Below are 60,948 nucleotides of genomic sequence, written 5' to 3'. Positions count from 1 at the left end.
AGTGGACACTGGCCCGGAGACGGCTGCCGATGCCAGCACTTGTGACATACACACGCGTTCAGGGAGACCCCCTCTACACTGCCACACTCTCGGCTAAGCGGGAGAGGTGTAAAAAAAAGTGTGGCGGACCGTCCAGTGAGGTCAGAGGTCAGAAAAGTGCCCTTTTCTGACATTTTCAGACAATAGTGGACACTGGACCGGAGACGGCTGCCGATGCCAGCACTTGTGACATACACACGCGTTCAGGGAGACCCCCTCTACACTGCCACACTCTCCGCTAAGCGGGAGAGGTGTAAAAAAAAGTGTGGCGGACCGTCCAGTGAGGTCAGAGGTCAGAAAAGTGCCGTTTTCAGACAATAGTGGACACTGGACCGAAGACGGCTGGGGATGCCAGCACTTGTGACATAAGCACGGGTTCGGAGAGACCCCCTCTACACTGCATTTTATTTCTGTTATCTATTATTGTATTTCTACTTCATTACATCAGTATTGTTACTTAAAAAGACATATTTTGTTTGGTTAGAAACAGGTCCCAACATTTCACTGCTTGTACCTGTATCGAGTAAGTGACAAATAAAGTTCCAGAGTTCTCTTTGAAAATGTCACACATTTTGAAATGGATCCACTTCCATTGCCTGATTAATATTAAGCTGGTACACATGATGTAATAGACATGCCACTAAAAGTATGCACTTAAAAGTTTATTTTCATTAATTATTTATATTATTCTTTATAATTGTGAAAATAAACAATGTGGGGGTTCTGTTATAGTCACTTACAAAACTGTATGCACTATTTTAATGTTAAATGATAGTGTTGTTTACTGGAGGCAATCTGGGCCTCATATAGTGGCGTTGTAAAGGGGTCTCCCTGAACGTGTGCGTATGTCACAAGTGCTGGCATCCTCAGCCGTCTCCGGTCCAGTGTCCACTATTGTCTGAAAATGTCAGAAAAGGGCACTTTTCTGACCTCTGACCTCACTGGACGGCCCGCCACACTTTTTTTTACACCTCTCCCGCTTAGCGGAGAGTGTGGCGTTGTAGAGGGGGTCTCCCCGAACGCGTGTGTATGTCACAAGTGCTGGCATCGGCAGCCGTCTCCGGTCCAGTGTCCACTATTGTCTGAAAATGTCAGAAAAGGGCACTTTTCTGACCTCTGACCTCACTGGACTGCCCGCCACACTTTTTTTTACACCTCTCCCGCTTAGCGGAGAGTGTGGCGTTGTAGAGGGGGTCTCCCCGAACGCGTGTGTATGTCACAAGTGCTGGCATCGGCAGCCGTCTCCGGTCCAGTGTCCACTATTGTCTGAAAATGGCAGAAAAGGGCACTTTTCTGACCTCTGACCTCACTGGACGGCCCGCCCACTCTTTTATACACCTCTCCCGCTTAGCGGAGAGTGTGGCGTTGTAGAGGGGGTCTCCCCGAACGCGTGTGTATGTCACAAGTGCTGGCATCGGCAGCCGTCTCCGGTCCAGTGTCCACTATTGTCTGAAAATGGCAGAAAAGGGCACTTTTCTGACCTCTGACCTCACTGGACGGCCCGCCACACTTTTTTTTTACACCTCTCCCGCTTAGCGGAGAGTGTGGCGTTGTAGAGGGGGTCTCCCCGAACGCGTGTGTATGTCACAAGTGCTGGCATCGGCAGCCGTCTCCGGTCCAGTGTCCAATATTGTCTGAAAATGGCAGAAAAGGGCACTTTTCTGACCTCTGACCTCACTGGACGGCCCGCCACACTTTTTTTTACACCTCTCCCGCTTAGCGGAGAGTGTGGCGTTGTAGAGGGGGTCTCCCCGAACGCGTGTGTATGTCACAAGTGCTGGCATCGGCAGCCGTCTCCGGTCCAGTGTCCACTATTGTCTGAAAATGGCAGAAAAGGGCACTTTTCTGACCTCTGACCTCACTGGACGGCCCGCCACACTTTTTTTTACACCTCTCCCGCTTAGCGGAGAGTGTGGCGTTGTAGAGGGGGTCTCCCCGAACGCGTGTGTATGTCACAAGTGCTGGCATCCCCAGCCGTCTCCGGTCCAGTGTCCAATATTGTCTGAAAATGGCAGAAAGGGGCACTTTTCTGACCTCACTGGACGGCCCGCCACACTTTTTTTTACACCTCTCCCGCTTAGCGGAGAGTGTGGCGTTGTAGAGGGGGTCTCCCCGAACGCATGTGTATGTCACAAGTGCTGGCATCGGCAGCCGTCTCCGGTCCAGTGTCCACTATTGTCTGAAAATGGCAGAAAAGGGCACTTTTCTGACCTCTGACCTCACTGGACGGCCCGCCACACTTTTTTTTACACCTCTCCCGCTTAGCGGAGAGTGTGGCGTTGTAGAGGGGGTCTCCCCGAACGCGTGTGTATGTCACAAGTGCTGGCATCGGCAGCCGTCTCCGGTCCAGTGTCCACTATTGTCTGAAAATGGCAGAAAAGGGCACTTTTCTGACCTCTGACCTCACTGGACGGCCCGCCACTCTTTTTTTTACACCTCTCCCGCTTAGTTTTTAAATAGTTGAGATCAGCATTATAAACACCCCATGCTTTATTGTTTTAAATCTCACCTGCACTATCTACTATTATTATTTGTAGCATATTTTGTTGTTGCTTTTATCATTGTTTATTTGCTTCTGCAATAAACAATATCATATCATGATAATTTTCCAGAGTGACCTGGTCTAGAGGCAGCATTATTACAACAATGGACAAACAATACAAAAACAATAAATACATATGTAACAAACACAAATGAATATCCAGTTAAAGTTCAAAACAGGATCAGAAACTGTGCACATTTAATGGCGATCAATAGCCAGTTTAAATCAGGAACAACCTAGCACTTAGAAGTGATCTAGTATAAGCCATTTAAAAAGACATACATCATAAATGTATTTTTTAAATACATGTGTCTCTTTAAAAAAAATACTTAGAAGTGTTCTAGTATGCGCCATTTAAAAGACATACATCATAAATGTATTTTTAAAATAGATGTGTCTTTTAAAAAACATTACAAAATGTTGATCTTATTTTGAAGGCAACCGGAAACCTTATTTCTGCTAGCTCGAAAACCAGATGTCCTATTTCTGCTCACGGAACGGAGCTCGGCTTTAGAGGGAGGACTTTTGAGATCCGTGCCAGACCAGTGTGTGAGTCACTAAACTATGGTAGGAAGATCTGTTTAAACTAAACTGCTGGAGAAAGAAGAATTGATCCATTTCTAACGGCAAAAACCCGCATCAACAACATGGCACAGGTGAGCGAAGCTTTGCACTGTAATCGTATTTTATTTATTCTTCAATTCTTTACTGTAAAGATCTATTCAATGTGTAGACGTGGGCGTTATGAGTGTTTCACAAGACACTCTTTTCAGCCTTTTTTCCTCCTTTTCTTTCTTTTTCTCTCCTCCACTCTTTTCATTTATACGCGTGGTTTTCACCGCGAGAAGAACCATGAACTTTGACTTTATAGTTGATGTTTTATTTATTCATAAACGACCGTTTTGCGACGCTATGGCAGATTTAGCTGTAGAATACAACTCTCGTAGACGTATTTATGATTCTGACGTTTTCAATCTACGAGAGTTGTAGGGTTCACCCCCCATGGACACAGGGCCTTTCAGCACTATACCCCGTAGCGTAGACACAAACATGTACACATTGAAATAAAGGTGCTTACCCCCACACGCCAAATGTTAACTCTCGCTACGGGGTAGTAGTTTAATGTAATAATCCATGTATTTCAATAAAGAAGTGTTTTAATGCCGTCTGTGTGGCCGATTCTGTCGGAAGTTCCCAATGGGCGGTAGTGACGCGGCCCATCTGGTGAAACCCGGAATTACACTCAATATAAACAGGAAGTAAACGAGGGTGAAAAAATGGCGTTCGGCCACAGACGGCATTAAAACACTTCTTTATTGAAAGATATGGATTATTACATTAAACTACTACCCCGTAGCGAGAGTTAACATTTGGAGTGTGGGGGTAAGCACATTTATTTTCAATTTGTACATGTTTGGAGTGTCTACGGGGTATAGTGCTGAAAGTCTCTGTGTCCATGGGGTGACACAATATTCCAGACAAGGACCGACCTATGTACAGTAGGCTACAGCAGTGGTGGAAAAAGTAATCAAATTTTCTACTTAAGTAGAAGTATCAATATACCACAATGTTAAAATATTCTGTTACAAGTAAGAGTCCAGTATTCAAAATCTACTTGAGTAAAAGTACAGGAGTATTGGCATCAAAATATACTTAAAGTAAAAGTACTCATTATGCAGAATATGTCCCATTTCAAGATTTCAAAATGTATAAAACTTTTGAAAATAGCTAGGCTTTGTGAGCTTGTAGATCTGCTATTTTCAAATACATATAGAGCTTAAGTGGTTAATGTATTAGTTTAGTAATAAGAATCTAAATCCACCAAGTAACTAGTAACTAAAGCTGTCAAATAATTGTGGAGTAGTAGAAATTGGAAATACTGAAATTGTACTTAAAGTACAGTACTTGAGTAAATGTACTTAGTTACTTTACATCACTGACAATAGTCTATTCTACAGACTGGTCATAATCTTGTTTTAGACAAATAAGGGACGCTAAGCAGGAGGAGAATGACATTAGTCTACCAGACAGAGGACACTTTGATGACAAGACCTGAGACACTGTTGTGTTGAGTTGTTGTGTCACTGCTGGGAGTGTGACTCACAGACAGACAGGTGACATTAACTAGACACACAGTAGTAGGCCAGTGGTTCTCAACCTGTGGATCGGGACCCCCAGGGGGATCCCCACGTGATTTTTTTTGTGGGGGGTCCTCAAAAAATGACAGGGAAGTGACAATTTTAAGGACTTTTAGGACCTTTTTCATACCTCCAATAAAAAAAAAAAAGTAATCAACAAACTATACATTAAAAACTGGTAAAACATTGGCCAAAGTGTCAAATAATATAAGGAAGACATCAATTGTGAAAATAGGGGCGTTGTGAGCTTGTAGATCGGCTATTTTCACAACATTTATCTGCGAAACCGAGTCAAACTAAATGTAATGCCTCAACTCCTACAATTCTAGTTCTAATATGATTATGTTGGGCGGTCACGGCCTGAAAAGGTCGAGAAACACTGCAGTAGCCTATCTGTATTCTGTAGGGTATTGTCTTGTGATTCTCAACATTTTTTTCGTTTCAAGGTGTCAGGATTTGTCTCAGTGGAACCCAATCTGAACATTTCTATTGTTAAGACCTGACCAGGGGTTCATCCCCTTGTGGTGGACATTTTTGTCATGCACATACAAACGAGCGGACAATAATATTTACCAGAAACACATAAAGACTAAAGAGCTAGCCTTAATTTACTGTATACTAGTACAGTGGTCAAGGGACCTTCGGGGTTCCTTGAAGGTGGTCGGGTCTGTAACTCTGAGAGTGTACAAACGGAACCAAATGGACCCGTAGGGGACCATTGGTACGCTCTCAGAGTTATGCGGGTCATTGAAAAGTCTAAAAAGTCTGTACTAGCGGACTCTTGATGTGCCATAGTGTCATATAAATCATAGTGTCATACATATTCTGAAGAAAACCTGGAGATAAACTATCAATCATTTGGCTGGGTACCCCCTGGACCCCCTTGAGGTCCCTGGACAAATGGAAGAGAACTGGACACTTTTGCAAATCATTTTTTTAAGCATTTCATTTGTACCATCTATATCAGAGCTAGTGTTAAAGGTAGGGTAAGTGAGTTTAAATAAGTGTTAAATAGCTCTATATTGTGATAGTACTCATTGCTATAGAGTGTGTGTTCAGTAACAGGAGTCTCCATGTCTCTCCAGCCCTTTATTAAACAGAAAATGCATTTTCAGGTCGGGATACCAATTCTATCCAATCAGGATAGAGAACTCAGTGAGGGTACAGATTAAACAAGTGAAATTGGAAGTGATGGCACTAAGAAATGAGCAGACAACATTGGAACTTGAACACTATAACAATGAAGCTGATAAATGGGTACTCTCTTCTGATTGGCTGACATTTTGTCACCTACCTAAACATGTATGTTCTGTTTAATAAAGAGCTGGAGAGACAGGTAGACTCCTGTTACTGAACAAACACTCTATAGCAATGCTTACTATCTACCTTTTTAACAAAAATGTCTTGTTTTAACCAAAAACATATCATTTACCCTACCTTTAATTAGCTGTGTTGGCCCAGTTGTTGTTTCTATGTTTTTCCCAGTTGATGTTTCTACATGTTTTATTTACACGCGCGCACACGCGCGCGCGAGTAAATAAAACATCAAAGACTTTACATAAGATTACATAATTCTTTAACTTTTAAGAAGTAGTGAAAATAACATATCTACAAGCTCTCAATGCGTCTCTGAGCTTGTAGATCGGCTATTTTCAGTAGTTTGAGTTCAAATGTGAGCTAAAAGGTTTGGGAACCACTGGTATAGAGACTCCTACTGTAGGTAATAAAGCATATAATGGTTTAGGGCCAACAGTACATCTCTGATCTTGAATCATGAACATCATGAAAGGTCTGCTTTCTGACCGCAGCATCAGAACTAAACCTGGAGAAGCGTTCAGTGTTCAGTTTGTATGCAACACATTATCTGAAACAAACTAAAATAGAAAACTGCAAGTCTGCTTTTAACCACTTAAACCCGATACTTAGTTGACTTCATTCCCATGGGCTACACTACATATCTATGCCAAAATAGCCAATCTACAAGCTCACAACACATTGCAATGTGACGCATTGTGAGCTTGTAGATCTGCTATTTTCTGCTAGTTTACTGTTGCATTTAACTGAGTTTATTGTTATTGTGTTGTCCTGCTCTGTAATTTTATTCTCTTATAAGTATTAGTTTTATTTTAGCTTATTCTTAAGACGGAAGATTTTTTTTATTTAAGTAATTGTATTCAAATGTGTTTTGCACTTTGTCTAAAAGCTCTTAAGTTTTGTGTAAAGAACTTTGAATTGCCCATATTGTTGAAAGAGCAGAACAGTCAGATGTTTACCCTTCAACCTGTCTATCTGGTATCGTCTCTGAAACGTATTGGGGATGGGCTTGGCCTGCTCAAGATCATGATACTTCCCAACACATCTGAACATGTGAATTTGTAGAACTAAGCAGAGAAACACGTTGAATGTGTTTTTAAAATGTGGGTTAATGAGATGGCCAAGCTGTGAGTCATTCAGGACTTGAACATCAGAACCCAGGTTGCAGATATGTGGAAACATTCAAACTATGTGCTTTAAGCCAAAACGGATGTGACTCAGGAGCAAAGAAATGCTGCTCACAGGGACAGAGTGAAAACACAATGTGGTTGGTACAAAATCAGACTGTCAGTTTAAACTGTAAGAAATAGACACTTCCAGCCAGTCTTCCAAGTCTCTATGGGTCCACTTGACACTCTCAGGGTTAAATTAATACTCAGGATTATGTACTGTACCTGAGCAGGAGGCACAAGAAAAGGGTCCCTCTTGGGTCCCCCTTGTCCCTCTGCACATAACCAATTGACCACAAAATATGTCTAAGTTAATGTTTTCAATTGCCAGTCTACAAGCTCACAACACTTAACAAGCTTGTGGGTCAGCATTCCTTTTTTCTTTTCTTTCTTGTTTGAAATTCTTAATTTCCGTTTTATAATGACATGCCTGAAATGTAAACACCAGGGTTAAAGTGGTTAAAAATGAAGAAGCTGCTGAAAGTATTGTGTTATTGTTGGAAGTCACTGTGAATTAGAGGGTTGTCTAAATTCCTAAAATGTGAGCATAACCCCCTCTCTCCCCTGCTCCTCTCCCACAGTGCTCTGAGCTGGAGAACGCCATCAAAACGTTGGTCACCCAGTTCCATTCTGCTGCCGGTGACAATGGTCCTACACTGAAGACAGACGAGTTCAAAGGGCTTCTGTCCTCCCAGCTGCCCAACCTGGCAAAGGTACTGTACATAACATGTATATAATATGTACATAATGATACTTATCCGACACAATACGCACAGCAGCCATATTGGGAATGAGTTGGGCACCTTCCTTACTTCCTTCACAGGTGTTACCAATGATACTAATTAAGGCTCTGTTCCATTTAGCGTGGCATAGTGGTTGTCTTATTTTCAAGGACTCCCATAACTCTGAGGGTGTACAAATGGAACCAAATTTGGTTCCACTCTCAGAGTTCCACACCCACCATAAGGGGCCATTTGGGAACCAAAATGGAGTGTTTCTAGTGAGCCAACATGCACAATGTCAGCACCCTGACCAGAATGGAACAGAGGCTTCATTAGTATCATTGATAACACCTGTGAAGGAAGTAAGAAGAGGCCCAATTTCTTTCCAATATGGCTGCTGTGCATAGAGCCTCCAGAGGCGGGCTTAAGGATCCGGGGTCCTGTTTCAAGAGCTAATGTCGGACAGGAAAAAAAACATTATTTGGTTCATTTAGGGGAATTATGACCACGAAAAGTTCAGGGTGGAATTATGGCCATGAAAAGAAAGGTCTCATTCTGAAAGATGACTAAGGCAATTTACCTCTTCATGGCAACACTCGCATTTCTTGGTAAGTGCTGTCAATGGCACAGTGCGTTCTCAAGCGCATTTCCAGCTCGTGCTACGGTGTGCTTACTTCTCATGCCCCTGATTCATACTTGGTTGCGCACAGTGAGGCGCACTGAAAATTGCTGATCCACAAGCTCACAACGAGCACAGCTAAGTATAGAAGTTTGCAGTCGCTCCCACATTCTGAAACATCCGTCAAAGTGAGACTTTGACTTGCCTTGACAAATAGGGTACAGCCACGCTGGGAAAGTCTTGGCTGGTTGAGTGTCTAAACGGAAGTACTGAAATTTGGCCGAAGTACCGCCCAAGGAAATCTGTTTACATTATCTGTGTATGAAACAAGTGTCAAGTGGGTCAAAAAAGATGCAACTGAAGTCCCGCCTTTTATAGACACTCTGCGTTAGATTGTGACCAGCCTCTTCTCCTCTGAGATGAGTAAAGGCTGGGAACGAGGCTAGGGTACAGCAGAAATAGATGACTGAATCTTATGATTCTGACTCAATTCAAGTCTTGTGTGTTAGTTTTGTGCCCCCAGCGGGCTGGGCCCGTTTCAATTGAAGTGGGTGAAACATAAGGCCATCTCTGCTTCTAGCTGTCACATATCAAAACTACAATTGTTGACATACATCTTCTTATGGTGCAGATGACAACGCTATTTTTTTCCCAACCCTTTAGTTCTTTTCCAGGCTTCATCTCCTCATGAGATGGAGATGAAACTGGGAACGATGTTACTTTGCATAGACATGAAGTATTACATTTTTAATGTAATGGCTGACAGTGCATGCTTCTGTCACTTGCCTGTCACTGATCACAGAGCCAGGACATGTTCCTTAATACCTTCCCTCATACTAGTGTCCTCACCCCTCCCAAACAAAAAGCATACACTGCCAGAAACATGCACAGACCCACCAGACTGCATGAATAATGTCTCTCTCTCTCTCTACGCGCGCAAACACAAAACCACACCCTTGTGTTGAAAGGGCTTGTTTGAGCTGTTTTGTTTTGGGGTTATTTTGTTTGTGGATCTCCACAGTGTAAAGAACAGTATTGTGTTTAACACTGCTGGTTAACGTTCTGACAAACTCACATTAAATGTGCCATCTGGGACTTATTTCTTTTATGAATTAAACCTCATAAAGAAAAGAAACAAAACAGAGAAAGAAAAGATCATGGTCTAAATGTTGCAGAGTAGGGAGACTAGTAATATTATAGTATTAACATACACTACCATACACATTGGTTAAAATAACATGCTATTATTTACATTTTATTCATATCAATCATTTGGTTTTGCCCATGTTTTTTTTAGGAAGGAGTTGACAATACTTGAAGGATCATGTCGATCCACATTGGAGATACACCGTTCCCATGATTCCATTTTTATTTTTCAATCATTTTGCATTTATGATGATGCAATCAATACAAGAATATTACTAATAGGCACTATGCCCATGTTTGAATCGTCAATGCTCATTGGTCAGAGTATTAACCACTTTCAACCTGGTGTCCCTATTTTGGGCAAGTCATAAGGATTTTCCATAATGTTCAAAAGCAATTAACCCATTAAGACCTGGAACGCATCTGTGTCACTTTAGATTTCTCGGTGCCGCGCTATGAGCTTGTAGATCTGCTATTTTTGAAAAATCTTGCCTTTTTTTGGGGGGGATTTTTTTTTAAAAACTGTTAGGATTTGGATTTTTTTAAGAATCGCCTCAGGTTTTAATGGGTCAAAAAAGGGTGTAAATAGCCGACCTACCAACTCCCAACCCGTCAAATTGTTTTATGTTTTCTCTCTGACTGTTCCTATAGGGCGCCGGCTCGGAGCAAGGCCTGTCAGAGATCCTTCAGAAGATGGGCGTGTCTGATGGCGAGGGAATCTCCTTCAAGCATTTCTGGGATCTGATCCAGTCTCTAGCCATCGGCCAGCATGGTCTGCTCAGTGCGGAGAAAGTTTCCAAATGCACCTGCATCATGCTGTGAGCAGCACCGCACCATCAAGCACAGAGATGAGGCCAACTCCACAACTATTCCAAAAGTCCTACAATGTACTTTGAAAATGCTCTATTTCTTCAGTGTACTGACAAACACATTTAACCACTTGAACCCCAGCATTAGATGGCGGCAATAGTTAAATGGGTAGAGAGCCTGGGTCTCAGGTTTAATTCTTCACCCTGGGAATGTGCAGAGGTGTCTTTGAGCAAGAAACTTAACCCCCACTTAAAATAGCAGATCTATAAGCTCACAACGCATTGCGACGTGTTGTGAACTTGTGGATATGCTATTTTTGGCGAAGAGATTTGGTGTAGAGTGAATAAAAAGGAGCATACCAAGTACTAGTTGCAACTAGGGTCCATTTTACGAAGTATAGATTGTTCAAGTGATGAAATTAGATCAATTTGCTTAAATATCAGTTGGATTTTATATGGTTTAACAGGTAAAGCTGCAATCCTTAATTTATTAACCCGGGTCCCCCATGTCCAAATGTCTGTTGAGTTAGATGAATTGCAGTTTGACCTTAATGCAATAGCACTTGTCAACCAGTAGGTGTCCTTCCTGACCACAGGATCTTATAGAAGAGCAGCTAGAACAATAACCACTCCAAATGTACTAGTTATGAGTTATGGATTGCAGCTTAAATTTCACAAAGTGTCTTATTGTCTGGTAGCTACATTAATGCTATTATATGCAGTTTACAGTATTTTTTATTTCCATATATTTGTTCTCTTCCTGATAGCGGCTAAAACATGCCACAGGCTTGTAAAATGTTTGGGACAGTAACTCTATTTGATTTAATTTGTATGAGAATACCACTATACTAGTATCTGCTTTAGATTCCTTTTATCATCATTATTTTTGCCAGTGTTTACCCCCTTTGCAGTTACTATATTTATATTTTGTAATTCTCTGTATTCTGGCCTTTGCAAATGCAATAAAGAATAAAGAACGGAACTTTGTCTTTTCTGAATTCAGTTTGGTGGTAAATCATGAGTTATCCTAAATTACAGTTATTGTAAAAACTGTTTAACAAGAAACAGTACTGCGTGTACGTTTACCATGCAAATGTTTCACGGTCAGTTATCAAACTATGCACTTATCAATGTGAGCACATTTTCATACTTCTAGTCATGAATGTAATGTCAGTGATTTGCATATACAGTGCGTGCTTGGGAGTTAAACCAGAAGAGAACATATACCAATTCAATGTAATATGTTTTAATGGGCTTATTTTTCAACCACTTTCAACCTGTCGTTCCTATTTCGGACATATCATACTGGGGGGATGACAGATATACTAGCCCACAATGTGTTATATCGTTGTGAGCTTGTAGATAGCCTATTTTTGCTATTTGTTTTACAGCAAAGGATACAGTGCTAAACTGGATAATTCATAATGTTTGATGTAAAATTATGCAGACTGGGATGAATTACTTGGTGTAGAAAAACAATCCATATTGAAAACACTAATTTTATCAGTTGTGAGGATATAAACAGGAAACACACTGAAAAATGATAGAGGCTATTATGTTATGTTCATTGTACAGTACATGGAAGTACCATTTATGAATAGGACTAGTAGTTTTAGACAACACTAAAGCTGATAAAGCTACAATAATAGAATGTGTGTTATTTCTAAGAGCTTGGTATGGACTGCTAGAATATGCAATATATTGAATCTTATATTTAAAAACTTGTACAAATGAATGAAGAAAGGTTTTTGAGCTGAGAGTACAGAGTACAGTACTTTATTCAATAACATGGATTGCTAAACAGAGAATATAAATTCCAAATTCATTGGGATTTATTTTTCTTTCAATCATTGAAATTCCGTGCAAACGTGGTTCCGTGCAAACTGATTGACATATTCATAATGACAACAATTCCACTTTATGAAGTTTACATCTCAGACACACATCACCTCACTGCAATATTTAATGCTGTATTCAAAGATTCAAGACCCCCTAAACCTACGTGACATAGAGTCAAAACTGAGACCAGAAGAATATGTTTTCCCAGTGGTTCTCAAACTTTTTTATTTCAAGGTATCCATTAAGCCACAGACCCCCATAACTCTGGGAGCGGATGGAATGGAACCAAATGGGTCTGTGAGGGTCCATTTGATTCCATTTGTACACTCTCAGAGTTGCACACCTGTAAATGTCCATTTGTTTGCTAACTATCAAAAATTTAGACCCCGTGGCAATCCCTCAAGGAACCCTGGGCATCCCTGGACCCCCACTTTAAGAACCACTGTTTTATCCTAATCAAGCCCATGACCAAATAATTATATTTATCAAAAGGTAAAACAAATTCATGTAAATTCAAATAGATGGATATTACTATGTAACAGAAGAAAACCTTTTGATCTGAAACACTAGTTATAATTTAGTGACTTTGGAAAAGCTCATAAAACAGAAGAGTGTCAAACACCTTACTGCTACCGATAATGAGTACATTATAATTAAGCCTACTATATAATGATCTGTATTCAAAAGTAAATAAATTACACCACTGTAGTACTAATAAAGAAAATACATCTGACATTTAAATCTCATAAGCTAAATATTGCATGAGTTATTCCAGAAATTAAGCAGTTAATCAAGTAATTAAGTCATTATTCAGGAAAATAAGTAATTCATTAAAGAATAAATCTGAGAGTGAATGAAAACAAAAAATTGCACCCTTATATTAAAGCTCACACATTTGGAGAAACTCAGAATTGGACCAAGTGGACACGGACATTCCAGACTCCTTCTGGCCCAAAGTAAGAAGAAAAGAGTTAAGAGTCAAATTGCGGACAAAATCACGACAAGACAAAGACAATCAACATGTGGTCTTGAGACGGGACTCAAGAAGAGGCCAGCCTGGAGTACAACAGCCCTAACAAGATGGTCAGTTTCAAGACTGACCAGGGGAGAAGGTGCACCCTCGTTTAAGCTTCTTCCCCTCATCTGTACCTCGAAAGTACTCAAGGTAAGAAGAGAACGCGTACTTATTCATGACCTTGACCTTACCGAAGATGTCCAGCTCTGTCTGCAGGTCATGGTCAATGCCACCCATCATTTGCTTGGAATTGGCGTAGAGGGCGTTTTCCTTTGCCACTATTTCATCCAACCAGGCCACTTTGTCCGACTGCACCTCCTCAGCACTGTCCACCGTGCAGCCGTAGAACCCTCGCTTGTCGCGTTGGGGCCAGGGGTCTTCCGTCATCATGGGATGGTCGTCTCCCACGAAGGCTGAGCAGATGGAGCTATCCGTGCCTCTGGAGCGGCCCACTTCACAAGCGATGACGCTCATGAGGAAGAGGGAGAAGGTGCGGAAGTTGCGCACGGATGCCGTAAACACCGCCGCCATGAAGTAGTGACCCCAGCGTTCACAGTTATAGGCACACTGCCGCAGTTGGAACGTCTGCCGGCAGAAGTTGTTGAACTTTGACGCCTTGAGGCCCTGTCTCAAGTCGGCGAGGGAGGTCATGTTCTTTTGGTCTTGGAAGTTGTCGAGGAAATGCTCAACCGCGTCATCCGGGCTCATGAACTTCCCGGCCAGAAAGACAGAGAGGGTTTTCTCTTGCACCTTATAAATGCTGTCGTTCAAAACGTAGTACAGGTCGGAATCGCTTTCCTCTCTCGCGTTGTACCGGATCTCCACAAGTAGATCTTGAATGTTAGTGAGATGTTTGAATGTTACTCTCTCCTGTGGCTCTAAGAGCCAAGCGGGCTGTTTCTGGTGATCTTCTGGAACATAGTCGGAAGCTCGCCTTCGTTCGCTCTGCTCAAAGAACAAGCTCCAGGTGAGCCCCTCCAGACAGTCCATGGATGGATACTTTTTGCGCAGGACAGCGGGCACAAACATTTGAGGGTGTGTCGGCCATTCCAAGTTATTGTAGTACAACGTTTTTCCTTGATATCCTGGAACCGCTTGTCCTCTACGACAGGGTCCCACCGTTGTTACAAGGTTGCCCCGTCTGCTAAGTTCTGCAGTGACACGACTGCAGCTGCCATTGTACCTCCAGACTCCGTCATCCTTCGTCAGGATCTCACCGTCGCTCCTGACAGAGATTATTGAACTGTACAGGTGCAGCTTCGTGTCCACCTCGAAAGATCTGAGAGTCTGTAGCAGCTGCATCGCAAAACGAAGATCTTTTCCTAGATCGCAACCAATGAGCTTCACAGAGTCTAGACGCCCATATTTGGTCTTTATGGCCGACACGGCCGTGGCGAGATCTTCCGGCACGTAACCGCCTAGCTTACCTGTTCCATCCGCGCCATTGCTTCCATGACCAACCAATGAGACGTGCCCATTTCTATTCGCATGGGAGATGGCCCCAGTGAGAACATGCAGTGCCCCCTTGTGGTACATTAGTAAGGTTGATGAACCAGGACGTCTTTCAAAGAGGGAAGTGGCCGCCTCGATCACCACAGGGTCATTCTCCATGATCACTATGTAATGATGGTCATGTGTAGGTAGAGCCGCACACAGTGTCACATTTTGATTGGAGGACAGGATGCTTCCCTTAGACTCTCTGTCAAGATGGTTGAATCTATAAAATTGTGAAGGAGTTATGAATGAATGAATTGCAAGAGTAGCACAGAAATGTGCTGTCACTAAAAGTGATATTTTTTGGTTAAAACTAAAAGATTTTGTTTAAAGATTAAAGCACTATATTCTTATAATAATCATTGCTATAAGAGTGTTTGTTCGGTAACAGCGGTCTCCCTGTCTCTCGAACTCTTTAACAAATAGAAAATACATTTTCAGATGGGTTGCAAATGTTCAGCCAATCAGGAGAGAGTAGGCCTACCCATTTATCAGCTCAAATGTTATAGTTTTTAATGTTTAGTTTTTATCAGCTTAAATGTTTCCAGTTTTGTCTGCTCATTTGTTTGTGTCATCACTTCCAGATGCAACTGTTTAGCCTGTATCCTATGTAAGTTCTCTCTCATGATTGGAGAACAATTTGTATCCCTACCTGAAAATGAGTTTTCTGTTTACCTATCCACCTGTTTCCTAGGCTTTTCACTGTGTTCCACTTCCTGTCTTTTGATCCAATGAAATCCAATGAAACCGGTCAGATGACTAATGATATCCAATGAAATCCGAGAGGAAGTGGAAAACACACAGCCAAGAAACAGGTGGATAGAGTTGGAGAGACAAGGAGAATATCACTTACCCTACCTTTAAGCCTGACTTATACTTTGTCTTACGATGTGCACCAAAAATAGCTGACCTATAAGCACAAACTTTTCAGCTGAATGTATATCACAATGGCTATAGAAGACAGTCATGAAATAAATTGTCCGATTTGCACAGAAATCTTATGCCAATGAAATGAGTTATGCCAGAATTATAATTTGTCATAGGACGGAGCATACATCGGGCATTAATTTAATTAATTAAATTCATTCATTGACACTGAGGATTTCATTTTACTGTGTGTGACAAAGCAAGTAGCTACTTAGTTTTTCATGTCTTTTTTGATAGAATTATTCATTTTGTTGGCCAACCTGTTGCTTTCCACTTGATCAGGGGTTGGAAGAATGTCGCCTTCGATTGCAGGATGTGGCCTGTATATAACAAAGTCAAAGGGGACAGTATCAGAAGATCACCATGACGATCACTTAGACAAGTTTTATTGAATGGAATGCTGCAGACATACTGTAGTTATTAATCATTTGCGTTTTGTTTACAACACCATTCTATCATACAAGCAAAACAACATTGCAGCAGCTGATAATATCTCACCAATGTCCTGTGTTGGATGCAAACAACTGATTCTGGATACTCCAACCTAGAATTAGAAACACTGTGAATGTTCAGTACACAATCTACCACAAATCTATAAACAAAAGAGGATTTCCAAAGAAGTGCTGCTTGCCAAAAAGCTTACCAACGCGTTTCGACCTAGAAGGTCTTCATCAGGGTTTGTCTGACAGACCCTGATGAAGACCTTCTAGGTCGAAACGCGTTGGTCATACTCATTTGCCTTGCTCTAAATACATTTTCACGTGAGACGGATGCCTTGGAATTCTTTTCTTTGCAAGTCTGCATTTCACACCTTTTTGGCAAGCAGTACATCTTTGGAAATCCTCTTTTGTTTATATGATCCTACCTGTGTCACCAAACAGCACCTATCTCAGAGCCACTGCAGCGCTTCTTTTTCTCTCTCTACCACAACTCTAGTTAGTAGCTTTTTTTTTAAATTTCCACCTAAGATGTGTGAATACTGAATGCAGAAAGCCATGAACCTGGAACTTAAACACACACCACACTCATTGGCACATACCACTTTGAATATCAAATGTAGGCTACACCTACAGTAGCACACAGAACCTACAAGTAGGCCTACCTCGGTGTACTGTGACCAATGTGACCTATGCATAATACAGTTTTCATTCTTTCTTGCTGCTATTCTATAATGTTATTGGTCATTGTTTATGTTGCTGCTAATTCACCCATCCATTTTTGTTGTTTTACTATTGTTGCTTCAAGGCTATGGTGAGGAAACCAAAATCAAAGAATTTCACTTTTATGCAACCTGTAGGCCTAGGCCTACACAAGATGTAAGATGTATGTTTTATTATTTTAGATTTTTCTATTATAAAAACAATAAAACTATTGAATCTCTTAGCCAATTTGTTTTGTTGATCATAGTGTCCAGCTTGGATGTCCACAACTTTGCCCTCAGATTCAACTGAAATGACGATGTTTCACTTACCATACATCTGACTCTAAATTAAAAATGGAGGAAAGTTATGCCTTTAACCATATCCCCCAAGGCTCTTTACAAGGTCTGCTCCATTTCCCCCTCAACACCAAATCTCTTTGCCGAAAATAGCCGATCTACAAGCTCACTCACAACGCCTTTGCGACACGTTTTGAGCTTGTAGATCAGTGAATTTTGGCAAATGATCATCCCAGAATAGCAGCACTAGGGTACATATTATGTGATTAAATTATAGATAAAGGGTAATGTTCTTACCTGCATCAACCATGATGGGGTCCAGAGACAGATGAAAGGTTAACATTAGATAAAAGTGATAGGTCTTCATGGTGACAGAGAGATGATCCAGCCTATAAATGAAAGTGAACAGCCAGCACCGTGCTCATGTCTCATGTGCTTTTATGACAGGACACATTTCACTAGATAAGAAGGACAATGATATGCTTATTTAACATGAGAGCAGAGTAGTTACTACTTAGACACTTGATGAATGCTGTCAAAAAAAGTCCCCTCAGTATTTTAGGTATAATTATGCATAGGCCTATTATTATTTTGTGCACTCTCAATATTAAGCAGACTAGCATACATCACATTCAATTTAATGCATATAAGAAACAAACTTAGCAAAAAATAAAAGTAAAAATGGGTCTGGAATAACATATTTTGCAATGCCTGCTTAGAAATTAGAGGACAGGTTGACATCAGTTATGATCAGTGCAAAAGAAGATATGAGCTCAGTAAAGAAGAGAACAAACAGTATAATTAACAAAACAATAACATTTGAATCCATCATCACAAAAATGACGACAGATGAGATCACACATGTTTAAACAACACAATCATTAATAATAAATAAACAGCTGATGGCAGATGTGATTATTGTCAGAATTTGCCACAAAAAGGAAACAAGAATGGGATAGAAATTAAGGAAAATAGATTGATTGAATACTGTATTAACAGTTTGCAAAAAGGTCATGCAAAAAAGCAATGAGGAGATCACCTCTGTTTCAGACCAACTTTACAGTATTCATACAGATTTTTTTAACATGATATATTATATTACTCATCATTATGCCTTTATCGTTTTTATATGGCTTGTTGCGCTACCTGTGGAAATCCTTTTGTTACTATTCAGAACGCATATCCGGTTTGAAGCCCGCCTTCTGTATCCGGGTCATTTGCAACCACTTAAATTCACTCACACAGACTATTTCCGTATCCTTTGCAGACCGGATCTGCACCACGCAAGCGGAATAGATCCCAGTCTTTCCTTCCTAATTCATGCTGTTGGGGGCAGTAGTGCACCAGACGTTCTATGAAAGAGGAGGAGGAGCCAAAGCCAGGCATTACAGCCAGTGTTGCCATGTCCACTTATTATAAGCGAATTTGGGTTTGGTTTTCTGTAAAGTCACTTATTTGGCCTTGTTTCCTAATATTGTTTAATTAAACCGGTGTTTCTGAAACATTTTCAAGTCAAGGACCCCCTAAATCAATATGTATTTGTCCAAGGACCCCCATATAACAATATAATGTGCCAGGGACCCCCATACAAACAAAATATTACACTTTTTTGCGATGCTATTTTCAAATAGCCGATGCATAGGTTAGTGCTCATGTCATGTGGCCTGAGTTGATTCTTTTGTGCCAGTTTTCCTTGACCTGGTTGCTTATTTCTCACGCAAAATCTGGCAACGTCGAATGAGAGGCATTACAGGGAGGAAAGGGAAGGAAAGGAAGGACAGAGCCGCCATTTTCGTGAGGTCCAACGTGCAAAAAGGTGATATTGAACGATTTATTTGTACATAATAAAGTAATTAGACAGTATTTGAAGTAGGATTGAGACTGTTTTCATGTCGTGCAGAGAGAATGTGTTAAACATTCGGCCATCATCTAGAATAGAGTAAATAACACACCTCTCTGCTCTTTTTTTAACGGGAGAATGTTTTTCTTTGGTATTTCGACCAGGTAGGCGTGGTTTCGAGCCATGTGAGCCGGGGAGGGTTAGGCGTATAACCACGCCCATCTGGGCGAAACACCGAAGAAAGAGAGAGTCCCCTTTTTAACACCGGTTTACACTTTGTCGTACCACGGTGTCGCGTGTCAAAAAAAGAACTGACGCGTTGATAGCTTGTAGATCTGTTCTATTTTAATATACTTAGATCCCAGTGCGATGGATTATATTATATATTTACGCTTTATGGTGTTTTTGGGATTGTTTGCTTTTTAACTTGCATGTGTTGAGAATTAGATCAACAACTATAATAATTAATGTTATAACTTATATTTATAACGTGCATAAAACGACATCATTGGAGCTGGGAGGAGTTTTTTTTATATTTTATTTTGCTTATTATTGTCTGCTCCCCCCTGATGGATAAGAGAAAGACACTGAAACTGGGAAAAGCCATTTTAATAATATAATAATTGTAAATAATAGTATTCTCTAATATATATTGCCATGATGTCCCTAATATTAGATTTTTTTCTAATATAGTAATGACACATTTATCGCGTCTTGTAATATTATCCATAGTGTCAAATCATTATATGAAAAGTAACTAGTAACTAAAGCTGTCAAATAAATGTGAGTAAACTCTTAGATCCTATTTTTAATATCTTGTCTCTAGAGTTGCAGTACCAACCCTTGACAGCTCATACATCCAAACAGAAAACTCTGATCTGATTGTAATTAAACAACGTTAAACTCACCAACATATAGCAGCTGTATGTCAAGGACCCCCAAAATGTAGTATGTATTTGGCCGCCGAGGCACCGACCCCATCTCAAAATATTTGTTCCAGGGACCACCAGATGCAAAGATTTGAGTAAAAAAAATGTTCGCTTTAAAAATACATATATTCAAAGATTTGCACAAATCATTTTTTTCCCCCCAAAACAAATCTACAAGCTCATAGTGTGGCACAAAGTGACATGAGCTTGTATATATTTGCTATAGCGCAGGGGTCTTCAACAGGGGGTCCGGAACCCCTAGGGGGTCCTCAGAGTTACTACAGGGGGTACGCCAAATCTTTGTGTGATATGATAGCCAAAAATAGCAGATCTACAAGCTCACAACGCCTCGCGCTATTTTTGGCAAAGAGGTTTGGTGTAGAGGGAAAAAAGAGCAGACCAAGTAAACAAAAAAAAAAGTTTAATCTGAAACAAAATGTTATACAATATAGAGGGGGTCCCTGCTTCATCTCTCTCTCAGCTAGGGGGTCCTTGGCCTGAAAAGGGTTGAAGACCCCTGCTATAGCGGAAGTATGAAACAATGGTTAAAATGACGCAGATGCGTTCCCGGATTGAATGGTTCAATGTGATTTGTGTAAATAATTAGTTTATTGCCGCGTGGGCGTGCATTTCCTCTGAACGTTTGAGCGCAGTTCCGTTTACATAACTCACCAGCATAGGCTCTATGCACAGCAGCCATATTGGAAAGAAATTGGGCCTCTTCTTCCTTCACAGGTGTTACCAATGATACTAATGAAGGCTCTGTTCCATTCTGGTCAGGGTGCTGATATCATGCATGTTGGCTCACTAGAAACACTCCATTTTGGTTCCCAAATGGCCCCTTATGGTGGGTGTGTAACTCACTCTGAGAGTGTACAGATGGAACCAAATGGACCCGTATGGGGGTCCTTGAAAATAAGACAACCACTGTGCTACACTAAATGGAACGGAGCTTTAATTAGTATTATTGGTAACACTACCAATATGGCTGCTGTGCATGGAGCCTATTTCATCGTCACTCTGTGTCACTTTTTTTGCAGATGCCCAGACACTGCTCGGCAGGAGGCTGTAAGTCACGTGACACCAGGGAGAGTCGCAAGGCTGGCATCACCTTCCACAAGTGAGACCCTCCTCCTCGCAACGATGACAGCATTTTCTAGTTTCATCTAATCAGTGGTTCTCAAACTTTTTCATGTCAAGGACCCCCAAAAGGACATGTATTTGGCCGCGGACTCCCATCTCAAAATATTTTGTTCCAGGGACCCCACTTTGAGAACCAATGATCTATACCAGTGGTTCTCAACCTTGGGACTTTACCCCCAGGGGGGTCCCCACATGATTTTGGGGGGGTCCCCAGATGATTAGCTTAATGTGCAACATTGTTTTCTCACTCAACAGTAAACAAACCGACATACAGTATAAGTGTATACCAGGCTATCTGCACATTTGTAAAGTGACAATTTAAGGACTTTTAAGACCTCTAAAATAAAAAAATAAGAGCATTTCTGCATCAAAGTAATTAACAATTTATACAATAAAAACTGGTCAAACATTGGCCAAATTGTCAAATGTTATAAGAAAAACAAAAATCTAATCTGATGTACCTGTTTTGTACAAATTGTTCAAAAATAGCTGATCTACAAGCTCACAACGCGTTGCATCACGACACGTTGTGAGCTTGTAATTGAGCTTGTAATTATACCTACAGTAGGTTTCAAAAGCGTGTTATGTAGCTGCCATGCCATCTTTGATGTGTTTGTTCATGTTGAATGACTTATGGTTTAGTCTCTTGTGTCGTGTGTCACTCTTGTGTTCAGATTACCGAAGGGAACGGCAAGGAGGAACCTGTGGATCAATCAGTCCCATCGGGACGGCCTGTGGGAACCACAGACTGACTTTGTCTATTTCTGCTCCAAACACTTCACCCCTGAAAGCTTTGAGCTCATTGGATACAGGTAAAAGGCTCCTCTAGGCATGCAGCAGTTAATCAAACTGATACATTTAATCGATTATAAAAGGTTATTTTTTTATAATTTAATAAAATAATCAATTTCATAAAATGATCGAATCCCGGTGAAAGTGAAAATGGAAGTTTTGAAACAAAAAAAACACGAAGAGAAAGGAGACAAAAACTGGAACACTATAAAATGATATTTGACCTTTTCATTTGTTGATGTGTTTATAGTGGGATCCGGAGAATCAGAGAAGATGCATATCCAACTCTGTTTGAAGTTACTCCAGAGATCAAACGTAAAGGAAGACCCAGGTAAGGTAAACTGATCTACAAACAAACGCTAACAAAGATTTTCAGTCACGAGATTAGCAACAATCCCTGTCATAATCTATGCAGGGCAATCTATTAGCAAATTGCTATTTCACAACTTAGTAATTACTACTAACTTACTTATTAACAACTTTGTACATTAGTTTTTACCATTTCTATTTTTAATTTTTCTCTTTGACCTTTTCTACAGCATGCATGATATGAGTGCATCAATAGATTGCCTTTTGGCCCCATTTGCTCTTGCAATATGACGCTTACAACCCTAAAACATTCAGAAAAGATCGTTTTTTTTACGACTTTTTACACTTACACAGCACATCGGCTTCTGTTCTCTGCGTCCTCCTCCGTCGCTCCAGCCACCTGCATGTCGTCTCTCACTGCATCCATAAACCTCCTCTTTGGCCTTCCTCTCCTTCTCTTGCCTGGCAGCTCCATCTTCAGCATCCTTCTCCCAATGTACCCCTCATCCCTCCTCTGCACATGCCCAAACCATCTCAACCTCGCCTCTCTTGTTTTATCCCCAAACCTTCTAACCTGCGCTGATCCTCTAATGCATTGGTTCTCACAAATCTGTTACCGTGGCTATTTAAAAAGAGCAGATCTACAAGCTCACAGCGCGTTGTGCATCTGCTATTTAGATTTTTTTTGGACAAATCTTGAAAAGTGTTTGAACATTTTTGAATAATATAAAACTATTTTACACAAATATTCTCTTCTGGGGGTCCCTGGCACAAATCATTTTCAGATGGTTGTCCTTGGCACAAAAAAAGTTTGAGAACCACTGCTCTAATGTAGTCATTTCTGATCCTATACACTTACACACATGGACTCGTAATTCCTGTTAAGCATCATGCATCCCTGTGTGATGTACCTCTTCTTTTTGTATTTTCTAGGAGGCAAACCAACTCCACGAAAGCAGAGCCTACCCGCCAGGAGGGCAGTCGGGAAGAAACTGAAGAGGCTCAAAACGACAAAGGAGAAAAAGCTCAAAACGTGCCATCAACAAATGGATCAAAACACGACCCAGCTGAGGAGACGGATCCAAAAACAACATCCTCTTCTCAAGGTAGGGCTGGGCAATTCACCGAAACCGGCCGGCCATGGGGGAGGTGGGGGACACTTCGCCACCATTACATTACACACAATGTCACGCCATAAACAGACTGACTTAAGGTAGACCAGTAATTCCACACAGAGCTAATGTGACACCAACTCATAACCTCTGTCTCATGCAGAAAGCACACACACACACACACACACACACACACACACACACACACACACACACAGACCACGGGTATGGTCTAGTTAATTGTAAAAACAAAAAAAGTAAAATAATTGTGATATTGATTTGAAGTTTTATCGCCCAACCCCAGCTCAAGGTCCACCAGAAGAGGCTGACGACTCCTCCCAACAGCAGGGCAGTGCGTCACCATCCTCTCCTCGCCCCGTGTCTCCATCACGCTACATGAGGCGTCTGCCCCCTCCCCCGGGCTTCCACCTGCCGAAGGAACACAACTACGCTCAGCTCTGCCCCCTGGTGTGTGGATAAGGCCTGTCACAGTTATTACATAATCGCTCAATCATGACAATTATTCTTAGATAATCTCAATAGGCTCTATGCAAACACAGTAGCCATATTGGAGAGAAATTGGCCCCTTCCATAGTTCCTTCACAGGTGTTACCAATGATTCTAATGAAGGCTCTGTTCCATTTAGTGTAACACAGTGGACCCCGTTACTCTCAGAGTTACACACCCGTAAGGTGCCATTTGAAACCCCCTCAAGGAACCACGAGGGCACCTGGACCACACTTTGAGACACACTGGTCTTTCCACTGAGTCTTTCCAGTGAGCCAACATGCACAATAACAGCACCCTGACTCTGTTTGACCAGAAAGGAACACAACCTTAATTAGCATCATAACACCTGTGAAGGAAGTTGTTTCCAATTTCTTTCTGATATGGCTGCCATCAGAATAGTTTCCATTCATCTATGAATTCATCTACATTTTTAGTATAAAATTAAAAATTCACTTAAATATATGACCTGTTTTGGCCATAGTACATGATTTATTCTGATTATTTGTACCTGTCATAGTCAGTCATTTCTTTGTCTATTTCAGTAATAGCCTTTGTATATGTGTTATTTAATAATCACACTTATTTGTACGTCAAATTAATCGTCACCTCACCTGGCTATAATTTCATGATTGGGACAACCCTATAGGTGTGGAGACGGCGCTATGACCAGGCCATCGACTGCTTGGAGAAGGCACTGCGGCAGCTGAACGCCGCCAGGCGACGAGAGAACCGACTGCGAGGTTCCCTCGTGAGGCTGCGGGAGAAACGCCTCAAACACACCCTGCTTCAGTCCAGGGACAGACCCAGAGGCAGGGGGGGAAGGACACCGGGCATGGACAATAAACCGTACAGAGGTGGGTCTGTCGCAGTTCTGACATAATTGCCCGACCGCAGCTATTTGAGCGAAGTGATTTGTTTTGTTAAAATAAGTATTAAATATCTCTATAGTCTGATTGTAATCATTGCTATAGAGTGTTTATTTAGTAACCAGGTTCTCCTCGTCAGTCCAGCTCTTTAGTAATCAGAAAATACCAATTTTATCCAATCAGGAGCTTTAAAATATTTGAACAAAAAACTGTTTGAACATAAACAAAATCACTTACACCACCTTTTAATCATCAATCGTAATTACGTGTATGACAACTAATCATCAACTAACATTTCATGATCCTGACAGGCCTATTCAGAGGAGAGGCAGAGGAAAGACTTTCTTCACCGACGAACCCTGATGAGAATGACACGGATGCAGAGACTGAGAATAATGGCCTGTTGTGGGCCGTGGGGGAACTCGGGGAAGTGGTAGACTTGGGAGGCTGGATTCCCACAGCTGACACGAAACAAGTGTCCGAGGAGGGGGGGTACTGCTTTTACTGCGGGAGAGGTCGAGAGGACAGCGGAGGTCACGTGGTACCGAGAGGCTCCAAGACGAGCAGAGGCGGACAAACGTCTCGGGCGACTAAGCGAGGCGCAGAGTGTGACAAACGCGTTGCGATTTCCAAAAGGTTGGATAGAAAATTCCGAAAGAAGCTAGCGACTGAGAGTGAAGCGGAAGACGACGACTGCTGCCGTCCTCACGCCGCGGCCACTAAGCCCGAAGATCTTCAGGTCGTCATGATCGAAAGTCCTCCCGGAAAATGCGGCAGTTCACAGCTACCCGCTGCCGCGCCTCTGCACCAAACCCAGGTTTGGTGCAGAGACCTGCAGCAGATTATGTCGGCAGGGGGCGTTCATCACATACAGCCCGGCCCGAGTTCTCACGGCATGCTCCTCTCAGAGTCGGGCGCGGGCGGCGTTGAACACACCGGTCCCGAAAACCAGGAGAACTTTCAGCAGGGGCAGCAGCAGCTGGTCTGCTGGATAGAGGAAAGCACAGAGGGACAGCTGCTTCTGATACCTTTCCCCGATGACAACAGGACAGTCAATTTGGTCCAGGCGGAGGGGGTGGCCGAGGACGCGCAAGCTATCGTGGTGTCAGAAGTGGGGTTTCAAAGAGACCTGAGACAGATGGCAGAGTGTTCAGAGAATGTTTCAAGAGAAGTGAGGGTGGCAATGGCCTCTGATAACGCCAGTCAGCAGTGTTTGTCAGGCACTCCTGTGGTTATGAGGGAAGATGTCAAGGAGAAACTTAAGGAACATTTGGAAGGATTTCAGCTTCAGTTGAGCAATGAGTTTATTGACTGAAAAGAAATATTCGTTTGATAAGTAATTTGCCCCATTCCTTTTCTTTATTTATTTTTTATAACAGATTTGTATGTGTTCTTTGAAGAACATTTGCCAACTGGAACTGAATCAAACAGATGTGGGTTGTCATACACTACACACCCAATTAGGAATGCAACAGTTCATTGAACTAATTGATTTAATCAAGTATACAAAACTAATTATACTGTACAATGGTGGTGTACAACAATAGTGAAAATAGCAGATCTACATGCTTGCAACAAGTCGCATCACAACGCATTTTGATCTTGTAGATCAATTATTGATATTGATTTGAAGGCTTCTCATTTATTTGATTAATCTGAAAAGAAGAAGAGAAAGAAGATAATCTATAGTTGCAGCCCTAATGTGTACTTTGTATTTGGTCATTACAGGTCATGAAGAATGCATTGTTTGTTTTGTAGCTTGTAAGATCACTTTAATTACTGTTTTCAGGAGTAATTAAAGTGTTTTGGTTGGCTTGACAGCAGCACCTACCTACCAAAATGTATCACTTTGACATCTGCAAAAATGTGTTTACTTTGTTATTCTTGTAATGGTGCCTTAGGGTGCGTTCGGAAATTACGCACTGGAGCACAGTCGCCTATTAGTTTGTATTGGCCAGTGCGCTCAGTGCTGTATTTTCGAACGCGCCCTAAGTAAGCAGTATTCAACACTACATGATGCTCCGAGCCTCTGGCAATGAATCATTTCCTTCATCACTTACAGTGCTGCTTAGAAATAATACCAATCATTTTTAAGTGAAACTTAAACTTGAGACTTTGAGTTTAGACTTTAAAAATACATATTTAACTGTTCAACTTTAGCATCTGTGCTTAAAGAATAAACACTGCATTGGTTGCCATGCTAGTCGGTAGCAGGTTGTTTGTTTGTTTATTTAGTCAATACTATACGTCAAATATAAATTTGACATAACCTCTCATAATTAGAATATTTATAATGTGTAGACGCTGCTCCTCTCTTCATTGGCCAGATTCGATCCACTTTGATTTCAGATAATCCAAATTATTGAAAAACAAAGACGGATCAAAGCTGCACTATGTAGCTTTCCTCTTCTACCCCGGATTTGAACTTGGTTTCCTGAGCAAGGCCTGATTTTTTTTACCATTGAGCTAATAGAGCCTGCCTGCCTGCTTGCTCAGGGGATGAATTGAATCTTGACCATCAGGTCAAAATTCGTGTCAGATCCTGTGTCTAGGTGAGACGTGACCTTTGACATGATTTAAATGTCTCAATTGAAGAGCAGGGAGACTAAATACAACCACCCCAATCATATAAGTTATATTATATTAACACTCTACCATACAGAGAAAGTACATTCTATTCATTTAAGTATTTAATTAAAAGAATTATAGACCGCCCAAGGGTCTATACTTAGTCCGCTCTTTTTTTCCTGTTACACCAAATTTCTTCACCAAATACAGCAGTTCCAAAAGCTAACAACGTGTCGACGCAATGCGTGAGCTTGTAGATCCGCTATTTGCACCAAATATTCACCCCAGAATACCGATGCTGTAGGGTATCGGCAATGGGCATGCATACATCAGATGATGTGAGTAAAATCGTTACATCTGACATGTGACAGTTGCAATAATGTCTGACAGAAGTTGAAATACTTACTAAGGTACTGTAAGTATATGCTAATGTCAATCAATACCTTTGTACTCAAGTCATTTGTTTCATACAGGTCAGTATTTTTTTTATTGTGGAATTGCTACTGTACGTTTTTTTCTTTTTCTTGTTATTTTAATTAAGTAGAGCATAGATGTACTTCTTCCACCCCTAGTACACTAGATACACTATGTGTACAAGTTACAGTTCTACCCATTGGCATCATGATCACATTTCTGAAAAGCTGATGAACTACATTAACACAAAGGCTACTAAATACCTTCCTCTATCCTATCTGCTTTAATGGACAGGATAGAGGAAGGAAACCTTGTTCAAAAGATTTGAATAGATGTGTCTCTATTGGTTATATTTGGACCCTTTTATCAGCTGCTTTGCCACAACTTCAGCACCTGTCAATGTCATGAACATGAAAATGTCAAGTATCATCTACAACAGCGATTTGCAACCTTTTGAATTTCAAGGACCCCCAGTTTGATATACATTAGGCCACAGACCCCCATTTGATACCTTTTTTTCTAATCCCGGGACCCCAATCTACACTGTAAAATCATCAATGTTCATGTAACTCTGCTGTGTACAAACAGAACCAAATGGACCCGTAATAAGGGCCCATTTGGTTCTATTTGTTACAGACGGGGAAGGGTCCATTTGGACCTCTAGTGCTCCCCAGACTTGACGTTGACAGTGATCTACAGTGACTGTGATGTCATGAAGATGTGGTTCGTCTACAGTGACTGGATGTTGGTGCGTGTGTGCGTGTGCGCGTGCGTGTGCGCGTGCGTGCGTGCGTGCGTGTGGTGTGTCAAAACCTGACACACAAAACCTAAAGTAATTTAATTTCATGATAAACTTAGTGACCTTAGAACGAGAGGAGATACTCAGCCATAGGGGGAGCCATCTGACAGGACAACAGGGATATTTTGCTGAGGACACCATTTTCTACAATGGTGACATTTAACAGATGATCTAGTCCAGGGCTACTCTACTTAATGTGGCACTACGGTATGTAACTTTCTTTAATGAATAAAATGTAATTTAGTCCAATCTGTATGGTAGAGTATGTTAATACAATATTACTTGACTTGTACAATTGGGGTGGTTGTATCTGCTCTTCTATTCAGACATTTAGATTGTGTCAAAGTCATGTCTTACCCAGGTCTTACCCCTCTTACACAGGATCTGACAAATTTTGACCTGATGGTCAATATTTGATTTATCCCCTGAGCAAGCAGGCAGGCTCTTTCCTGTGCAAGTCAGCACTTGCACAGGAAACTGGGTTCAAATCCGTGGTAGAAGAGGAAATTTACATAGTACAGCTTTAAGAGGCTTATACCAAAAGTCCTAGGGCCACAAGCTAAACATGTATGTCCTATTTTGGACGTTTAAACAATGATCTTGTAACAGACTACATGAAAAGTCTAAAAATTAAGTTAACACAGAAAACAGCCACATTTCCATCTATAAGGCCAAACCTCATTGAACAAAAAGATTGTCATGGAATGATTAATGATGAAATTAGGAAGTTACAAAATGATGCTTTATTCACAAAATGTGAAGAGAACATAATGCCCCTGCTACTATTATTTACAAAACCAGTTAATCATTTAGTCATGGTTTATTTCCTGGCCATAATATTTGAAACATTAGTTGGGGCCCAAACCTGTGTTTTGGGTCTTAACTCCTACACAGGCAACAAAGATGTAAACCTAATCATATAAACACAATTTTACACATTACACAAATATACAGAATATACTGATATGAAAGTAGAAAAATAAACAATCCCCAGGAGAAAATAAACATTACAAAAATATTCATGAAAGATAAATCCAACATATCATGCTGTTATCAAATGATAATGCCTCCTTGTTTATAAAATGTCCCATGGAATAGTGAAACAAGCTGCTTAGAAGGAAATATTACTTTCTTTGTTTGCAGTTTCATCACTGCAGCACATGTACTATCAAGAACTGTCACTAGTTCTTGATAGTAATAATATACAGCTACTGTCCACTCAGGATAATAGACCAATTATTTGTTTACTAACATTGAGCCTGGACGCACAGGTGATTGTTTCACGCAATCAATTCCCAACCTGTTTCGGGGTGCACTGGTTTCAGCACACCCCAACCCCCTCTTGTGTGTGTTGGCTAGTGAGACGCGTCCTAACGAGACCTGATATAATGGGTTTCGTTGCGCGCATACTGGCTGCACGCAGCCAGTATGACGTCGTCTGTTAAGGGGTCTATGCTTAGCCTCTATGGCTCCAAAGGGATACCTTAACATACACTGTACAGAAGGTTAAAGGTGGGTGAGATTACATAGGCCATATTCAGCACAGGTAAAAGTCAAGTCAAACTGTCGATAATGTTACCTTTGAAGAAGTATGCAAGGCATATGAAAAAAAAGACAGTGCAAATAAACAGTAATATCCACAAAACGGAACATCGAGGAGTTGATTTGGACCGAGAAGAACGGGAATGTACCGATGCAGACTCGACTGGATGCTGGACTGGAGTCTGGACTGGAGAGTTGTACCATGGCATCGTCTTCAGGTCAGGAAACATGTCTGTTAGTTTTGCGTCTTGTAGCAGACACAGGAAGGCCTTGCTAGTTGTTTCTCCCTTGAAAATAATTTTGTCCACAAGTTGAACAGCTGCTTCAGATGGGGAAGAGATGCTCCTCAGGTTGTTGTAATCACGGTCCATCAGTAGTGCTGCTTCGTATACACATTGGATGGCATGGCTCATGTCTGCCATCAGAATAGGTTGAAGAATTGTCTTGTTTTGTATGATCATCTCTTTAGCTGTGATGCTGATTCCTGGAAGAGAAGGGATAGCATTGATACTTTTAATTGCACTTCATGAAACATTTGCTCTGCTCCTCTCACCTGCAATAAACACATTCAGGTGTGTGTGCGTACATGCAAGTATGTGTACATGCTTGAGAGTGCTTAATGTGCTCTTGTGTGTGCGTGCGTATACGTGTGTTGTGACGGCCCCCTGGGGCCTTTGCCAGGGTTCTATGTGTGTGCCTAACCATTGTCTATTGCAGTGCTGGTGTGGAGGGTGGAGTCGGAGACAATCAGGGGAAGGGGAGACACCTGGCCATTGTCTCCTCAACGACTATAAGAGACCTGCTCTGTTCAATTTGTACCTTCATTCCTCCTCAGGCCGCAGGAGCGGCCACACAGAAGAACATTTCTGTTTGATTTAGTTTGCTTGCCTTTGTTAGCCTCAGTTCAAATGGGCAGCATGTTTCCTTTCCTAGTTAATTGGAAAACTACATTATTTTCTTTTCCTTAAATTATTCACCATTTGTTAATAAAATTACCACTTATTTTTGCATAGGCTACCCTCCGTATTGTTCCCTTAGTGCCAGGCCATAACACTGTGTTGGGGTGGTGGGGGCTTTTGGTAAAAATGTCACATTCTGTGAATCTGCTATTAAATCATGATTAACACTTAAAGAACAACTGGCAGTCTATTGGGTGTTTGTTGGATCATTACACAAAACTTCAACTGGAAAAATGTATGTAAATCCATCATCCAGACACATTTCATTAAGAGATAGGCAATACTGTCTCCCCCCTTTAACCTTAATTGCAACCTTGACCTTTTCCAACCATTATTAGCTGCCTATTGATGATTTCTCTTTTCTTTTCTCCATTTTTTTGGTCTGCACAAGTGTGCTCAGCTCAGAATTCAGACACTCTTTCTGGATTTTTACGTAGCATTTCTCCATGGTAGGCTGCTGTTTTAACCCTGGATATGGTGATCCAATCATATCTACGGTATGACTCAGAGTCGGCAGCCAAGAGAGAGACAGCAATTCAGGGGTTTGGCGGTAAGGAGCAATATTGCTTGTTATCTGTGTGATATCTATGATATTCAGCTATATGGTTGATATAACGTGCCCAGGGAAGTGTTCCCTCTCACTATAGCAGCTGTGTGATTAGTAGCCCAGAATCATAACCCCACTGTAGCCTACCCATGCTTCTTCTATCATTTTGCAGGGATGAGGGCAATAAAAAGAAAACCATAAAATGATCCCTGATTATTAAACATTGTAGCTTAATATGCTATAATCAGTATTGTGCAGTAATGTGCTGCTATTAATGGGACCCCTGGGTCTTGGACCCCAGGCAGACTAGCTGTCGCCCCGGCATCAGCTAATTTAATTATATAGTTTTTTTTCCAGTAACACATATACTAAAGTAATTACTATAACATTTCAGTAACAATATTAAAGTTACCCTTTCCCAAAAAGTAAAGGCTTTTGTGTGATTTGCATTTGTCAGGATATATATTGATATGGTCTTGAGTACCAACGAGACAACAGTGCAGTCAGTTTAGGACTCCAGTCTAACTGCCCCCCTGAATACTGACTATAATTGCACTCTCCTACAAAAAAAAACAGGAAATATGTAATTATTTCAAAAAATAGTTTGACCTACGGTGGCTGCTAGTACTTTACCTCTGCAAAGTGTGTCGCAACTTGATGACATGTTTTGTACCTCTGTGTGGTCCAGCTCTATAGCCCTAGTTACAGTAACCAGTTAAACGTTTAGTGATTTATTATTATCCTAGTATTCTTCCTTGGGTTTTCCAGTTTGCACCAGTCTCATTGTCACGTTCATACATACATACATACATACATACATACATACATACATACATACATACCCGTGCCACCTACTTATAACATGTGCTATAAGAGGTTCAACTATTGTCACAATGCTCATAATAACTGGAGGAAGTATTACGTTGTTTTTGTGAACCTTTTTATGTTTAAGCTCAGTATGATTGTTTATGGTGCCTGTGAAGAGTTGAATTAGTTATGTTGCCACTTTTTATTTATTGTGTGCAGATGCCATGTTGATGATGTTGGCCATTTTTCATTATTCATTGGAAGGTTTGTTCATGTCTCTGAAGAAGTCTCATTTGAATATGAATCTGTGTTACTGTAAAAACTGAACGCATTACCAGAATTAGAGGAACTAACATCAGGATGACAAAAAGCTTGAAAGAGTAACATGCACTCACTGTTTGGAGGTATTTCCATAGTGTTTGTCCTCCTCCTAAGAAGAATTGATTCTGTGTTCTTTCCATCCTCTGCAACACAGCATAAACAGTGGATGTATTGACAATAGAAACGAAGAAAACGAGACACAGGAATATGCTCCACCTCCTCCTGATTGGTAGCTTGGGGCTATCAATGTCTAAAACACAGATAATGTATTTATATATTATATTTGTATGTTTAAGTTAAAGCTCTATTATGTATTTGTGTGTGTGTGTGTGTGTGTGTGTGTGTGTGTGTGTGTGTGTGTGTGTGTGTGTGTGTGTGTGTGTGTGTGTGTGTGTGTGTGTGTGTGTGTGTGTGTGAATAAAATTTAATTTTGTCTTATCTGTATGGTAGGTAGAGTATTTTAATATATTTATTTACACGGCTTGGCTGAATGCTTGATTCTGATTGGTCAATCCGGTGTGTTATTTCTGAATAATGACCGATGAGCGGACCGCTGTCTAATCAAAGACTCAGAGCACCTGCTGCGCTGCTTGAATTTAATGCTGCATCCAACATGACAGCCATGTAAACAAACACACAATGTCATTTACAACTAAAAATTGCTCTCAAGAATGTTTTTGAAAACATTTGAAGCGAGAAATAGACGATGCAGTAACCGAAAAATTAGATTTTCTTGTTTTCCGAGGCGACTGTGTTGCGCTGGACGGGCGGCCAGTGCAACACTTATGGAATACTTTCATTATCGTAAGCAAGAAAATACTTGCTTACGATAATACAGAGCGTTCACCCAAATAAAATGGGGGTGAGTAGGTTTTGGGGGCGACCGTTCCGGTTACCTGGAGAAGCAAATTGATCGTGCTTGTAAATGTCCTCTTTGCTTGTCTTTTTCTCAGTTGTGCCCACCAAGTCACCTGACAAAAGAACAAAGGACAGGCATAATTAATCAGAAACACACAGCAAAGAAGGATCAAACACAAATAAACACAGACTTTACAGTATGGGCGAGTGTGTACATAGGTACCTGGCCGAATGGTTGCAGACCATGTAGTAATATCCGTACCACTCGCTTTAAGATGGAATTTGAAGGGAGGTGGCTGGTCATAGTATGCTTCATAGTAGCCTATCAACGTACGTATTTCCTGGGTGAACATCAAGTCCTGCACAGACACATAATATTAATAACTCACTTGCATCACAAATTCATAATGAATACAATACATATACAGTATAGTACACCTTTACAACCTTTATCATACATATGGTAAGACAAATGAGCAGACAAACCTCAGGCTCGATTTCTCCTCCTGGTTTACTCATGAGATGGTATTTACTCTCTTCCAGAGGGACGGTATTCGTATTCTTCTCGATCCTCATGTAAGACCTGCTTGAGTTGTCCACCTCCCTGTATATGTCCTGCCACACACAAGGACAACAGGTGGACAAGGTGATGGACAAAATCAGAGAAGGAGGGAAGAGAAGAGTCATGTGAGTTAGGAAGGGAAAAACAAACAAAACAACAACAGTCTGTTTCTTCCAGGCAATTAAAGGGTAGATTGACAGGCTATCAATACTCAATATTGAAGACAAAGCTTTAAAGTACTAGTAAATATGAGATCACGCTGAAGTGTTTTGACTAACCATTAACCAAGCACAGTTGAAATAAGATCAAGCCTACCAAAATAATTATAGTCATCTCATTATTCACTATAAGTCTGTATTGTCATTGGGTTGAGTGAATATATCCAAAACTGCTCATATTGCAGATTAGTGGTGAATATACTGTAGAGGCTGTCTGTGGGTGTTAGGTCAGACTATTGCTACCAAAGAGGAGTCATGTTTAATGAGTCAAAACTAAAGGTAAACTGTTTTGTGTGGACAGATACCCCTCATGTGGAGATCCAAGTACTAAAATAGGCAGGAAAGAGGGAGTAAATGAGTCTTTCCAACAGTTTGTTATGGTTTATAGGTACTGTAGAGTAGACCTGATGATTATATACATTTATATATGAATTACAGATTTATATAACATAGTTAGTAAGAGATATTTTTAACTGTACAATTTTAAATTTGTGGGAATTAGTGCAAAGCTCTTAAGATCGGCTATGGCTTAAAGAGCTCTAAAAATGTCAGACTTTGTTATGATGATTGTGGTACACTGTGTGGTCTGGAGATACACTGCAGTGTTAAACTAGATAAGAGTAAAGGTGTGTTGTATTTTGTGGAGAGCAAAAAGAGAGGAAGTAAAGTGATTATCTACACAAAACTTACTTAGCACATAGCCAAGTGCTAAACTGGAAGCATACATTTAATCTTTATGTCTCCATCTTCGTTACTCACATTGATGTGTGATGGGCTGTTGACTGTGAGATAGATGCGGAAAGTGTGACTTTCATCAATGCTGCACTGATCCTTGTAGACCAACACAGCTCCGTGGGGTTTCACCGGCGTTTTCAGGAAGATGGAACCAAAAGGTGACAGCGAGGTCACCAGCCACTTCAGATGGCTACCAGAGTACTTCACTCTCTCAAAGACAGGACGCTTGCCAGTGATGTGTAGGATACCAAATACTATCTCATTGTCCTGGGCTGGGTAAAGACAACAGGGTGGATTGGGGTTGAGGGTGTGTACGGGGCTAGTACGATACTTAAAACGAGACAGTTTTGTAGAGGCAGCAAATTTGAACACAATCATCCCTTTTGGATACTGTGGTTTGGATTCACCTTATTAGCTCCACTAGCGGACGGGGCTCTAAATGTACTTGTTGTCTGTTTCATAACAAAGTGAAAAATGGATGAGTGTGCTATCCTCTATATGCCGGTATTCCAAGTCAAAGGTTGCACAATCCCTGTTGCAATGCGCTGCTGCTTTGCAAGAGTCACACCCTCCAATGCACTTATCCTACCACACCGGATGCATGATGAAACCCTAAAATACCGAACACTCCAGGCGGGGAAAATAGCATCACTTTGCCTCAAACACCAATCCTCCTGCCCTGAAATTGGACCCTACTGTAATGCCGCATTCACACTGGCAGCTACAGGCTACCATTAATTTTCAATGGAAGCCAGCGAAATGAAGATACAAAGCGACGCTCTGCATTCGTAGCAGCTACAAAAACTACGAAGCTATGTATCGAAGGATTGGTTCAGGCTCTGAAGCCAACGATCCAAGTTGAGTTGGCTTCAACTGGAGCTACAAAGTTACAAAATGAGTGTTGTTTAACCATTCACTCACCTTCTCTCTTTACACAATTCATGCTAGAAATGGGGGAAAACAAAATGATCTCTGTCAGCAAGTTCCATGTTCTTTTAAACCCCATGCCTTTTATATTTTTCTTGTGCGACGCATGCTTGACATCAACAAGCGTGTTGATCAACACTTCAACAACGACTCTACGACAGATACGCTGCGTCGCTTTGTAGTTTTGTATCTTTTGTAGCTGCCAGTGGGAACGCAGCATTAGTCTTGATGTAAAACACTGGTCATGGAAGATGTTTAGCTGTACACGCCAATAATAAATATCTCTGGCCCACAATTGGCTCTAGAGCCAGCACATATTCTTACCAGCGAGACAAAGGGAGTGGGGCAGCTGGATGGACTTGAGGGCAGATGCATCCTTGTCGTCTGTGTGTACGTTGAATATGGGACCAGCAATCATCCAGGGGTCCTGGAGGAACTTGCTGAACGTGGACCAGGACAGGACAGAATAACGCACCAGAACTGGTACCAATGCCTCAAATATCAATCCTGTGAAAACACACTCATATACTCCCTCTTTCAGCTGTGCCCTGAAACATGCAAGCGCACACACGTACGCACACGCACGCACGCACGCACGCGCACGCACACGCACACACACACACACACACACACACACACACACACACACACACACACACACACACACACACACAAAATCAAAGACATAGGAGTAAGGATTGAATTAAACCAGAATAAATCAATGGGCAGGTATCCAGACTCACCGCAAGCGCCCTCTGGAGAGCTTCTCAGGAATGATCTTCTCATTGCCGTAGCTCTACCAAGCAAACAGGAGACCATTTGGGATCAACAACAGCTATACATTATGTATATAAAGGAGGGTACTGTATGTGCTTTGGGCAAACTGACCGACTGGAAATGCTTGCAGTTTTCACAGCATGGTCTTAAGTACACCGCATCTGGGGGGACAAATACAAACATTATGATATTACATAAAATATATTGTTGACATTGATTATACTGAATGTTTCCCACTGAAAATAGTCATTAAGCCATGCATTCCAGTTTATTTTTGTTCTCACCAGAATCTTCATCCTCCTCTTCCTCTGATGAGCTACTTAAAAACCATGACAGCACCTAAAAACCATGTGTTCATGATTATACAATTATACAAGATTATACAGACTATGGGCAGCCATAGTCTACGGAATTTAAATTAAGAATGCTAGTTTAATTTTATATTAATAATGGATGAACCCAGTTCAATCGTGAATGAATGATTACAGAAAGCATTTGCTAATATACTGTAAAGCCGACATACAACTACAATATTTGCATTTAAAACATTGAATACTTTGAAAGACATGCGTAGCATCAAAGCACAACAACCAATTCAACAGCTCAATGGAGGGAGATTGCTTAGAACATAGATGTCCATTGTCCATAGACATCAGATATCAACAGGTAAGAAGGATTTACCTCATTGAATGCATCAGGGACGTCAGAGGTTGTTGACCCACCCTGCATCTCCTGGAGCAATGATGGACCACCTAGAAAATTAGAGGAAGACTGTGGTATGAGTGCAGCTCAAAACCATGTGAATGTACACAGTAGCTACTGTACATCATCAAGGAGTAGTACACCCCCAAAATGCATTTTCCCCCCCTATTATTTACTCATGGCTCGAATACAAGGAGATTTTTTGTTTGTATAACATTCCTTTATGGTGAATGAAGAATCCAGAAATTATAGCAATCATCAAAAATCTGTTTATATTAACTCTCTTATATAACTTTCTAAACTACCAGTTCAAACTAACCCGTCACACACACACACACACACACACACACACACACACACACACACACACACACACACACACACACACACACACACACACACACACACACACACACACACACACACAGGCGGTGTGTCATTAATAAGACTTCGACTTAAGAGCCCGTAAGTAGTTTAGTTAATATAAAGTCAATATTTCTCTTATTTAGTTGTATTTTTCATTGGACCAAAACACTCATTTATAGACTAGGACTACACCGTGAGTGTTGTTTTGTTTTAGTTTATAAACAGATATTTTATATAGTTTTGCTGTGTTTAATCTTGGTCTCCACTTTACTTCAATTCATCAGGTGTTTTCTTATTTTTGGGGATTCTTCATTCACCGTATGGAATGTTATACAAACGTTGATTCCCAAATACACGTAAACTATAATCAAGGGCGTATTGTCATTGGGGCCAACAAGGCCATGGCCCGGTCTGTAATACCCTGCTCCCCCAGGGGGAAAAAAAAAAATCAACAAAACAACATTAGCATCCCCTCACCCTATTCTGTTGTAGCCAACCACAGAAAGTCGCCTTTGTTTTCAAATCGGGCTTATTTGCATTCGGCCGAATTGTTAATGGGTGGCCATTAAAAAACGGTTTCCCCGTCAAACCGGTTCTCTTGCTCACTTGCTCACTTGCTACTAGTGACAAAGTCAGAAGTTGACACGGAACCAGTAGATAATCAGTACAGTATTTTGGTGCTAGTAAAGGCTGGGAGAGTGTTGTTACTGTTGTTTTATGGTCGTTTGAATTATAGTCAGTAGCGTATGGTGGGTTCTAACGTAACCTGCACTCAGGGTAGCAGTGGGTGGGTTCTAACGTAACCTGCACTCAGGGTAGCAGGTTACCCTGAGTGCCGCCGATTAGAACGGTACCTCTCGTAGGAGCTCTAGTAATTAAGCTGTAAAGTTGATCAGATGGTAGAGTAAATGGTTTGTAAGGCCCTGACTCTATCTTAGTTATACTTATTAGCTACTGAACTGAAATATCTGATCTGGTTTATCCTGCATTAACTCAACCTTATAAGCTGGTAGAATACATCCTACATACATTCGCCATATAAGGACGACCCTAGAGCATAGCCGTTTCATTTGATATCCATATATTGATATTCAGGAGGTGCCCGTATAGAGGACATCTCCGTAGCAGACTATTAGATTTAATTGGATGATTAATTTGTCTTAACCTATTTTTAACCTTGTATAGGGTTTCAAATAAATGTTGATTACTGACCTATTGGAAGAATGTTGCTGCTCCATCTCCTCCCGACTGGTACCATGGGGCCTGCTGCAGAAGTCTCTCTGTTCTTCTCCTCCTTCATCTCCTTTAACTCTTTTCTCAGTGATGTGATCTCTGTGTTCTTCTCCGCCAGTTGTCTGTCGAACTCTCTCTGCATCTTTGTTTGTGAGGTCATGAAGTTGTTGCAGATCTCAGGCAGGATAATCTTCATCAGCTGTCTCTCTACTTCCCCCCCCATGACATAGATCTCTCTCATCCGTCTCTCCTCCCCCTGTCTTCCCTTAAGCTCTTGGATGGTTTCCTCTTTCTCCCTCAGAGCTTCCTCAAGCTCCTTCTCAAACCTCTCCCTCATGTCCTTTTCCTCCTTGTGTTTCCTACAGAGATGGGAAAAGTACTGACATTCTGTACTCGAGTAGAAGTACAATTACTTGTGTAAAAAAAATACTTTGGTAAAAGTAGAAGTAGTCATTCAAATAATTACTCGAGTGAAAGTAAAAAAGTACAGGCTCTGAAATGTACTTTATGAGTAAAAGTAAAAGTATTTTTACCGGATGTTTCTGTGAACCTATGAAATCTATGAAAATGTTTAATCTGCAACACAATTTTATACAATATGTAGTGGGGGTCCCTGCTTCATCTTTCTCTCAGCTAAGGGATCCCTGCTTCATCTCTCTCTCAGCTGGGGGGTCCCTAATTCATCTTTCTCTCAGCTAAGGGGGTCCCTGCTTCATCTCTCTCTCAGCTAAGGGGTCCCTGCTTCATCTCTCTCTCAGCTAAGGGGTCCCTGCTCCATCTCTCTCTCTCGGCTAAGGGGGTCCCTGCTTCATCTCTCTCTCTCAGCTATGGGGTCCCTGCTTCATCTCTCTCTCTCAGCTATGGGGTCCCTGCTTCATCTCTCTCTCTCAGCTATGGGGTCCCTGCTTCATCTCTCTCTCAGCTACGGGCCCCGGTTTCATCTCTCTCTCTCTCAGCTAAGGGGTCCCTGCTTCATCTCTCTCTCAGCCAAGGGGTCCCTGCTTCATCTCTCTCTCAGCTAAGGGGTCCCTGCTTCATCTCTCTCTCAGCTAGGGGGTCCCTGCTTCATCTCTCTCAGCTAAGGGGTCCCTGCTTCATCTCTCTCTCAGCACACACACACACACACACACACACACACACACACACACACACACACACACACACACACACACACACACACACACACACACACACACACACACACACACACACACACACACACACACACACACACACACACACACACACGCACGCACACACACACATTGATTAACTTTGTTTTATTTTTGTGTCTACTTACAGGAAGTACATACTGATTTGAAGTAACGTGACACACGGAGCTATAAATAATAACTCTTGCGCTTCTTTTTGTTTGATCTGCGCGCAACATTAAAACTAAAGTAACGAGCCTGTTTTGAAAATTTACTGAGTAGAAAGTACTAGTACTTGTGTTAAAATTTAACGGATAAAAGTAAAAAGTAGTCCGAAAAATAAATACTGAGTAAAGTACAGATACTCAAAAAAAGTACTTTGTTACAGTAACAAAGTACTTGTACTTCGTTACTTCCCATCTCTGTGTTTTACTTTGAAAAGCAAATAAATGCAAACTAAACAGAGCATAAAGCAAACGTTTAACACAACACAGCAGCCAGCAGCCAGCACGGCAGCCATCAGAGTTGAAGTACTGTATAAGGTCCACATTTTCTTTTTACCAAGGCATACTTAAACTTTCCCGGCAGCGAGTTGTCAAGCGAGCGTACGTGTGTGACAAAGGAAACGTGCACTTCCTCCTCCCGGAGAGGGCAAGGGGGAGGGGGCACAGGGGCGGACGCTTCTCTGCCACCCCTGACTTCCTCATATAATACCACATTCTATGGATTAGTCACCCCATGGAGATTTGAATTCATGGATATTTTGTCCTTTTTTGTCACATTCCTAAGCCAATAATTTGATGACCGGCAGCGGTTCCGGTAGGAGACACAAAGAGTCTCCTTTGTGTCTCCTACAGGAACCGCTGTCAGTTCGCTGGTCATCAAATTATTGGCTTAGGAAAGCGACAGAAACTAAAAAATAACCTTGAATTCAAGTCTCCATGGGGTGACTAATCCATAGGAAAAAAATGTTTTGGGGTGAACTATAGTAGTGTGGTGGTGTTTACCTGCTGAAACACATTGCCCTCTCGCTGTAGTTGGGTGTTTTCACTGTTTGTTTGTGGTTGCCCAAAAACATCTCTGTCTACCAAAACAACAGTGAAAACACCAACATACAGCGAGAGGGAAGTGTGTTTTTGCAGGTAAAGAGGGAAATGATTGGTTTTTAAAAATATGTTATTTAAACACAGGGCAAAGTTACATATGCCTTTAAGCATTAGGAAATTTCATGTGTTTTCTCATCAAGATACAATTTCATCCTTACAGAGATATTTTACTGATGAATATTATATAGGAGCCTTTGTAAACTTTGTTGAGGTGTGAATTTAAAGTTGTTTTAAATCTATGCGTGTGCCTGCGTGTGCTCCTGGTCAAATAGGTTCCTGCACGGCGGTTCCAGCACGGCGGTTCCAGCGGCGGTTCCAGCAATGCAACCCTGGAGCTGTTAGAACTATCAAAGTAGTAGGCTGCACTGGCGCTCTCAGAGAGAGAGAGAGAGAGAGAGAGAGAGGAGAGAGAGAGAGAGAGAGAGAGAGAGAGAGAGAGAGAGAGAGAGAGAGAGAGGCAGTGAGAGGCAGTGAGAGAGGCAGTGAGAGTGAGAGAGAGAGAGAGAGAGAGAGAGAGAGAGAGAGAGAGAGAGAGAGAGAGAGAGAGAGAGAGAGAGAGAGAGAGAGAGGCAGTGAGAGAGAGAGAGAGAGAGAGAGAGAGAGAGAGAGAGAGAGAGAGAAAGAGAGAGAGAGAGAGAAACATCCTGCAGCGCTCCTACTTCCAGACATGTTTATTATGCGTTAATAAAGGTTATGATACGTTTCGAGAGAGCGTTTCTTGCATTTGACTACTTGTGATGTTTTAGACTTGAAAATCTAAAATAATCCATACAAATCTTTAGGCTGCAGCTTATCAGTTTACATTAATGATGCTTCACCAGAGTTCAGTCATGATGGTTTCCTGATTGTCATGCCAGTAAACAGGATGTACGGCGGAGGGTGCACTTGGGCGGGGACTTCTTTCTTCTACTACGATAGAAGAGTTAGGACGTCACATTCTAATACAGCCCGAATACCTATCCCTGAAACATGACTGTCATACCATGACAGTCATGGTTTTCAAAAATATGTTATTTAAACACAGGGCAAAGTTACATTATGCCTTTAAGCATTAGGAAATGTCATGTGTTTTCTCATCAAGATACAATTTCATCCTTACAGAGATATTTTACTGATGAATATTATGAGCCTTTGCAAACTTTGTTGAGGTGTGAATTTAAAGTTGTTTTATGCGTGTGTCTGCGTGTGCTCCTGGTCAAGGTTCCTGCACGGCGTGCAAGGCCGTCCCATGAGCAATGCAACCCTGGAACTGTTAGAACTATCAAAGTAGTAGGCTGCACTAGCGCTCCTGTTTTGTTTTCGTGTATAGAGGCGCGGAGAGATTGCGCCTGGAGATCGAGGCTATCAAAGTAGTGAAACAAACATGCATGTCCTCTGACCATGAAATCACCAAATCAAAGTGTTTTCAGCAGTGCTTGAGTGAAGACAGCACCATTAGAGAGAAGAGAGAAAGAGAGAAACATCCTGCAGCGCTCCTACTTCCAGACATGTTTATTATGCGTTAATAAAGGTTATGATACATTTCGAGAGAGCGTTTCTTACCTTTGACTACTTGTGATGTTTTAGACTTGAAAATCTAAAATAATCCATACAAATCTTTAGGCTGCAGTTTATCATTTTACATTAATGTTGCTTCACCAGAGTTCAGTCATGATGGTTTCCTGATTGTCATGTCAGTAAACAAGATGTACAGTACGGCGGAGGGTGCACTTCATAGATATCCCTTTTGGGCGGGGGCGCGGGCGGGGACTTCTTTATTCTACGATAGAAGAGTTAGGACGTCACATTCTAATACAGCCCGTCTAGCCCTGAAACATGACTGTCATACCATGACAGTCATGGTGACGAGTCCCCCTGGTTTATAGCAGTGTTCGTTTTGTTTTACATTGCCAACTCTCACATGTACATAAACGTTCAAATTTCAAATACAAAGTGCTTACCCCCGAGCCACGGATGTTACAAGGCGATCCGGACCGCGATAAGTACCCGTATCTCCCGTATTGTTCAATAAAAAGCATTTAAATCCCATCGCCGGCCATTTTCTATTTTTTTGGGGGTAATGTATCAGAGTGCAATACACCTCCCAACCATTAGTGTCGCATGGTTGAAAGTATCTCAGAAAATTTGGAGAAAATGGCCGGCGATCGGATTATAATGCTTGTTATTGAACAATACGGGAGATACGGGTACTTATCGCGTTCCGGGTCGCCTTGTAACATCCGTGGCTCGGGGGTAAGGACTTTATATTTGAAATTTGAACGTTTATGTACATGTGAGAGTTGGCAATGTAAAAAAAAATCGAACACCGCTATAAACCAGGGGGACTCGGCACCATGACGTTTGTATACAAGCGTCATGTGAACCATGCCTACCCGAATACCCAATCTCGGCACCGACCACTTGGGGTACCTCGCTAATCATTAGACTCCCAGTAGCCTACACAACCACAGTGCACTTACATAGCTGGCCTGGCCATAAACATAGCATGGCATCAACATAGATACTGCATGCAGGTCTCTAAAATCCTCATAACTTAGGCCTACTAAATTCTCAACCGATTTTCATATGGACGTGTTATGGTTACGTTATGATATAATGTGGTTTGAAGCAGACTTGACTTCGGACTTTGCTTGAGTTATTGTTGCGCTCGGGAGGCATGCGTTAATCCGACAGACCTTTTCTCCGACTATGTGGCATCCGCGTGCGGTTAGGGTATTGCACCCGTTGCGCTCTGCTATTTTGCACCTGCTATATTTTGCAGAGTTTTGATAACCTGTTTCGTAACCGCAGTTTTAGTTAGTTAGTGGCGCCTTTATAGGAGGATAGGATTATTTTAGTAGCCTATTCTTTGTATGAGTGTTTTTCTTTGTTATTTGTTTTTATGGCATAGAGGCGTCTTGTTTAGGGAAATTTCTAATACATATATGTTCACCCTTTTTAGCCATTGTGTTGTGTCGGTTTTATCCTGGGTTTTAAGTGTTGTTCTCGAATTTAAAAGTCTTAAGTACTTCATGGGTAAAATTGAACCTGTTTGACCTGTAAAAGAAAAGTATTATTAGAGGAGTTCTTAGGCTCCTAAACCAAACCTGAGTGGCGTAGTCTGCAAACCATTTAATTCCATTAATACTCACAATAATTACGCACCCCGCACTTTAATGTGCACCTGATATTTTATTGTTGTGAGCGATTTGATGTGAATTTATCTTAAAAAGTAAAACAGTGCCATTATTCTTAACAAGAATTGGCAAGTCAAATGGGTCACCAGACCTCTCATTTGAGTCAACCGTCAAATGTGACACCGCTGGCCACCGTCACATTTACTTGAGTAAGTACAAAAGTATTGGCATCAAAATATACTTTAAGTATCAAAAGTAAATGTACTCATTATGCAGATGCAGAATGTTCCATTTTACAAGTTTTATATTTTGTATTTCGATACTTTTCAAAATCTGTTCAGGAAAATCTGCAATGTACAAGCTCACAACGTGACAAAGTATCAAATAGGGAGTAAAAAGTACACTATTTGCATCTGAGATGTAGTGGAGTAGAAATATAAAGCAGTGAATGTGGACATACTCAAGTAAAGTAAAAGTACCTCAAAAATGTACTTAAGAAGGCTGCAGTGCTCAAGTAAAATTATACTTTCCACAACTGGTTGTCATATGTTATCATTTCACATTATGTAGGCTATGCAGGGGGCTTGAAATTGGTCTCTACCAAAACGTAATCATAAAAACATACACTGCTTATTATTTATCTTCTTTGTGAGACAAATTAATAATGTAATTTAATTTTAAGAGTGAGACACTAGCAACAGGGCCGCGTCGCTGTGGACAAATAGACAGGTTTCCTGTTAGTAAACATTGAGAGGAATATGACCGCGCAGCTGCGGGGGGAAGCCTATGGGTGCGTTTGGAAATTACGCACCGGAGCACACTCGCCTATTAGTTTGTATTGGCCAGTGCGCTCACTGCCGCTCAGGGCTGTATTTTCGAACGCGCCTTCCACCCCCAGGCATGCGCAGATTGCGCATTCTGCTCTGTGATGACGTCGCTCGGAAACCCGTCTATACTACAATACATTTTAGACATTTTACTTTTAACAGACGCTGTAGTGCCACTCAGCCAGTAGGGAGAGCCATTAGGCAGGGATGCTTTTAATCTTAGACTAGTCATCTGAAAGTTTCCAATAAGATACCCAGTGGTGGAAAAAGTATTCAATACTGCAATGTAGAAATACTCTGTTACAAGTAAAAGCCCGGAATTAAAAATGTAGGCCTACATAATCCGTGTACGTAGCGTTCAATTGATATCCGTTCTCAAATCCCAAAATCGAAAATCGGAAATTGTCCGTTCAGTTTATATCCGTTCTTAAGTCCCAAAATCGAAAATAAGAAATTGGCTTCATCTCATGAATGGAAAATGGAAATTGACCCGTTTTTTAATTTAATTTTTTTGTTAAACACAATTTTTGCCAAGATATCAAGTATTACTTTACAAGCCCGTATCTTGCGTTCAGTCTATTATTCAATGTGAAATCAAAAATCAAAAATCGAAAATTGGCTTGATTTTCAATTTTAGCCTTTCATCTACATGAATGGAAAACGGAAAATTACCTGTTTTTTAATTATCGATCATTCATATGCATTATTATACAAAGTTACGGATAGGGAGGGGGCGGAGCCGAGACTCCACCCCCTCCCTACGCGCCATCTTGGTGAGGTCCGGTTCGGTCCAGCAGCACCGTGTTAGCTCCGGCTAAGTGTAACACTGTAAACAAACCAAGGGCGTATCGTCATAGAGGCCAATGGGGCCATGGCCCGGTCTGAAAAACTCTGCTCCCCCAGGGAAAAAAACAAAAAATCAACATAACAACATTAGCACCCCATCACCCATTCTGTTGTAGCCAACCACAGAAATTCGCCTTTGTTTTCAAATCGGGCTTATTTGCATTCGGCCGGATTGTTAATGGGTGGCCATTAAAAACCGGTTTCCCCGTCAAACCATCGTTGCGCGAGCCCCCCCCCCTCCCCCCCCGCCGGCCCGCGGGGGGGTTTAAGAATCTGGCCCGGTCCACGTTAGAACCCACCATACGCTACTGAAACAAACACATAGCAGCTACTTTAGCTAGTCACTGCTAGAACATTTTACGCAGATTAAGAGGAAACAATACGAGGAGAAGATTACATTTATCGGTATCGATCCGTATAAGCTTGTTACGAGTGAGTTTAGTGTCAATAAGGATCTTTATCCGCCGGGCCATACATTATCCGGATATTGTATGATTATTATTTAGTGTTTACACGCAGTGCCTACTACACTATGGACCAGTTGATGGCCTACAACAGCCTTGAGGCTCAATCTTATTTGTGCAAGGGTAAGTAAGTTTGTTTTTATTATTTTGTTTTATCGTTTGACAGGTAATGTTGGTGAACTGTAGAAGTGCTGTGCAAGTCTGTGTGTTAGCGTGGCTACTGTTAGCCTTGGATCAAGACTATCGTAGATTTATTTTATCTGAGTCAGACTTGATCAAATACAACTAATATATAGTCTTGATCCAAGGCTAAGCTTTTTTAGCCCTGGCGTTAGTGAGTTCTCTCTAACTTAGAGAGAACTCTAACGCTGGACTAAGCTACTGTGTGCCCAAAAGAAGTCAGACGTAAACAAAGCCCAAATATGGGCCTTATTAATGACCCAAAATAATTCATGAAAGTCGAGTCTGTCCATTGTGGCTGGCATGCAGATAGTCAAGCTTTGTTCTTTGAGAGTTTCATAGGGGGAAAAACACAAGTAAAAAGTACTAGCCTGGTTACCCAGCACTTTTCATACAGTCAGTGGCTGGTCTTACAAGCAGGGTCTTACAAGACTGGGTCAAAACGTACCACAACCAGGGTCGGTAACACCACAGCATTCTAACTAGATATAATTACAATTACGATCAGGGGTCTTCAACGTTTTCAGGCCAAGGACCCCTTGGCTGAGAGCGAGATAAAGCAGGGACCCCCATTATATTGTATAGAATATTTCTTTTTTCATAGATTTCATAGGCAGCTTCATAGACTTGTTCCACAGCACTATCATGTTGGATTCATGTTAATGTGTATTTCCAAACATTTAATCATGCACTTAAACAACACTTATACCTGACCTTTCACTCTGTACTTAGCCTGCTCTTTTTCCCCGCTATACTAAACCACTTTGCCGAAGATAGCAGATCTACAAACGCACAACGCCTTTGGCTAAAGTTCCTCTCAGAATAGGGATACTTGGTTGAAGTGGTTTATGTAAAAATCACACAAAGATTTGGCGGACCCCCTGTAGTAGCTCTGAGGACCCCCTAGGGGTCCCGGACCCCCTGTTGAAGACCTCTGCTTTAGACATTATTTGATTTTTTTGTTGCACGCATGCAGTGTTGTCCTATGTAAGCTGAAGACAATAATACCCTAGCGGTCTGTTCTATCACAGTAATATCACTGTTTACTCTATTCTCAGGTGCTGCACTCAGCAACCGAGGGAGAAGCCAACCTCTCCCTGGATCATGGCCCCAGAGCACAGCACACTGGGGCGGTGCTTGACGCACACTGTGACTGCAAGTCTGGACTGTGTGAGGTCTGGTCCCGTGTAGGTGCTGCGCTGCAAGAGTCCAGAGGAAAGACACAGTAGAACCTTACTCTAGGTGCTTGTGGCCCACTTCAGCGACTGAGTCAAAGCGTGGTAACGTGAGTTGTGTATTTTAAATTGAGCATATTGTTCTAATTCATTAGAACCAGGGTCAGTGAAACCACAGCATTTTAACTAGATAATGACAATGCTTTATGTATTATTTGATTGAAGCATGCAGTGTTCTCTTATTTAAGCAGAAGAAAATGATCTAAAAGTTAAATGATATCCTACCGGTCTGTACTATCACAGTAATATTCCCTGTTTATTTTATTCTCAGGTGTTTTTGACCCATCTGCAAGTAATAACCTGAAACACCTCCAAGGAGTCTAATTAAGACCATCTGCACTCCAGGCAGCTCCCAACACAGCGTGTAGCAGCAGGACCCTCGCTACAAGAAGAGTCACTCCAGGCAAGGCAGCATGACGCTGGCCACCAACAGAGCCGTGCCTACTGCTCAAAAGCCCAGCAGTTTGATCAGCGTCACCACCAGCGTCCATCAGATTTTCCTGGAGACTGTGTACTGTACTGGTTGGCAGAGGATTCAACATTGCAGATAGTGTAGGATCTGTCATGGCATGATTAGTCACACTAGCCTTTACAAAAGGGGGAAAAACAGCTATATTAATCTAAACTAATATTATACTTTACTATATGCTATATTATACTACTATATTGTGAACTCTCTATACATACATACTGTATATCTCTACATATCTACTATTTTAATGTGCTTCACCAAAACGAAAAATGTACTAATCTTTGTGCAGTAGTAGCCTCGTGAAGAGGATTCAAGCTCTTAAAAGAGATGACTTCAAGAGCTTGCACTTGAATTGTGAATAAAATGTTTTATTGAATGCCATTATTTGCCTTGCATATTCTGTAATCTGTAGCCTACTATTGATAAATGTCCTACTTGGTTTAAATTAAGCAGTTGTTTTTATGAGTGATGTTTAGATTAGATTTAGTTTCAACTTTATTGTCACTGCACAGAGTACAAGCACTACTGAGACAACAAAATGCAGTTTCGCATCTACAGCTGAGTTACAGTGTGTCATGTCCAAGGAGGAAGAAACTGCAGGAGATTCTTCTTACTGAGAAAGTGGCTGAGAACAAGAGAATCATGTGTTATCACTATAATCAATGCAATGGTTCTCATACTTTTCCATGTCAAGGACCCCCAAATTAATATGTATTAGCCCCATCTGAAAATATTTTGTCCCAGGGACCCCCATACTATGTTTGTGTTGTAAAATGTTTCAAAAACATTCAAATTCTTCTGAAAATAGCCGATCTACAAGCTCACAACACATCACATTGAGACGACTCAGACGAGGAGCATGGAGTTTGGTTATATTTCAAATAGCCAATGTACAGGGAGGTGCTTAAAACAGATGTTGATGCTACGTATATATTAAGGACCCCTGGGGGGTCCCTGAACCCCACGTTGAGAACAATTAGTGTATGTATAATACAGGGCTCTTCAACAGGGGGTCAGGGACCCCTAGGGATCCTCAGAGTTACAGGGGGCCGCCTAATCTTTGTGTATTCTGGAGGGAACTTTAGGGAAAATAGCCGATCTACAAGCTTGTAGATCTGCTATTTATAGGCAATGAGGTTTGGTGTAGATGGGGGGGGGGGGGGCAGACCAAGTGAAAGGTCAAGTTTATGGTTTAAGTGATTAAATGTCTGAAAATACAAATGAACATGGATCCAATATAGTGCTGTCAAACCTATGAAGCTAACTATGAAATCTATGAAAAGTTTGAATCTGCCACACAATTGTATACAATATGTAGTGGGGATCTCTGATCATCTCTCAGCTATGGGGTCCTTCGTCTGAAACACCTTGAAGACCCCTGGTATAATATATAAATAGAATGAACTGTAAGCGTAGGTATGAATGTGACATATACAGAACAGTATGAACACTAAACTGGTGTACTGTAAATGTTATGTATTGTACAGTCGGAGGTATACAGTGTGTACATATACCTACAGCTGTTAATCTGTAACATTCACTTTGTGTGTTTGGGATATTTCACCCCCAAAATGACCTTTTCTATGGATTAGTCACCCCATGGAGACTTGAATTGATGGAAAGTAACTAAGTACATGTACTCAAGTACTGTAATTAAGTGCACTTTTGAGGTATTTGTACTTTACTTGAGTATTTCCAATTTCCAATACTTTTACTTCTACTCCACTACATCTCAGAGGTAAATAGTGTACTTTTACTCCACTACAATTATTTGAAAACTTTAGTTACTAGTACTTTGTAGATTTTGATTATTATTACTGAACATACATTAACCACTTCAGCCCTATATACATTTTGGCCATATGAAAATAGCCGATCTACAAGCTTACAATGCTTCCGATGTGACGCATTGTGAGCTTGTAGATCTGCTATTTTCAAAAGATGTTTATACATTTGAAAACTTGAAATGGGACATTCCAGTACTTTTACTTTTGGTATTTTAAGTACATTTTGATGCCAATACTTTTATACTTTTGAATTGCGGACCTTTACTTGTAACAGAGTATTTCTACATTGCAGTGTTGATACTTTTACTTAAGTAAAACATTTGAGTACTTTTTCCACCACTGGGTATATGTTGTACAAACAAAGACATTAACACTATAGATATTGCTGTCTAGAATGTGTACATTATTAATATTGTACCTTCAGGCGTCCTAGCCTACTGTATGTCTTGGCATTTATATTTCACTATGGCACCATCCATACTAGTCCAAACAGTATAGGCCTACAATACATATTAACACATTTCTACCAGTTTATACTGTTCATAATACTGTATCTTAGCTCTTTAATTCCAACCCTTTATTTGTTCGTTATATAATTTAGAATACATCATGTACTATTATACTGTAATACTCATGGCATGACACATAAATCATGATTATCGCATTCTCAACCATTTAAACCCAGTTGGTGTGAATATCCTGTACCCTTCCTATACCCGATTCCTCTTCCAGCGATCCAGAAACAGATGTGTGCCTAGCTACTGTGTACTTGTTACGACCTTATAAGGTGTCTAGAGGCTAAGGAGTAACACATACACAGGTAACGAAAAAGTGTACATTAATATTAGGATCAACCTTAAGTTTACAATGGATAATTAAGCAGATCAGGGAAAGCAACAAACTTCAGGGTGGCCAAAGCCAAAATACCCCAACCCTACCTGAAAAGAAAACAACCTAAACTCCACCAAAACAAAGTTACAGTATAGGCTCCCTAACTAAACAAAACAGGGTCAAAAGGGGGAACAAAATAAATGGCGGCACATCCCTACAAGCTTCCCTTCTCTATTATACTCAGGAAAAAGGTTTGGAATATGATTACGTTTCCTATCTAAGAATAGTCTATACTTTAAACACTAAGTAAATAAAGTTACCTACTTACGCACTAAGCAGGAAAAAGGTATGGCACACAGCCTATAGACCTACAGTAGCAAACACCAGCTAACTAACAGAAAGGGTTCAGCACATGGAGGTGACGGATGGTAAAAAGGCTGATGAGGAGCTTCTCCCAGGCTTTTATGCTGTCTGGGCTGATTGAGGAAGCTGCAGCTTGCTTTTAATGCTCTTCAGGTTGCCCTGGTTGAGCTTAGACTGGTTTTAAATGCAAGCAAAACTAAATTCATGCTGTTCACTAGGGCTAAAACCACCAACCTTAGTAATATAGTCATAACCTCTTCAAGTGGTGCTACAATAGAAAGGGCCACGGAATACAATTACCTTGGCATCTGGCTAGATGAGAAATTGTGTTTTAAATTTCACATTGAAAACCTTGTCTCTATAGAAATAAATCTTGCTTTCCTGCATCCAGTAGGAAAACAATTAGTATGGAGACATTATCTATAGAACTGCTACTCCATCAATTTTAAAGCGCCTCGACACTGTGTACCATTCTGCCCTAAGATGGGTCACTGGTGACAGCTATGGTACCCATCATTGTACACTCTATGGGAACGCAGGCTTATCCTCTCTATCTGAGAGGCGTGATAAGCACTGGTACAGTATGTATTTATTTCTAAAGCCATCTCAGGAATGCTGCCCCCTTATATTTGTTCTATGTTGGATCAGAACCCTATTACATACCAGACCCGCTCAACTGATCTCCTGACACTCAAGGTTCTTTTTGCACAGACAGAGTTAGGCAAGACAGCATTTTCTGTCAGTGCTCCATCTGCCTGGAATGAGCTCCAGAGGCCCTTGAAAATCAAATCACTTCCATCTTTAGGTCATTTCAGGGAAATGACTTCCAACAATTTTGTTCAGGATTGTAACTGCTTTATTTAATTTAATTTTGGTAGATCTGTTCTAGTTCTTTGAGTATTTTAGTTTTTTTTTAGTGATTTCTGTATTCTGATTCATGCATCTTATGTTGCTGTATGTGAATGTCTATTCCTGTTGATTACTGTGTTCTGTTTCTCGGCTACATTGAAAATGAGGGCCTGCCCCTCAACTGTACTCCGAGCTGAAATAAAGGTTATGATGATGATGAGGAATGAGGCCCAGGTGTGTCTCCAGACACCACGCCACTCCTCCAATCTCTACTCCACCCTCCATTACCAAGTAGGGCACTGAAAACACTCAGAGGGTTAAAAACACAATATGAGGCCACATAGGGCCGTAACAGTACTCAATGTATAACTATACATATATATATTACACTGTACTGAAAAATGACACCATTATCGCATTCTCTCAGCCACTGTTCGCTGTGGACACGCCACCTGCTGACTCCTGAAGATCTGATCAGTAAACCCAAACGGAATCTGCAGTTTTTTTTCTGTTTTTCAGTGGTGATTCAGGAGGAAAATCTGTGGGATTCTGCGGGGTGACTTTTTAAGGCTTTAGACAGTTATCCAGTACTATAATCAATGTGTTTGGAGCAAGAATAACAACCCTAAACATGCTAAATAAATCTTAAAGTACCACAAAGTAAGATCCATTAGTCAAACCTTTGATTTTGTCATTTTTTATTCAATACTAATTCACTCCTTCATGAACATTCTTTAGTACATATTCAATTCAAATAACAAATGTGCAATAAAATGTAAATTTGCCACTGAAATGCATTGGGAACAGGTAGATTAAACATTAATCTAAGAAAACAATAATTTACCAATGGGTCCAACATGAACATACATAAATTCATTCTCTAAATAATGTAATAAATACATAAATAAGTATAGTGCAAATGCGAGAACTGATATTTTTTTAGAACAATTTAAATAAAAAGAATTTATAATTAAACCACAGATGTTTGTTTTTTCTGTATGTATGCAAGTCTGTACATTGGAAAGGAACAGTTTACTTTAACTACTTACACTCTCTATTCTAAGACAAATAGACCTGAGTTGCAACTGTACTTTCCTTTACACGAATTCTCTCTCATAAAAATAGCCGATCTACAAGCTCACATCGCGCCGCATTGTGACACGTTGTGAGCTTGTAGATCTGCTATTTTTGGCTAATGTTATCCCCAGAATATGGATGCTGGATTTTCTTTTTTTTAATTAAAAGGAGGGGAAAAAAGAACATTTTACATAATCGTTAAACATACATTAATTAATTTGTTCAATAAATAAATTTGGAACAAATACATACAACAGATATAGTGCTTGTTCAAGAGAGGATACAAAGCACTTCCGGAACATTAAATAATCATTGAAAAACAGATGATTGTTTTTTTCTGCAAGTCTATGCATTTGAAAAGAACAACTTTAACATTCTATACAAGACAAGGCAACATTTAACAACCATTAAAGCGTGAGTGAGTCAGTCAGTCAGTCAGTCAGCCTGAGGCTTTCAGCCAGGCATTCTGAGTCAGTCAGTCAGTCAGTCAGTCTGTGGCTTTCAGTCAGGCAGTCAGTCAGCCAGCCAGCCAGATAGCCAGCCTCTGGCTTTCAGTCAGTCAGTGGGGGTTATTCTGCCGACAGTTGAATTTGGCAATAAGCATCATTGTAATGTTGTGTTCAGTCAGGCTCCGTCGGTACTGTGTAAGCAGCATAGTGTAATGTGAGAAAAGACTCAACATCCACTGAGGTAGCGGGGTGATGGAGGTACAATGATGCTAGTGGGGCAAGAGTGGGCATTCTGTCCTCCCTGGCAGCCCACCACTCCACAGGACTGACATACTCAGCATCACTCTAGTCCATGTGGACGTAACAATGTCATTCCTCAGCTGACACAAGGGTAAGGGCAGGGGCCACCTGGACATAGTCCTGAATGTTCTTTCTTAGACCAGCCAATTGCTTGGTAAAACACTGGGAGGGCTTTGAAGAGATCCATGCTGGGGTGTCTCTCCATCACAGCCTGCAGCTTTGCAGAGCAGTTAGCCATGGTCTTCTGGAAGAGCTGAGAGTTTGATTGAATATTTTATTAGGCAAAAAAATTTAAAACAACACATTTACATTTAAAATACTTTGTCTAACAGGTCCGTTCATAAAAGTCCTTGCGGACTTGTTTCCAATGAGGGCCTTGGTAGTAGGCATCATGGAGTAGGCATCATGCTCATTCTCATCCAGCTCCCCCAGCTGCTCTTTGGTCCCAGGATGCCAGTCTTCAGCCCCTGCACTGCAGCCGTATTCAAACATGTAGAGGTTGTCAAGTTGACCATGGATAGTGGCAGCAGAAGGGTTGGATGTCTCCTGTTGAGGAGATGTGCCAGACATGTGATGTGTCTGGAGTTGGGGAACAGGCCATGAAGAATGATGTTGAAGGCTTTCTTCATGTAGCTTGCTGAGTCTGTGACAAAAGCCCACACGTCACTGAGGTTGATGTTGTAGCTGTTGAGGCAAGAGATGACTGCCTGTGACACAGTGTTGAAGTTGACTCTCTCAAGGAACACAATATCTGATGTCAGAGATGGCTCGCCAACGGGTTGCAGAAGAATTCCGAGGACACAGCGACCACAGGCATCTGTTGTCTCATCTAATAAAACATAGATGGCCTTTCACTCCACCGCACTCTTGATATCCTCCACATACTGAGGTAACAGCTCTAGCAGGTAGTCTGAGCGGAAGTGGGACAGAGCTGGAAGGGATCCTCCCTGCTTTGCAGCCAGTGTGGGAGCTTTCTCAAGGGGAATATCTGCCTCAACCAGTCTTAGTAAAACTCCAGCACAAACTCCTTCCTCTCAGCAGTAGATGGGGTCTTGGAGAGGCAGGCAGCCAGAGTTTGAGTCCTCGATCGTACTGGAAAACAAAGAAAGGTTTGATAATGTAAAATAAACACAGTATCATTGTACAGAAAATCAAATAATAATGCAAACCTACTGTAAGCTCACATATACAAGCCCCTCACAAATATCTGCCTTTCAGGTGTGTATTGTTGAGTGCTGGTCACAATGAAGCGCCTCTACCTCACTAATAACATAATACAGCTTTATTTTCTTTACAATTATCATACTAAACACATTACTGTCAATAGTAAGAACTGCAGTAGTGCACACATGAACCAAACTTCTCTGTCTTCATATTTGATTAAATGTTCTCACTACTCACAAAAATGTACATTACAGGTTGAGCATAATCATCCTGGCTGCTAGACTAGGTATATGTAACAAAACAAAGCAAACTGAAAACGAGTATTTTTGTAACCATCACTGGTTACAAAAAACATTCTCAATAGTCTTAGACTATTGAGAAGCAGTTGCAGTTGGGGAACAGGCCATGACCAGGGGTCTTCAAGAGGGGGTCCGGGATCCCTAGGGGATCCTCAGTGTTACTACAGAGGGGCCCAAATCTTTGCGTTACATTAACCACTTCAACCCTAGCATCCCTATTCTGAGGGGAACATTAGCAGAAAATAGCAGATCTACAAGCTCACAATGCACAACTTAACATGAATCCAACACATTAGTGCTGTCAAACAAGTCTATGAAGCTGTCTATGAAATATATGAAGATGTTTAACGTGCAACACAATTTTATACAATATGCAGTGAGGGGGTCCCTGCTTCATCTCTTAAGAGGTCCTTGGCCTGGAAAACATTGAAGACCCCTGGTCTACTATTCTCCTCTATGGGCTATATTTCTTAAGATAAGCACTAAAGCCGATTTACATAAAATAAAACCATTGTTTCTCTTTATAACGCTGCAGCTGTCGTCCCTCTGCCTTGCCTGGCCAGTGTTGCAAAAAATAAATAAAGTAATTTCATCAACTTACCAGTGAGCGTGGGTCTGAACACCGAGATAATATGAATGGAGCGCTGGACGGAGCAGCAGAGTGATTGGAAGATTGCTTTGCGGCGATATCAAAGCGTGACGTTACGACCTCACCAAGATGGCGCGTAGCGAGGGGGTGGAGACTCGGCTCCGCCCCCTCCCTATCCGTAACTTTGTATAGACCCCTTAACAGACGACGTCATACTGGCTGCGTGCAGCCAGTATGCGCGCAACGAAACCCATTATATCAGGTCTCGTTAGGACGCGTCTCACTAGCCAACACACACAAGAGGGGGTTGGGGTGTGCTGAAACCAGTGCACCCCGAAACAGGTTGGGAATTGATTGCGTGAAACAATCACCTGTGCGTCCAGGCTCAATGTTAGTAAACAAATAATTGGTCTATAATAATGCATATGAATGATCGATAATTAAAAAACAGGTAATTTTCCGTTTTCCATTCATGTAGATGAAAGGCTAGAATTGAAAATCAAGCCAATTTTCGATTTTTGATTCTGGATTTCACATTGAATAATAGACTGAACGCAAGATACGGGCTTATAAAGTAATACTTGATATCTTGGCAAAAATTGTGTTTAACAAAAAAATAAAGTTAAAAAACGGGTCAATTTCCGTTTTCCATTCATGAGATGAAGCCAATTTCTTATTGTCGATTTTGGGACTTAAGAACGGATATAAACTGAACGGACAATTTCCGATTTTTGATTTTGGGATTTTATTTTGAAAATCAACTGAACGCTACGTACACGGATTCTACATGAGCAAAAGTATCAAAATGTACTTGGAAGTACCAAAAGTAGAAAGTACTCATACAGAATGTCCCATTTCACAAGTTTTCTAATGAATAAAATAGAAAAGAAAAAAAAAAATCAAATAAATAAAGGCATTGTGAGCTTATGTAGTCGGCTATTTTCAAATGGCCAAAATGTACATAGGGCTGAAGTAGTTAATGTATGTGTTATAGTAATCACAATCTACAAAGTAACTAGTAACTAAAGTTTTCAAATCTTTGTTGTAGAGTAAAAGTACAACATTTGCCTCTGAGATGAAGTGGAGTAAAAGTAAAAAAGTAGCCTAGTGAAAACTGGAAATATTTCAATAAAGTAAAAAATACCTCAAAATTGTACTTAAGTACAGCACTTGAGTAAATGTACTTAGTAACTTTACACCACTTGCCATTACCTACATTATTGCATTAAACACTACACTACAGTGCAATGAGGAGAAACACGTGCCTTACCAAACACTTGGGAGAAGAATTACCCTAAGCAGAGACCTCCCAATGAGCCCAGTGGTTGCTTAGCAACCTTCCAAACAGCATCCAGCTGAGAGGGAAATTAAAGAATAAACGTTCAGTCTCTGCTGATCACCAGTGATTCTACTTATTTTACTCATATTTATCTATTTGTATTTACTTCATAACAATGGAGGTAAGTCGGCACCATGTTGTTTCAGAGGTTATTTCATAATATTGATAAACGTTTGTCAACTCACACTGGCTGACTGCAGCTACAAGTCATAGAGTTTAGCTGTTCCTTTATACTCCGTAGTACGGCGGTGTCGCTTGCCGACAAGGACTTAGATTTACAAGCTAACATGTGTCACATAAAGCAGTGTTTCTCAACCTGTGGGTCAGGACCTAAAAAAAATAATTAAAAAAAAATACCATTACGGCATCAAAAATAATCAACAAACTATAGGCTACTATAAAGACTGGTCAAACATTGGCCAAATTGTCAAATAATATAATAAAGAGGCAAACAGGCATTGTGAGCTTGTAGGTCTGCTATTTGAACCGAGTTAAACTAATTGTAATGCCTCAACTCTTACAATTCCAAGTGCTTGTCAGTGTGGGGGGTCCCCAGTTCAAATATGATTATCTATGGGGGTCACAAGCCTGTAAAGGTTGAGAACCACTGACTTAAACACTGTCAAATAAAACACGAGAATGTCAAGAATACTTTCATTGCTGACTGACATTTTACAAGTGATAGGCCTATGTTGGTGTCTTTGCCTGGCCTACTTGTTGTCAATTAGTTGTACAAGCTCTTGTCTTATTGGATCTTGTTTATTCGATACACTTATTTGTTTTAGCTCTTGCTCATTTGATTTTCTTATTTGTCTCATCTGTTTATGAAAGTAGGTAGCTGATATATTGCACTTTTACTTTAGCGCTAGGTACACTCTTAGTTGCTTGTTTTTGAAGAGAATGCACTTAATACTTCTGGTCATTAGTAGTTTCCTTGCCTACCTTGAATGAATGCACTTAATACTGCAAGTCACTTTGGATAAAAGTGCTTGCTAAATGACTGTAGTGTAAATGTAATGTAATGTGTCCCTTCTCCAACTTCTCTAAAAAGTAGATTTTTACACAAATTGCAGTTCTGGGGTATGCTATGTATGCTATGTAGCAGACCTAGGCTTAGGCATTTAGGCAATTTATTTATTTACAACACTGATATGTCCTTTTTTAAGCGGATCTATACAAGCTGTTCACACATGTCGCATCACAATGTGTCATGAGCTTGTAGATCGGCTATTTTCGCTTTTGCATGACACCATTGTATAATTAAGAATAAAATAGGGCATGTGTTAAATCAGACTAATGATTTTAGTCGATTATTAAAGAAAAAAATCACACCTGTGTGAAGGTAGCGGCGCCTTTGATACATTTTGTCATCAATAAGTGTTTATAATGTGTTTATAGCCACGTGTCACGTGAAGCTTGACCAATCACTTTGTTGACGTGTCTGACCAATCAGAACGTTGACGCAAAAGCCAGGTATAGAGGGCTACCGCTCTATACCTAAAGGTATAGAGCGGCTAGCGCCGCTAAAAATCACACCCTGTGTGAAGGTTGCGGCGCCTTTGATACATTTTGTCATCGATATGTGTTTATAATGTGTTTATAGCCACGTGTCACGTGAAGCTTGACCAATCAATTTGTTGACGTGTCTGACCAATCAGAGCGTTGACGTGTCTGACCAATCAGAGCGTTGACGTGTCTGACCAATCAGAGCGTTGACGGTGAACACGGACAAAGTCAGGTATAGAGCAGGATCCGCTCTATATATGACATAGCTTATTGTACATTATAAACGCCACTACTGTGCCAGGCCAATATCGGTCAACTGATCTATGGTTCTAGTTTTCCAACACATGCCATGGTTCCTCACTGGTCAGGTCAAAGAGCACAAGGAGGGAGAGGAGACGTTCGAGGGCTTGGAGCAGGAGTTCCAGCTGGTTCTCTCTGAGCTGGTAGGAGGTGACAGCAGGGATAAGCTGCGTGTCACCTACCAGAAGCTGACCGACGCTCTGAAGAAGTCCCATGACAGCGAGAAGAGACTGATGTCCAAGTGCAGGGAGCTGAACGCAGAGATGGTGTCCAACTCCACTAAAGTTGCGGCCGCGCTGAAGCTGTCACAGGAAGACGAGACCACCATTACATCACTCAAGAAGGTGATGTACCACCATGTCATGTGACATAAACCCTGCAAGAGAGGATGTGCATTTGTCCATAATGTGCCAGACTTCAATAAAGGAGAGATCAAGTTGTTGCAAACGAAACGTTGTATTGAATAAATGATAAAACAGTTTGATGATTAGACTCTGTTAACATTTAAGGTATAAGATTAGCTTTTAATAGGTAGAACTCCTAATCTGCTATTTTTGAATAGCCAAAGCTAAAATCTAAAATGACACAGATGCTTTCCCGGTTTTAATGGGTTAATCTTCTGTTGTTTTCTTAACCTGGAAGCTGTAAAGCAAACTACAAAATCAGTCCCTTTGATAGTGTTTTATCAATAGTTTTCCTTATCAAGATGAATGACATTTTTCATGTTCATTGACATTTCCGTCAAACTCATCTGCTGTACTTTTTAGGAGTTAGAGAAAGCGTGGAAAATGATCGATGCAGCTCATGATGAAGAAACCAGGGCTAAGGGGACCATCAGCACTTTGAAACAAGAAATCGCACATCTGACTCAACTGGTGGAGCAAGGAGCTGGTTTGACCTCATCGGGACAAGACCACAGGTCAGACATTCTACATTCCTCTGTCAATTAGGAGGTGTTTCCTTTAAAAAATAGTTCCATTGCATTGCTTTAACCACATGAACCCTAGCGTCCCTATTCTGGGGGCGAACATTCTGCAAAAACAGCCGTTCGTCAAGCTCACATCACGACGCAACATGACACGTTGTGAGCTTGTAGATCGGCTATTTTCGGTGAAGAGATTTTGTGTAGAGGGGGAAAGACTCAGACCAAATGTAGAGCCCTGGGGGACCCCGGTCAAGTAAGTGTATAGGGTTTAAGTGGTTAATCTGAATCTAGTTCAAATCTGTTTACGTTTCTGTCAGAAGTGTGCCGACAGTATGTTCCCTTAGAGCTATATTCCCTCAATCTCTTATTATTTAATTATATTATGAATAAGTCTTAACCCACATAGATTTAATATTTTTATTATGCATACTGCCTAGCAACACCACTGTGACCATCAAGAAAGCATTAGCAATGGCCTCATGAGGCATGCCCACCCAGTAACCACTAACCACCTGCAATGACCTATTAACAACCTAGCAATCACTAATATCTTTCAGTGTGAATGATTTGCTGAAAATGAACGAGGAGTTGAACAAGGAGAAAGAGGAGCTGCTGACAACCGTGGGGAGTTTGAGAGAGAACTTAAACAAGGCAGCCATCACACAACAGGAGATGGAGGCTCTGAAAGACAACAGCATGGAGACTATTGCACAGGTACATTCAAAG

At 41.1% G+C, this 60,948-nt stretch overlaps 5 protein-coding genes and 1 long non-coding RNA gene across 8 annotated transcripts in view; 4 read left to right on the top strand and 2 right to left on the bottom strand.

Moving 5' to 3' along the window:
- Positions 1-3,101: 3,101 nt before the first annotated feature.
- Positions 3,102-11,496, top strand: s100v2 (S100 calcium binding protein V2). Its single transcript, XM_084079574.1, has 3 exons — positions 3,102-3,237; positions 7,784-7,915; positions 10,341-11,496. The coding sequence occupies exons 1-3, from the start codon at positions 3,229-3,231 to the stop codon at positions 10,509-10,511; spliced, it is 312 nt and encodes a 103-aa protein (XP_083935700.1). The 5' UTR covers positions 3,102-3,228; the 3' UTR covers positions 10,512-11,496.
- Positions 11,497-12,645: 1,149 nt separating this feature from the next.
- Positions 12,646-17,590, bottom strand: LOC311061917 (uncharacterized protein). The gene is made up of 4 exons (XM_084080622.1): positions 17,509-17,590; positions 16,272-16,317; positions 16,034-16,093; positions 12,646-15,069 (listed from the first exon to the last, which is right to left on the bottom strand). Exons 1-4 carry the CDS (start codon positions 17,576-17,578, stop codon positions 13,428-13,430), a joined length of 1,818 nt encoding a protein of 605 aa, XP_083936748.1. The 5' UTR covers positions 17,579-17,590; the 3' UTR covers positions 12,646-13,427.
- Positions 17,591-18,967: 1,377 nt separating this feature from the next.
- thap7 (THAP domain containing 7) lies at positions 18,968-26,538 on the top strand. The gene is made up of 8 exons (XM_084079573.1): positions 18,968-19,027; positions 21,021-21,100; positions 21,798-21,935; positions 22,166-22,246; positions 23,158-23,330; positions 23,641-23,804; positions 24,493-24,700; positions 25,024-26,538. Exons 2-8 carry the CDS (start codon positions 21,021-21,023, stop codon positions 26,025-26,027), a joined length of 1,848 nt encoding a protein of 615 aa, XP_083935699.1. The 5' UTR covers positions 18,968-19,027; the 3' UTR covers positions 26,028-26,538.
- A 3,413-nt stretch (positions 26,539-29,951) lies between these two features.
- LOC311061979 (uncharacterized protein) lies at positions 29,952-42,964 on the bottom strand. 3 transcript variants are annotated; one of them, XM_084080720.1, is made up of 13 exons: positions 42,847-42,964; positions 39,027-39,406; positions 37,428-37,498; positions 37,031-37,085; positions 36,858-36,907; positions 36,713-36,765; positions 36,294-36,517; positions 35,067-35,314; positions 34,014-34,142; positions 33,751-33,886; positions 33,566-33,640; positions 32,744-32,812; positions 29,952-30,519 (listed from the first exon to the last, which is right to left on the bottom strand). In XM_084080720.1, exons 2-13 carry the CDS (start codon positions 39,382-39,384, stop codon positions 30,047-30,049), a joined length of 1,941 nt encoding a protein of 646 aa, XP_083936846.1. In that variant the 5' UTR covers positions 39,385-39,406; positions 42,847-42,964; the 3' UTR covers positions 29,952-30,046. The 3 variants fall into 3 exon arrangements, with proteins under 3 accessions (XP_083936846.1, XP_083936848.1, XP_083936847.1); XM_084080722.1 differs by having other exon boundaries at positions 29,952-30,498; XM_084080721.1 differs by lacking the exon at positions 42,847-42,964 and having other exon boundaries at positions 39,027-39,895.
- A 3,424-nt stretch (positions 42,965-46,388) lies between these two features.
- Positions 46,389-48,783, top strand: LOC311061396. Its single transcript, XR_014602384.1, has 3 exons — positions 46,389-46,680; positions 47,796-48,022; positions 48,244-48,783. It is a non-coding gene; the product is annotated as an uncharacterized lncRNA (long non-coding RNA).
- Positions 48,784-59,341: 10,558 nt separating this feature from the next.
- cfap58 (cilia and flagella associated protein 58) overlaps positions 59,342-60,948 on the top strand; it is a gene marked incomplete at both ends in the record, with an annotated part of 11,780 nt that continues 10,173 nt past the window's right edge. Inside the window, 3 exons of the mRNA XM_084080332.1 lie at positions 59,342-59,641; positions 60,065-60,216; positions 60,780-60,936. Of these exons, the coding sequence (XP_083936458.1) occupies positions 59,342-59,641; positions 60,065-60,216; positions 60,780-60,936 (609 nt within the window). The remainder of the gene's footprint in view (positions 59,642-60,064; positions 60,217-60,779; positions 60,937-60,948) is intronic.

Source organism: Gymnoscopelus microlampas (assembly GCF_963454915.1).
Source record: "Gymnoscopelus microlampas genome assembly, chromosome: 15".
Lineage (NCBI taxonomy): Eukaryota > Metazoa > Chordata > Actinopteri > Myctophiformes > Myctophidae > Gymnoscopelus > Gymnoscopelus microlampas.
Note: the sequence above shows the minus strand (reverse complement) of the source record. Positions and strands in the feature narration are given on the sequence as shown.

What these genes read in the sequence shown, in the direction of transcription:
- s100v2 (XM_084079574.1), top strand. An exon ending in AGCTGCCCAACCTGGCAAAG is followed by an intron (nt 7,916 to 10,340) that starts GTACTGTACATA and finishes CTGTTCCTATAG; the next exon opens with GGCGCCGGCTCGGAGCAAGG.
- LOC311061917 (XM_084080622.1), bottom strand. Translation starts at nt 17,578, where the DNA reads ATGAAGACCTATCACTTTTATCTAATGTTAACCTTTCATCTGTCTCTG. An exon ending in CCCCATCATGGTTGATGCAG is followed by an intron (nt 16,318 to 17,508) that starts GTAAGAACATTA and finishes TTCTAATTCTAG; the next exon opens with GTTGGAGTATCCAGAATCAG. An exon ending in GCATCCAACACAGGACATTG is followed by an intron (nt 16,094 to 16,271) that starts GTGAGATATTAT and finishes TGTTATATACAG; the next exon opens with GCCACATCCTGCAATCGAAG.
- thap7 (XM_084079573.1), top strand. Translation starts at nt 21,021, where the DNA reads ATGCCCAGACACTGCTCGGCAGGAGGCTGTAAGTCACGTGACACCAGG. An exon ending in GCTGGCATCACCTTCCACAA is followed by an intron (nt 21,101 to 21,797) that starts GTGAGACCCTCC and finishes TCTTGTGTTCAG; the next exon opens with ATTACCGAAGGGAACGGCAA. An exon ending in AACAACATCCTCTTCTCAAG is followed by an intron (nt 23,331 to 23,640) that starts GTAGGGCTGGGC and finishes GCCCAACCCCAG; the next exon opens with CTCAAGGTCCACCAGAAGAG.
- LOC311061979 (XM_084080720.1), bottom strand. Translation starts at nt 39,384, where the DNA reads ATGAGGGAGAGGTTTGAGAAGGAGCTTGAGGAAGCTCTGAGGGAGAAA. An exon ending in CAGCAACATTCTTCCAATAG is followed by an intron (nt 37,499 to 39,026) that starts GTCAGTAATCAA and finishes CTAATTTTCTAG; the next exon opens with GTGGTCCATCATTGCTCCAG. An exon ending in GAGGAGAAATCGAGCCTGAG is followed by an intron (nt 33,887 to 34,013) that starts GTTTGTCTGCTC and finishes GTGTCTGTGCAG; the next exon opens with GACTTGATGTTCACCCAGGA.